At 36.7% G+C, this 72,089-nt stretch overlaps 1 protein-coding gene and 2 long non-coding RNA genes across 3 annotated transcripts; all 3 read right to left on the bottom strand.

The window, feature by feature from the left end:
• Positions 1 to 30,511: 30,511 nt before the first annotated feature.
• Positions 30,512 to 35,825, bottom strand: LOC123865060 (protein lifeguard 3-like). Its single transcript, XM_045905881.1, has 7 exons — positions 35,367 to 35,825; positions 34,606 to 34,825; positions 33,902 to 33,958; positions 32,927 to 33,017; positions 32,353 to 32,475; positions 31,544 to 31,699; positions 30,512 to 31,043 (listed from the first exon to the last, which is right to left on the bottom strand). The coding sequence occupies exons 1-7, from the start codon at positions 35,671 to 35,673 to the stop codon at positions 30,891 to 30,893; spliced, it is 1,107 nt and encodes a 368-aa protein (XP_045761837.1). The 5' UTR covers positions 35,674 to 35,825; the 3' UTR covers positions 30,512 to 30,890.
• A 374-nt stretch (positions 35,826 to 36,199) lies between these two features.
• LOC123865120 lies at positions 36,200 to 53,058 on the bottom strand. Its single transcript, XR_006795910.1, has 3 exons — positions 52,968 to 53,058; positions 52,736 to 52,741; positions 36,200 to 36,211 (listed from the first exon to the last, which is right to left on the bottom strand). It is a non-coding gene; the product is annotated as an uncharacterized LOC123865120 (long non-coding RNA).
• Positions 53,059 to 53,927: 869 nt separating this feature from the next.
• On the bottom strand, positions 53,928 to 70,941 carry LOC123865122. The gene is made up of 3 exons (XR_006795911.1): positions 70,758 to 70,941; positions 56,946 to 56,951; positions 53,928 to 53,940 (listed from the first exon to the last, which is right to left on the bottom strand). It is a non-coding gene; the product is annotated as an uncharacterized LOC123865122 (long non-coding RNA).
• Positions 70,942 to 72,089: the final 1,148 nt, after the last annotated feature.

Here is a 72,089-nt window from a genome sequence, read left to right as displayed (position 1 = left end):
TTCATTTATAATATTACATAGTTTATAATATTATTAAGTCAGGAAAATACACTGAATAAGAAACGAAACAATCTCATGATTATTTCTTCTCTTATTCAATGTATGAAATATTAAAAAGCAGAAGAAATCAAAACAACTTAAGTATCTACTCAGCATTTTAAAATAACCAATCAGCATTCTTTGACTGTGATTTTACCTTTTAGTAAGTTTGTAATGATGCAGTTAAGTATAATTAATACCCAATTCTAACACGTTCTAGTCTAGTCCGTCCAAAGACAATGTTCTTCGCAACTTCACAAGCCATTACCGACGAGTTCCAAAACTAACACGACAAGATTGCTTCGTCAGTTCGCTCGTGTTCCCGAACATTCGATTTGTCGAAAACGATTACGGGGCGATATTCTCTAGGATATACCTAACCTTGTTGCAACTTTCTTGTGACTTGATCTTAGTTCTCATTTATTTTTATGACGAACTTGAAAGTGTAGAGATAAAACTCAGTAAATTAAAATTGGGTACCTACCTCACTCCCTTGTTTCTAAATTCAAACAACGTACAACAATTTCAGAATTTTGTACTATATACCTACGTGAATAGATGCTATCGTCGAAGTTTACAACTTCACATAACAGTAAAATCTTTCACTTACTTTATTCTGTATATGATTGTGTTATTCGGATTTGTTTCAAATTGGTAATTTGTTTAAAAATTTTAGACTTTAGTTGATTTCAATGCGGTTTTCTCCATCATAATTTAGAAAATTTTACTTTGATTTTTATGTACTTATAACATTTATTTATAATTAGTCTATATTCTAGTTCCTAGTTCACCCTACCTGTACAATAGCTGACATAAGTACTGAGCACGGGTATTTTCAATCTGGATTAATTTAGAAGATTTTTAACTGGTAATCGATTTGTTGGCTCGCAAAGGACTTGGTCGCCAGAAAGATCAGAATCCGACTTAACTTACATAACATAAAATTCGTTCCTAACGTGACATTAAATCCGAAATTTATCACCGAATTTTGGCTTACTCCGACTTAAAAATGAACTTTGGCGGACATTGCGACCGCGCTCGATGTCTGGATTTCAAATAGAAAACCTTTGATATCCTCCATTGGAAAATTGTTCTGGTTGTTTACTTTGTTCTGAACCTTTCTCGAAGAGTTATAAAGTTTTTGTTTTATTAGTATTGATGACAACTTTAAATTGGTTCCGCGTATGAATTTAAAATATTGAAAAAGGATTGTGAGATCACAGACCAATCATTTACAGTAGCAGGTATATCTTACCTACTTATAATTATAATACGGGTATTGCGAGTATGTATGTAGAACATCTTTAACTTTTGATTTTTGACTTTGCATATCAAGATAAAAGCTTTGTATAGTTACTTATTTTGCGAGCGTCCTGGTATTCTCAGTGTGGGATGACCTGTAGCCTGCTGAACCTTAAGAAGGTGGCAAAAAGAGGGTGTATGAGGAAGACAGATGACAGTGTATGGTGTTGCGTTCTCGGCAAGGCCTATGCCTAGCTGTGGACGCAAACATGTTGATGGTTAGTAATTTTCTTTGGTTTAACTACATATCTATGGGTTTAACATATTCCTTGTAAATATTTATTCAGTGTTTAATTAATAATTTTAAATCCTTATTTATCAACCTACTACTTTTTAGTCTAATAAACGTATGTTGGACTGTGAACCGCCTTTAGCTTTCAGTATCTGTTGATAATATTTATTTTCTAAAATTTTACAAAAAATTCGGTCGCTCGGAACGTTTCCAATTTTTACAATAGCACGTAAAATAACGTTGACGGATTTGTTTACTTAAATTCGAAATAAATCATCGACTTTAACCGCACGGTTGTGGATTTATGGTTAGAAATATTTTGTATTTTTCCTAAACACTGTGACGTTGCGCCCGGGACCATGGAACGCGAGTGTGAAGAGGACAGTTTTTGGCTATTTTTTAAAACCAACACTGACTGACGACTTGGTAACTCTAGTTTTTGTTGACGCATTCAACCTTTGCAATGCGTACGTCTAAAACCATATCTAATATCTATACTGATATAAGTACTAATATTATAGATTCTTAGAATTTTATAGAATTTACTAAGTCTCAGATCTTTGCTTGAGAAAGCAGTTGAGCCTGAACTAGAAACATGTGCATTGTGCATAGCTTAAAATATTAACTGGTCTGCCTGGGTACTAAACAGAAATCAGAGAGATAAACAGGGTTACTGATATATTAACCATGATGGATCAGCTAAAGTAAAGATGGACGGGTTATATGCTCCAAATACATAAGGCATGGCTCCAAAACTAAAAGAAAGTGGATTAACCTAGTGACACAGACGGAAAATCAAAAAGTTTTCACGGGATCATATTTTTGTTTTCAATATTAAGTATTAAAACATACTGCAAAGTGAATTTCCCAAGGTTTTATGTCGTTTACGCGAATATACCATCGTGGTAGCTGTCTGATTGCAGTTTACGCTTTACGGAATAGAAAAATTTCCTTTCAAATCGTAACGAGGGCTCGGGTAGAACGATACAATAGTACTATTGTTTCTCGAATAAGAATTGTCACGATAATGTTTATATGGATCACTTATTTAAAAAAATGTCACTTCATGAAAATATTTTACATTTTTATATTTTACTTTTTATATTTTTTGTAGTAAAAAGTCACATTTTTTTAGTTTGCTGTTTTTGGGCGAAATACTGTTCCATTATTTTTACTTAGAATCCAAAAATAAATTCTGAGTAAAATTAAATGTGACACAATAATATATTCTAACGTTCCTACCATAGGGAATAATGAATTGCAATTCAAGAATCACATCATTTTAAGTACCTAAGCAGGTAGTTATTATGATAAAAATATGCAATTAATGGCATTATCTTAAACAATTCAAGAAGATCTTGATTTTCTTGATAACGCTAACTACGCGCTTCTACGAGTAGCCTAGGGTATCCTATTCGGGAGATCTAGGATTTGATTCCAGAAACGCATTTCTAGTTTTCGGGAGTTATGTGCGTTTTAAAAATTAAATATCACTAGCTTTAAAAGTGAAGGACAACATCTTGAGAAAAACTGCAAGCCTGAGAATTTTTTATAATGCTCTCAAAAAGGTGTGTGAAGTCTGTCAATCTACACTTAGCCAGCGTGGTAGACTGTGGCCTTTCCTCTTCTTATTCTGAGGAGAGACCTGTTCTCTACAATAGGCTAGTGATTGGTTCATCAAGATGATAAAAACTACAAATACTTTTCTGCTTACTAATTTATTATCATGGTTGCTAGAATCTAAATTCCCTTTGCGAGCCTCTGCTTAAATCAATTTACTTAAAATCATAGTAAGCAAATGGTAGTGGTGATAAAAGTGTCACAACTTTACCACTGACCGTCACTGGCAAAACCGTGAACGCTGGGTGAAATACGAAGCAAGGGAAAATTTCTAAATCAATTTTTAGTGATATCAGGTGGCAATAGCCAAAAACAACGATTGACGTCCCTGAATCGGAAAACAGTTTCCAATATTTTTAAAAGAGCTATCCAACGACACCACACACCATGAGATAGACTCGACGTTTTTGGTTGACTCAAAAACCCTAACAAAGGCTTTTATCAAGCTTGGCTACAAAATGAATATTCTGAGACGCACTTGACCAGTTTTCAGATTTTCAAAATCGGTTACAAAAACATTTAAACCTTGAAAACTGTCATAACCGGCGCAAAATATAAAACCCTTACAAAACCCCACCTCGTTTTGAGCCGTAGCATAAAAAAAAGTTTAAAAACGCTCGTACACAAAAGTGGGTATAAAAGGAAGTAGCTGTATCTATTACGAGTCCTGTTAAGTTTCCCGCTTCGCTGGACCGAGGAATTACTGGCGACGGGGCTCGGATGACCATGTGACAGTTTGTGATGGACAGATATACAGGGTTTTAATCAAAAGTGCCCGATTTGTAAGTGCTTTTTACTTGTAAAATTGGATAAATCTGACGAAACGAAAAAATTAAAAACCGGCCAAGTGCGAGTCGGACTCGCGCACCGAGGGTTCCGTACTCGGGTATTGTTTTCGACATTTTGCACGATAACTCAAAAACTATTATGCATAAAAATAAATAAAAATCTGTTTTAGAATGTACAAATAAAAGCAAGATATATTTAATTATTCATATTATTTTAACACCGCTAGAACTATAAAAAATATTTCCTTTAGCCAATAGGGGTAGGTACCTAATATGGACGAAAAGTGTAACCCATCATCACATTGAAGCTGTCAAATTTTATTTTTCCATTCAATCATTATCTTGGTTGCATCCATTGTTAACGTACACCTTTTCAAGAATGCGCTACCAAATATGGTCCTCCGCCTTCCCCATCGAGTGGATGCCACTGCCAAATATTTTCTACCATTGAGATCATCAGGCCAGCGTTCAGAGAGCCCGAGGTCTCCATCACTGTGCTTACTCTACCACTCAATTATACTCCATGTTTCTCACGTCAGCCGTTCAACATAGCTAAAATAATAACTACTGCCACATAATCTTGCAATTCTTTAAAGTCACTTTAATTCTCGTACAAATTTCTTCGTTTCGGATCTTATTCTTGAGACCTACATAGAAATATAACTCGCTCTATACCACGCTTAATAAATTGTAATTTGTGCACAAGGCCAGCCATTCCATATTTTTTTAGATCTTCTAAACCCATGGTGCACCTACAGGCTACACCGGGTTGTCATTTTGCGTTTTATTTATTCGTCCGCATTACGGACAGTCGGACACTTTGCGATCGGTTCAATTATTATTACTTGTGGCCTGTCACCTGCATGCTTGCCACGACGTTTATCGCATTTTTTAATGTTCAAAATAGGTAGAATTTATAGCTAACCTAACTTACTGTATACTAAGGCATACTTGGGTAATGTGCGAAATCATGCCCGCTATGGAACCGTGTCCATGATAAATCTATCTTCCATCTGCCAGTGCATCTTTCCAGCCAAGCTAGTTGTTTCATCAAATAGTTACCTAAATAAAGTCGGGGGTGTTATAAATTTTTAATTTACACTTGTTTTAAAAAAAGACAATATATTTGAAACTTTTAAACGATCTATCAGTATAAATACTTTGTAATTCTATTCAGTTTGTATTTATCTAATAAATAATTGATGATGTTCAGGGCCATAGATAAAATACTCAGTGTTCAAGACTTACACAAGCGGTGATAACCTAGTGGTTAAAACGTCGGCCTTCAAGTCGGGAGATCGGAGGTTTGATCACCTTTTACTTTTCAGAGTTATGTGCTTTTCAAGCAATTAAAGTATCACTTGCATTTAGGGTGAAAGAAAACATCGTGAGGAAACCTGCATGTTTGAGAGTTCTCCATAAAATGAATCTCAGAATGAGACCGAACCTGAGAGGAGACCCATGCTCAGTAGTGAGCCGGCGATAGGTCGATGATGATAATGAAGGCTTTGCAAGATAATTTCTGAAATCTTGTTTCAGAATGTTACAATACCTACCACCAAACACACCAAACCAAACACCAAACCAAACCACGGCCACAACCAACAACCAAACCAAACCACGGCTACATTCCATACAGACCAAATCACGGCTAAATTCGTAGCATAAGTAGGTAGGTACTGAAAGATACCTAAGAAAGTAAAGGGCATTCTAAGTAAGTGCCAACCGCGACCTAATAAGTACTAAGTTTCATTTATGCCCCTACTGAATAACAAAATAGAGTCTCTTTTATTACAACAAAAAAGAATAAAACTTGTATCAAAGTTCCATTAAGGTTGTCCGCAATGGTCTTTGCAATGAGAAATCATTTCGGCACTCATAAAAAACCTTTTAGGAGTGTTATAAATTATTTAGGTCTGTCATTTCAATAGCTACTTTCAAGTTACGATTTTATTTTCTCATAAAACCTTTTCGTTATCTCTGGTCTCGGTCGTATGGTTCATAACTGAAGGTCGTGTCCGCAATCAAATGCATTCGCTTTTCTCATTTCAACTGTAAATTACCTAAGTGGAAGGCCAGTGAGTGATTTGCCAAGGGGGTGTTTTGCTAACTCAGTGTTTAACAATGAGTGATAGTCACCGTGGTTGGTTTGTTCTACATTGCTGCTTCACTACGTGATATTAAAATATTTTTTCGCACAGAACCTTCAATGTTAGATGTTCCATTATTCAGTGTTAGACACTAAGTTAGCGTACCATCCCGCTGGTCAGACAATGCAGCGCGGTGGCCGCGTGGTCTTTTGCCTTACACCTTGCCTACGAATATAAGTTTATCCAAGTTACTAGATAGGTGATGGGCAATGTGATCAAAATAACTTGGACTGGATACTTGGACAAAATATACAAAAAATGCAACACCAAATTATTATCTGTGTATCTGCCGGACATATTCTGGAGTGTGTGCTCAGGACAATATTGTTAATCTTTCACTTTTCAAGGAAAATACTTACGGTTTCCTGTTCATTCATTGAAAATGTGACTGGTGAACAAAAAAACAGCACCTTCAGTCAATATTCCTTGCCTTCAGTCGATTTTCCTTGCTTAAAGCCGAAATGTTGTCCTGAGATGACTTTAATTTATTCAAGTATTGAATCAAGCGATTATTCAAAAGTTGTTAATTACATTTTTTCAACCAATTCTGTTTAAACCGGAATATTTAACTCTAAATATTCTATGAAGAAATTATTGTAAGAAGGGAAGTTGAAGAGAAGTAGTGATAACAAAGATATCTATATCTCGATGCGGTCTTAGAAAATTTCAATCATAACAGCCATTGTAATAAAATGAAAGGTGCGTAATAAACATTAACGAATCTATTCAGATTTCAAAGCGAAAGGAAAACGGATTTATTTTTACTGAGTTTTTCAGCAAAATTAGTTCCGAAGTAGGACGAATCCATTTTGGAAATTTCCACGTAGGCATTCCAAGCGGAAACGATGATTTGGCTTAATGTGCTCTCGAGGAAGAACCTCACAAAAGGTTTACCTTTTTATTCTATTTAATTTGAAACGGTGTATTTTTAGTGAAGAGAATATCTTTATATAATATTATTTTATTAAAAGTTGATAAGAAGTTGTTCAAAGCAAATTCTATTAATAATATCACATTTTGATTTACCGGAGGTTTTTCCATCCATCTCGAAGACTAATATTTACCCCGGAAATCAATGAAATATCATCTCTGAGACAGTAGATGAAATTCAAAAAAAAAAAAAACTAAATTCAAATGTTTTATTCAAAGTAGGTACAAATGTACACTTTTTGAACGTCATAAATGAAATAAAATAATTCAATCAGAAAACATAAAATAAAAATTAATTGTACAATTTGATGATTGATATAATCGCTAAAAAGTGCCTATCGACTTGTTAACCATTATTGAATCTTACAGTTTTGTAAAGACGTGTATCTACAATCAAACAGCTAAAATAATAAATAGCAAGCTAGAGTTAATAAACTCCAAAATATTGTTTTTATAATTTATTCCAATATACCTACTTAACCGTACGTTTTCATAAGGGAAGATATTTATTTAGACGTAAAATAACAGGAGATAATGATTGTTTTTACTGAAAATTACCATATTGGCTCGGAACTTAAACCGTGTTAGCAAGTCTAATTAAAGCAATCCTTATAACGCACGAGTGCTAGTTCCCATTGTAAAACAGAATAAAGACACAAGTTGAATTTTGTTTATATTCTACTTAAGGCACTGAGGTTACCAAGGTTTCTTCTCTCACGAGCATTCTAACATTTTCAGTGTTTGTGAAAGACTCAGTAGGTATACAGTACCCGGTAGAAAATATTGTACATCGACTTTTGGAAAGAGATAGTGGTTTTGTAGAGCGTTGTCTCTGTCGTTGAGACTAACAAAACGTCACATAGGTATGAGTGACAGAGACAACGCTCAGCGAAGCTGAAATCCCTTTCTAAAGGTCGATGTACATTATTTTCTGCCATCTACAGCTGTACATCTACACTTTTAACAAAATTGCAAGAGAGAAAGAAACTAAAGTGGCATTACATTTTTTTGTAATGCACTACGAATAAACTGCTCGTATAATCGTAACACGCTCCAAACAATTATAATCCAAAAAACTTAAATCCACGCGAACAAAGGTCCTGTATTTATTTGTTGATTTGTCCTTCAATCACGCAGCTACGGAGCAACAGTTTGACATGATTTTTTCATGGATATAATCTGGTCTTTGACAACTAGTCAAATCAATAACTTTTTATCAAACGTCACGCGTTAGTATGCGAGCTTCTATGAAATACTGGCATGTGACGTCACAATAACTTGCACGCTTTTTAGTTTAATTGATAATTTAAAATGGTTATTCTTATTACCCAGGACGTGGATTTTACGTATTTTGAAAGACCCCCCTATTTAATAAGCATTAAGAAATACCGTATTAAATAGGTACCTATATAAAGTGTGAAATATCCAACTTTTTATCCCAGAAATAAAACAGTTCCCACGTAGTGATTTTTAAACCCCTAACTTCACGTGGACGAAGTCGTGGGCATCAGCTAGTTTCCGGTGAAAAAATCCGATGGACAATGAAAACGTGCATCTAGATGTAGAGCTGCTAACGACTTTAGCCTGCATAGCTTCATTATAATGTTGCCTGGTAATTACACACCTATTCAGCGCAAAATTATATGTAGTGTCTTAGGGAGGAGTGCAAGCTAATAACAATATTGTTCTGTGTATTAAACTGACGGGTAAATAATATTGTTATGGAATACTTAGATGAGGGATGATTTCACCCGTATGGATTTAAAAAGCCCGCGAAGACTTGTCTATTCTTAGGATTCCGTACGTCAAAAGAAAAAAGGAAAGTCTTTGAAAAGAGCAACCACCGAGATTCTTCCTGGTTATTCTCGGTAAGAAAGCCATTCCGGACCAGTGGTAGATGCATTTGACGCTTCGAAAGTAGGCACTTGTAAAAGTTTAATTGAATAAAAGTATTTTGAATTTTGAAATTTTACCCTTTTAATAACACGCGATGAACGTGAACATGACACTTTTACAAAGTGATCCACTTTGTTGTCTGTCTGTGAGTCTGTCGTGTCAGTTAAATTCGGAGGAATTAAAACCTATAGGGGACTTCCATTGACATAGAATCATGAAATTTGGCAGTTAGCAATGTTTTATAGATAAAGGTTATCCGGGTATCTTTAAAACAAGAGTGAATAGGCACCTTCTAGGTAAACGCGTCCCATCTTAGACCACATCATCACTTTCCATCAGGTGTGATTGTGGTCAAGCGCTTACCTATAGTGAATAAAAAAAAAAAAAAAGGTTACTACATTATGTTACACGGGAAGGAAAAACCCCATCGTTGCGCCTGTACACTCTCTACTAAGCATGGATCTTCTCTTAGAATGAGTAGGGTTTAGATTATAATCTACCACGCTGGCTATTGGTATACTTCACACACCTTCAAGAGGGCTCTCTTTGTCACTCGCTCCATACAAACGTAGTTCGTCTCTCATTGGAATATTAACCAATCATACTCAATGGAATTTTGTAGAAACGTCCCGGGAACTAATATCTATGCCTGTGGTTTTCCAGATTTCCGTTAAAATATTCGGTTTCAAAGTTACGCGGTCTTGAAAATTCACGTACAAATAAATCTTTGAGCCTCTTTAATTTTAAAACTACATACTTTTAGAAAAATCTAAAACACCACAGGTACAGATATTAGCTTCTAAAATATGTCTGCAAAATTTCATGGACTTTGGTTGCTTAATATTCAAATGAAATTGGGACTACGATTGTATGGAGTAAGTGATGGAGAGAGTCCTGTTAAGACATTATGGAGAACTCTCAGGCATGCAGGTTTCCTCGCGATATTTTCCTTCGCCTTTCAAGCAAGTGATATTTAATTGCTACAAAAGTAAAACGCACTTAACTCCGAAATATTAGAGGTGCGTGCCCGGAATCAAACCTCCGACTAGAAGGCCAACATCTTAACTAGATTATCACCGTGTCGTCTCGTTTTGTTTGTATACCTATATTGAAATAAAAACATAAGCTTGAAGTCATATAAATGTTTATCTGAAATGAAATCCAAGCAGGATAATCGGTACAAATCCACAGTGAACAATTTATTTTGTACGACTTCTGTTTATGTATTTAATTTTTCTATTTATTCGATTCGATACAATGTATGTATGTAAGTATGTATGTACCTACCTACAAGAAAAAAATATGTGATGTTAACGTAATCACACACGAAGATACCAATCCTTACCCAATAAGTCGGTACGTGCCAGGGAACGAACTTTCAACCTGCTGAATTAGAGGCGGACTCTTAACCACAAAACTTTATACAAAGATGCATTTGGGCAAAAATTCTTTTAAAAATTCGTCAGTTTGACCCTACTATTCCCCTTTCTCGTCCAATTAAGCGTAAAACTTGTAATAGGAACAGATAAATATGACAATGACAACAGTGCAGCAGGTGGAATTTGAACCGCCGACCTTTCTGATTTCAAACCGCTCCTTTAACCGTTGAGCTATTAACAGGGCTCTCTCCGTCACTCGCTTCATACAATCGTAGTTCCAGTTTCATTTGAATATTAAGCAACCAAAGTCCATGAAATTTTGCAGACATATTCTGGAAACTAATATCTGTGTCTGTGGTGTTTTAGATTTTTCTCAAAATATATAGTTTTAAAATTACAGGGGCTCAAAGATTTGTATGTAAATTTTTAAGATCGCGTAACTTTGAAACCGACTATTTTAACAGAAATCTGGAAAACCACAAACATAGATATTAGTTTCTAGAATATGTCTGCAAAATTTCATGGACTTTGGTTGCTTAATATTCAAATGAAATTGGAACTACGATTGTATGAAACGAGTGACGGAGAGAGCCCTCTTAAGGCTTTTTTTTTACACGTGAGGTCTCGTTTTAGAAACAAGTCAAAGTGCATTCTAAATTGGAACTCCACACTCAATAACTAGGAGCAATCGATTCAATAGACAAGCATCGTACCGAGTCTCGACTGGTCTAGACTCTAGACAGTCACTTAATCAATGCACGTCGAGAGAAACGTGTTAGCCATCTCGTGCGGGCAATTCCGAACGTCACGCCGATAGACGTCCTAACCTTACCTTATGGACTAAGAGCTAGTGCGTGCCAGACCTTCGTTATTTTATAAACGCTGAAAGTTCCTTTGCGTATTGTCCCCAGCACAGGGTGAAACGATCAGCGTCTACAAAGTTTGGATCATGGTGAATTTGGGAGATAGCCGATATAAAAAGGTGTAAACAATCTTACGTCCAAGTATAAAGTCAGAAGTTTTCTAAGTGTGTGGCAATGCATGACGTGATTCCTAATACTATTCCGAAGAAAATGTAAAAAAAATAGACTACACTTTGACGTAGATTTTTTGCACCTTTATTATTGCTATCTCCCAAAGCCACCATGATCCAAACAAGGATCCAAACTTCATAGTAGTTGATTGTACTTCCCTGTTGTTTAGAACTATACGCAGATAAACTTTCAGCTTCTAAAAAATAACGAAGGTATGGCACGCGCTGGCTCTCCCTCTATTAGCCAATGCACTGGGATACATTCTATTTCAATTTGACTCCAACGCTCTGAATAATTTATAGTACCTTGTTGAACAAGAGCGCATTGCTTGTTTGAGACAAGTATTTCAGTTGTATCAAAATCATATTATATGTAAGTATAGTTCACGACAGGTCGACATGGCAACCGGGACGGGGACGCCCCGTGCATCCGCACAGCCCCCGCGCTAACCCGGTGTGGGAAAATAGTAATTAGTTGATCATGAACACTTTTTTTTGTAATGTTACCACAAATTCACAGTTTCTGGATTTTTTCCTGCCTGCCAAATTTCATGATTCTAGGTCAACGGAGAGTACCCTAAAGGATTTCTTGACGGACATGACAGACTACGAAGTCTCTAAATAAAGTCGTATTCCTCATTACTGACGATCGTGACCATTTCCATTAATCCTATAAAGCTATAGTGAATGAGACGCCACGCCACCAAACAGTTACCATTACCTTTTTATTGGTAAGCTTTGCTTTAGGACACTGTTGCGGCGTTTGACCTGGGGTCAGCCATTGCATTTTTCGCTTACAATTATCATAAATAATCCATTTTTCATCACATGTCACAATTCGATCCAATATTCCTTGGAGTTCTCTTGGGATAATAATGCGGTGGGCTCCCAGATCCTTCCGCATACAACTCGACTAAGAGAACAAGATTTCAACTCTTTTTTTTTTCAACTCTTAGGTTAATTTACAGTTAAGTATTATCATCACTGATGTAAGCGATAATAACCGGGACCGTCGGCTTAACGTGCTCTCCAAGGCACCGAGGAAACGAAAAGGCCAAATTAAGTGAAAGGACCTCTGAAGTCGGTTACCCATCTAGTTACCGACTTGGGTCAACGTTGCTTAACAATCAAAATCAATTCATATGCCACACGTCTCTCATTACATTCTGAAAATGCTAAATCCACCGATTTAGAGAGATAGGAGATGCGTTGAACTTCAAATCTAATCCGAGAGATACATAGTAGGTAATAAATAGAATCAATAGATCACAAATCGGATGAACTTGTATAACTAGTACCACTCAATCAATGCACGGACACTGTCCACTGATACGTGTTATCTAGTGCTAGCTATTGCAATTGTCCAAGTGATACACGTTGTTGGATAGTAGGTACCTAGTCTATCTAGTACCTAGTAGTAGTAGTAGTAGTAGTAACTTTTTTTTTTATTCAAGTACAAGTTAGCCCTTGACTGCAATCTCACCTGGTGGTAAGTGATGGTGCAGTCTAAGATGGGAGCGGGCTAACCTGTAAGGGGTATGGCAGTTTTCATTAAACCCATACTCCTTTGGTTACTACATGGCATCATACTGGAACGCTAAATCGCTTGGCGGCACAGCTTTGCCAATAGGGTGCTAACTAGCCACGGCCGAAGCCTCCACCAGACCAGACCAGGATATTTAGAAATTATAAAATTCCACATCCCTGCCGGGAATTGAACCCAGGAGCTCCCACTAATAAGACTACAGCGCTTACCACTGCGCCAGAGAGACCGTCAAAACTAGGTACTAGATAGACCTAGTACCTACCTAGTATAAGTGTATATTTATACAGCCACTTGTGATTCAATAATATTGGTGTAATGTATTGTACTAATACTCTATCCTATGTTTTCCGAACCAGTAGTAAATTATTTTGACGATTCAAAAAAGTTTAAAGTTCAAAGATTGTAAAAGTTTACTTCAATAAAAATATATGCTATTCTTTTCTATTAATAGTAATATCTACCTGCCACAGAATTCGAAATTGGTATAGAAATGATAAAGGAGTCTGAGCTTATTGGTCCATCACGCAGATCCCTAAGTATCTACCCGGAACTTTACAAGTTGTGAGGAGAGGAGTTATGATTCGGTATATATTTGAGTTTGAATGCTCATACTTTGAAAAGAAACTAGTCGGGCTTACATCGACTCAATACGTAAGTATAGCCTTAACTACATATTATGTACTCATACTAAGTCGACGACCTTTATCTCGAACCCCGGACCCTTCGAATTGGAGGCCGCCATCTTAACCACTAAGCCATCGCTGCTCATCAAACTCATTATCAACAAAATATAATATAATACTCTGTCTATATTTTAGTTTGTAAAACTCATTACAGTACACAGGCATGCAAAATAGAGCTTCGATTAAAATAAATGGAATTCGCTTTCGATTTTACACGTTCATCCGAAACTGGCTAATACACGGTAATTTATAAATTAGCTACAATCGAGTGGTAAATGAGATTGGTATAAATTGTAAAACTAGCATAGTTGATTGATGAATATTTAAGCAATCACAAAATCCATCGGTAATGTAGCTAATTTTATTGTAGAATAGAATAGAAATAAAACTTTTAAAAGTACTTTTCAATCGTCAAATGCATCTTGTTCTGGTTCGGAATGGATTTCCTACGGAGAAGAATCAGGAAGAAACTCGGCGGGTGATGTATGCAGACTCGATTTACAGTATCACACTTCACACTAATATTATAAAGGCGAAAGTTTGTGTGTATGTATGTGTGTGTATGTGTGTGTGTATGTTTGTTACTATTTCACGCAAAAGCTACTGGACCGATTTGGCTGAAATTCAGAATGGAAGTAGATTATACCCTGGATTAACACATAGGCTACTTTTTATCCCGGAAAATCAAAGAGTTCCCACGAGATTTCGAAAAACCTAAATCCACGCAGACGAAGTCGCGGGCATCAGCTAATTATACCATAAATACAACTTACAACTAATGCAACCTTGGGCGTTGCTGGAGCGAATTGCAACAGAGATGATAGGATATTGTAAGTAAATGAACACACCTGAATACTTGAACAGTTACGTGAAATTAATAATTATGGTAGTTAGAAAAAGCACATTTTTATCCTAATTATATTATTATAACATCCATTGACGGAATTTCAAACTCTCCATTCAAGATTTTATTGAAAATACTTGAATGATATTATCGCAAGAATCTCGGCATATAGAGTGAAATTAAAGACGTTCTTTTATTCAAAGAAAGTAGCTATTTCTTTTGAATTTATGAATTATTTGATTTTCTTTTGATTAATGCTTGGAGAATTTTATTTTCCACAAACCTAATAAATATTTATAAATAGAAATGATATACGAATATTTTACAAACGAGTAAATAAACTCAAATTAAACCCAAATAATTGAGAATATTTTAGAAAAGTAACCAGATCACAGACTCTATTAAATATAATAGATTCCAAAATCTCATTCATTGGCCTCGACAAATCTCAGTAAGACCTTATAAGCTTCAGTGTTAATGAATAATTAATAATATAATTTACTCACTAGTATTGCATGCTTTGCAATACTAGTGAGTAAATTATATACCTCGTGTACACCTAGTTATATTTATGAAACGTACTTCAATAATAAACGGATTGTCCTAGCTAACGGTTGTTTCATGGTCTCATACTTATCATATAGCGAGGAGGATGGGATAATGAAACAAGCGCTAGCTTGGACGAATGTGTTGTATGGTACGAAAATTGAAAAATCACTCTCCGTGAAAAATCGCCGGTGAAAACACTGTGAAGTTAAATTAAAGTTAAATTAAATTATTTATAAGTGGCAATAATGTCCACTCTTTCCTACATTTAAGAGGGCTCTCTCCGTCACTCGTTTCCACTCGTTTCATACAATCGTAGTTCCAATTTCATTTGAATATTAAGCAACCTAAGTCCATGAAATTTTGCAGACATATTCTAGAAACTAATATCTATGTCTGTGGTTTTCCAGATTTCTGTTAAAATATTCGGTTTCAAAGTTACGCGGTCTTAAAATTTTCATACAAATCTTGGAGCCCCTGTAATTTTTTAAACTACATATTTTTAGAAAAATCTAAAACACCACAGACACAGATATTAGTTTCTAGAATATGTCTGCAAAATGTCATGGACTTTGCTTGCTTAATATTCAAATGAAATTGGAACTACGATTGTATGAAACAAGTGGAAACGAGTGACGGAGAGAGCCCTGTTAATAAGAACGGGAATTATTTAAAAATAAAATAAACAAATATTATGTTCTCGCATACAAATTAGAAAGGTAAAGTAAACCTATGCGATACAGTTTCAATCAGCTTTAATAAAATATACATGGGACCGCAAGGTTACGGGGCAAGGGCGCAGTTGTAAAGGCGATCCCTTTACAATTTGCTGTACAATCCGATCTGCGGTTACACCCCCGGAGGCGTTCATTACGAGTACAATCAATATAAAGCGGCCATTTAATTCATTATTTATTTTATTCTAAACTGCGAAGGTTAATTTTATAGCTTACCAGCGACTTACCATTCATCCATACATATTTTGGGTTTTCGAAATCTCGTGGGAACCTTTTTTTCCGGGATAAAGTCCAAGTCTTTCCTACAGATTCAAAATATCTGGTGGACCCGTTGATAAGTTGATGAGTGATTGAGTTATAAAAGCGTGAAAAATGGCATGCCATGCCGAAGGGAATGTTTGTTTTCTTGGGATAAAAGAGGTAGCCTCTTACTCTCTTGTATCTGTGAGATAACCATGTAGACCCATTCTCTGTGATTGGTGGAAAAAAATAGCATGACGTCCCACAGGAACCGTTTTTTCTTTAGGATAAAAAGTAGTCTATATTACTTTCGATCTTTAGGTAAGTTAGGTATATCCATGCGAAAAATCACGTGTTGATGGACGAAAGCTTGAAAAATGGCATGTCATCCTACAGGAACAATTCGTTTCCCCGGGATAGAAAGTATCCTATCAGTCTCCAAGTCCTAGGTATGTCTACTCAAAAAGTTACCTCCGTCGCGTCGCGGCGTAGTTAAAAGACAAACTAACACACTTTTTTATTTATAATATAAGTAAGGATAAATCTAATTATACCATTTATTATAATATATTCTTTTGAACGCAGAAATAAATGAAATTTACTCCGTCAAAACCGTTATTTATGTAGGTATCACAAATTACAATGATCAACGTAAACAAGGATTTATAAACCGGTGCTTACACGATTTATTTATACCTCGAAAATCTCGGGAAAATAAATCTTTGGGATTTCTTCGCCTCGAAATGCAATTTTATGAGAATTGATAGGTATTTATAATTTTTTTACGTCTAAACTATCGTGAGTGATTTCCAGTATAAGTTTAGAATTTTATGGCTATACTCACGTTAGTCGACGTAAGCCCGACTAGGTAACTTAACTAGTCGGGCTTACGTCGACTAAATACGTGCGTATAGTCGTAACAATCTATAGTTAGACATATTAAGTAGTTTTTCATCATTTTTAGGGTTCCGTACCTTAAAGGGCAAAACGGATTTTTTATTACTTGTTGTACTTTTGTTTTGTTAAGCGGTGATAACGACATCGGCCTCCTACTCGAAGGGTCAATGTTTCGATCCCGGGCACGCACCACTAACCACTTGCTTTATCGGTGACGGAATACATCGTTAGAAAACCTGCATGCCTTAGTTTTCCATCTTCTCAAATGTCTGCCAATCCATACTTGGCCTGCGTGGTACGTAGACAATGGCTAATACCTTCTCATTCTGAGAAAAAAAAATTCAACGATATGGTTAATACAAAGTTGTGGAACCTCATGTTTTGCAGCTCAGCGGCATGTGTGGATCCACCATTTTACCGTGTCCACGTTCGGCAATTTCTGGCAAGGTCAGTTACTGCAATGTCAAAACACTCACAAAAAACTTGCAGTTACAACAACATGAAAATGACAGCCGACTTCTGAACTGCAAGTTTTACTAGTGGATACATCTTAAGTATGCACTTGCAAAAACTTGCAAAAGTTGACTTGCACACAGTCAATGTTTACACTGTGCAAGTGCAAGTAATTTGCCAGAGCTAACCACTGCAAGTTCTTAGTGGAAACTTAGCTTTAACTATATCTTCACATATTTTACGTCCAAAAATCCGAATTTAAAACACCTGATTCTTTAAATTAATTAAGGAGATCGTTAATATAGCAGTGCCGCTGACACCAGCGGACGTTTAGCTAAAAGGCTGAAAACATAAGTAGAGGGTTTTCTCAAAAGACCGCTTTGTTAACGCTAAAAGCAAATTTTAATAACACGAAGTAGAACTGCGAAAGCTTTTGCGAATTATTTTTAATGTCATGCATAGTTTAAGTCATTTAGTTTTTTAGTTAAAATTGTATAGTACAGAGACATGGTCACTTGCTATGTCCCAAAGTCACTTATCTCATTAGGTAAGTGTTGTAAGAGTCGTGAGAACCCCCTGCCAGACGACTATAAAGTTTAAAAGTAAGGGTGTCTGGCAGGGGGTTGTCACAATACTAAGTGTCTGGCATTGCACGACGTGATTTCTAATACTATTCCGAAGAAAAACATTTAAAAAAAAACGGCCAAGTGCGAGTCGGACTCGTGCACCGAGGGTTCCGTACTCGTGTATTTTTTTCGGCATTTTGCACGATAAATCAAAAAGTATTATGCATGAAAATTAATAAAAATCTGTTATAGAATTTACAGATAAAGCCCTTTCATATTATGATACCCCACTTGGTACTGTTATTTTACTTTGAAAATTTAAACACAATTTATTCCTTTACTTGTGCTGTAAGATCTACCTACCTGCCAAATTTCATGATTCTAGGTTAACGGGAAGTACCCTATAGGTATTCTTGACAGACACGACGGACGGACGGACAGACAGATAGACAGACAACAAAGTGATCCTATAAGGGTTCCGTTTTTCCTTTTGAGGTACGGAACCCTAAAAATTACACTTTATGCTTTGACGTAAGATTTTTTACACCTTTATTACTGCTATCTCCCAAAGCCAACATGAGCCTTCATAGTCGGTGATCGTTCCTCCCTGTGGTGGGGACTATACGCAGAGAAACTATCAGCTTTTATAAAATAACGAAGGTGTAGCCCTTGCGGGCTGTTAGTCCACTACATATTTTACAATGGTTTCGGGAGATAATAGGTAAAAAATAACTGTTATCTCCCAAAGTCATTATGATCGCTGATCGTTCTTCCTTGTGTTGGGAATAATACGCAGAGAGATTTTCAGCTTTTATAAAATAACGAAGATCTAGCCCTTGCGGGCTCTTAGTCCATTACATTAGGATATTGGTGACGCGACTTTGAAGTTTTTCCTATCCCGAAATCAGCCAACGCGCCTAGCGAAGTTTCACTTCAAAAGGTCAAAGTGGAACGGTCCGCAATATCTTCCCGTACATTTCGCAACTAATGCATTTTTAATTAATACAATCGCGATTGGATTCTTTCACGTCTCATTTATTATCCGTGACGTCACAAAACCGTTTTTAAGATAATGAATATGAAAATTTCGCCACTAGACTGGGTCTTACTGAGCCTATAATCTCACTAATATTATAAAGGCGAAAGTATATGTATGTGTGTGTGTGTATGTTTGTTACTTCTTCACACAAAAACTACTGGACGGATTTGGCTGAAATTTGGAATGGAGGTAGATATTATCCTGGATTAGCACATAGGCTACTTTTTATCCCGGAAAATCAAAGATTTCCTACGGGATTTTGGAAAACTTAAATCCACGCGGACGAAATCGCGGGCATCAGCTAGTTTTCTATAATATTCAATCCTATACCCCTGCCTTTAACTAGTTTCTTGCCTTTCGTTTAACTTACGGTGCGAATATACGTGGAGCGTGGAAGTTATGCTACACAACCCATATTATAAATACGAAAATGTGTTTGTTTAGTGGTTTGTTGGTTTGTCTATCAATCAGGTCGCAATAGAGCAACGGATCGATGTGATTTCTTGCATGGACACCCATCTATACAGATACCTGGGCAGTGACATCTAGGGTACTTTATAACCCGGAAGATCAAAGAGTTCCCACGGAATTTTTAGGAATAGCAAAAAAGGAACCTTTGTGCAAAATTTCAGCTGTCTAAGCCCAATAGTGGAGCCCAAGTGAATCCTCACACGCCGCACGCATGGCTAAGGTTTGGAATACCTTGGACTGGACTTCCGCGATCTATGTTTCCTACCAATTACAAGAATCTTTAAAACAAGAGTGAATAGGTGTCTTCTAAGTAAACGCGTCCCATCTTAGGCCACATTATCACTTTCCATCAGGTGTTATAGTAGTCAAGCGCTTGCCTATGATGAATGAAAAAAAAGGTTTGGGCTGGGCGTTGTTGATGAGCCAACCATTGAGTTTTTTATATAAATAAGTATAAGTAGATAGATAGATAGTTAGACTATTAAAAATGTTCACTACCTCTCAGACTAACACAGATAAACCAATAGGCTCGTAGCACTCTCAGCGTGAACTCAAATATTGGGAATTTTCCTTCCCCTTTCCCCTTGTTTGATAACATGATATTGTGTGGAATTTCGAGCTTTTATACCTACCTCTTCTTGTACAAATATTTTGACTGACGAGGGTGAATTTTTATTCCCTAAAATGATTATTCGGGATTTTATTATTAAAAAGGTTTCCACATAGGTACTCGAAACTCCATTCCGTTTTTGGGTACATCGGTTGGATGATTTCAAAGTCTATAATGGACATTTTTTGTGTTTCATATTATTAGGATTATTACAAAAGATAGCAAAACTATTTTTAAACTGTGTGAATAATTAGCACATAATAACATTTAATTTATATGCCATAAAATGAAATAACTTCATACAATTCACTACAATAACATTAATTAACACTAAAATGTTTATTTACAGACTCATAATTAAAATTAATTGAACAACTTCCGGTTTCATAATATTATTTCTAGTTGATTTTCATTTAACACGCAATCCTGTTTTATGGGATGTGATATTAATGTCTTAATTTATAGCAATAAAATAATTATATGACAAACATGACAAAATATAAAATAAAAGAATTATACGTATACTAAATGAGGATTAAAGATTTTAAAAAACGCTTGGTAAATTTAATTTTTCGAGATATAAGCCTATATCCGTTTTCGGGATGCAAGCTATCTTTGACAAAATAGACGGCCCCCTTTACCTCGCTTATGTGGGAACTATTTGATTTTCCAGCTATTTCTATCGTATACATGCAATCCTGAATAGACACATATACAACACCCGGAATGCAGGCAATCTTTGTAATTTTCTTCAAAATCGATTAAACACAATATGGGCTTTTAAAATTCTTTGATTCAGCTATTAGAGTTAAAGAAGATTTTTTTTTTTTTTTTTAGATTTCAAAGGAGGTTGGCGAATTTGGTCCCAGCATTAATTTTAATAATATTTTTCAGAGTATTTTTCTGTGTAAGCCTACTTTTAGAAGATGGGGATCAAAAACATAATTATTCACAAGTACACATTAAAATAACCGTTACATGGCAATACAAGTGAATATCTTTTTTCTCCCAATTTTATTTGATAGACTTTGATGAATTTTTTGTAAGACTGGTATACTAGAACAAGCATGACAAGTTTGATTCGTGAAAGTGGGCTTGAGGCCCACGGTTCTGTTAGTTTGGGTCTGAAACTCTATGGAATTCGCCAATCTCCTTTTCGTTCTGTATTTTTATATTTACCTGGCTCCGATTTTTCAGCAAAGCCGTCATAAGTTGGAACAAATAAATTCAAGTCAGTTCCGCTTTACGTCCGGGACAGTACCCATGGAGTCACGTACCAGCGTTTTCCTTTCCGGATGCCTCGCCTCGCTCGCTTGTCAAATTTATATTTGTGGAAACGAGCTTCGTACTAATTTTGAAATCCTTTATACTGGCATCCCACGGTGCGTGATTTTGCGGGTTGCGCTTATATTTCTAGTTCTGATCAGCTGTAAGAGAAACCATATTTTGCACACTATCTCAAATTAAGACAAGAAGTCTAAATTTATTGCTATCCCTTTCATATGCTCATTGTGGAAAAGAGCAGTATTGTGCTTCTCCACTGGGAACATTATGATTTAGAAGTACTAGCCCTAATTCGCACGAGCGTTAAAAAAGCTTGTGTTAAAACCCGGCGTTGCGCTGAACATACAAAGTGCACGTTAAAAAAGCTCTCGTGCGAATGAGGCCTTAATTTAGTTTAGCTTTAAGATTATAATGTACGTTACAACAACGGCGCTTGCTCCTCCTGCGAGTCTTGCAATCTTGTGTTACTCAAGTATATCAATTTTGAAGCACACTAGAAGTTTTATGTTCCCCTATTAGTTACAATAGGTCCCTATTACAATCCGGGTATCTTTAAAACATGAGTGAATACGCACCTTCTAAGTAAACGCGTCCCATCTTAGACCACATCATTACTTTCCATCAGGTGTGATTGTGGTCAAGCGCTTACCTATAGTGAATAAATAAAAAAAATTACTTAGTTGGTCCTTTTCGATATTACTACAGTATTTATTATACCTAACCTGCAAATAATCTGGCTTACTCTTTTTAAACAATAACATAGAACTTAAAAACAACACTGGAAAACATAAGCCCAGCCATTTTCTTGTTATAAAACTTTGTTTTCAATCTGGATCCAAATTAGATAAGGCTAGATAGAATTCGCCGTGAATTAATCCGCCGTTCCGCGTGAATTATCGTAAGTGACTGATGATGCAGTCTAAGATGGAAGCGGGCTAACTTGGAAAGGGTATGGCAGTTTCATTGAACCTAACCTAAACCCCTACTCCGTTTCTACGATAGGTACCTATCCACGACCCGAGCCTCCCACCATACAAAAAGATCAGGTTTCTATGAAAGATTTTTTTTGGAAAATCCATTGGAAAAGTCAGAAATTTGGGTGGATTGTTATGTATGAAAATATCAATAGACTCCTCATTTTCTTATTAGTAATTGCACTTGTGTGAAGCCAGGGTGGGTCCCTAGTTTTCAATACACAAATATAATATTCAACATGTCTTTAGCATAGCATATCTGATACCAAAAAATATAGGTACATAAATGTTTCTATTTTCAGTGCACAGTCCTTGTTACACAATCTGGTCAACTTGGCCCAACAGCGAAAAACGTGTTGGAAAACAATACATATAGATTTTGTGCAGTTTTACTGACTCATGGAATTGTGTTTGGGTCAGCAGTTTGAATGGAGCTCCCCGGTCGATTAACTGTTTCATCCAGGTGCGGATTTGGCCATGCGAGAATAAATCACGGGAAATTTAACTGTTTGGAAATTTTTGAATGTATATATTGCGCGGCGGGCGACAGATAAATTGGTGGTGTGGCACTTTTAAACAATTTTGTGGAGTTCGCCAGAAAAAGTTCTAAATTGAAAATGTAGGGACGAACCTATATTTATCTTTAACAGGGCTCTCTCCGTCACTCGTTTCCACTCGTTTCATACAATCGTAGTTCCAATTTCATTTCAATATTAAGCAACCAAAGTCCATGAAATTTTGCAGACATATTCTAGAAACTAATATCTGTGTCTGTGGTGTTTTAGATTTTTCTAAAAATATGTAGTTTTAAAATTACAGGGGGTCCAAGATTTGTATGAAAAGTTTTAAGACCGCGTAACTTTGAAACCGAATATTTTAACAGAAATCTGGAAAACCACAGACATAGATATTAAATCCTAGAATGTCTGCAAAATTTCATAGACTTAGGTTGCTTAATATTCAAATGAAATTGGAACTACGATTGTATGAAACGAGTGGAAACGAGTGATGGAGAGAGCCCTCTTAAAAATATTTTGGCGATGTTCTTGTAATGAAAACAATATGTAAAGTGACATTACGATATTCTTAAGTGTACACCTTAACATAAATATATAACAAAATAGATATTTGTACAGTAAGCAAGGTGTGACTTTTATTTTCCAAAAACCGGTCTCTGGTCGTGTCTTCATTCTGAAGATCGTAGCGAAATTCCAGCCACAAAAGGACCAATTGTGTCTATGGGTCCGATTATGTAAAAGTACGAACCAATGGTCTGACCATCAAGTTTGTGAGCATCCTCTCCCTCTTGTCCTAAGTACTTCCTAAGTGAAAAAAATGGTCATCGTCGAAAATAGGAAAACATATGAAAACTTCTCCAATAGAATAATCTCAAAGTCCGAAAAACATCTTGTGAAATTTTAAAATCGATGATAAATTGCTCGGACCGGCTAATATACGAGTAGAAAATGATCGATGCGAGACCGTAAAACGCAAGCTTTGAAATGGGACTGATCCATCTTTTCGGAACTATCTTTTGAAAAGTAGAACTTGAACATTTTCTCGAGTTTTTGGTGCGACTAGATTTTGCTCTTGGCTTTACTTATGTTATATTTAACCCCCGACCCAAAAAGAGGGCTGTTATAAGTTTGACGTGTGTATCTGTGTATCTTTGTATCTGTCTGTGGTATTGCAGCTCCTAAACCAATGAACCGATTTTAATTTAGTTTTTTTTTTGTTTGAAATGTGGCTTGATCGAGAGTGTTCTTAGCTATAATCCAAGAAAATCGATTCAGCCATTTGAAAGTTATCAGCTTTTTTCTAGTTACTGTAACCTTCATTTGTCGGGGGTGTTATAAATTTTTAATTTACACTTGTTAAATTTTTTCTTGGGATTTCTACCAATACAGTACCTACTAGTAAGTTCGGTCAACCTAGTATTATTTTAAACCGAAAACCAGTGGATCTCTGCGATTTGTTTGATGTCGTCAGTCCACGTAGAAGGATTGTTCATGCTGCGCTTTCCGGTGCATGGCCACCATTTGAGCACCTTAGGGGTCCTACGCCTATCGTTCGAACTAAGTGTGTGTGCTAGGAATATTGCCACTTCAACTTGGAACCCGTTCAAATATAATCAGAAAAAAAACCTGCAAAAGAACCTTAAAGGTATTCATACCTTAAGAGTACCTAAATCTTTTTATGATAACAATACCAAAACAACCTTAACCTAATAAACCGGCGGGAGAGCAAATGAAAAATTCTACGAAATCAAGAGCCCCATATGAAATATGTAGGGGTAATTGAATCTCGGCTTTGCAGCCACTTTGTCAAACCACCCTTTGCGACATGATCACGTTTTTGTACGGGTTTTCGAAATGATTAGCTGTCTTTTGACATCCGACCGCTTTCATTACGAGTCTGACGAGTGTCTGACGAGTAGGTCGCTTGTCAGAACCTACTTTGAAATTGAAATGCTTTTTAGAGATCCATACCTCCAAAAAAAGGAACCGTTATGGGATCACTTAGTTGTCTGTCTGTCAACACTCAAGACCCTTGTCACGAACGTGTGGTAGGTATCAAGTTGAAATTAATATAAAATACTCAGATCTATAATTCGTTGGAGCTGTGAAATCAGGGGAATCAATACCTATTAGTGTAATTCCCGTTGACGTAGAATAATAAAATTTGGCAAGAACTCAAGAAGCAAAAGGTTTGCCTTATATTTAGCACAAGTGAAGGGAAAAATCCGAAAGCCATAAAAAAATTTGCGATTACAAATTTATATTTGCAGTTGGAGATAATTTAAGAAAAAAAATAACTACACGTCGTATTCTTCTAAAGTATGGAACCCTCGCTGCGTAAGTCCAACTCGCACTTGGCCGGTTTTTTAAAAGTAAGTACCGCTTTTACCAAGGTTATGCTTATGAACTCTACCGTATAAGTTTTGCGTTGAGCTTTGTACTTACTGCTTATTTTTAACTAGCTGTGCCCGCGACTTCGTTCGCGTGGAATAGTGACCGCGCTTTATATAGCCACGGACGCTCAGGCGCGAGGCGTGTAGTACGTACTCTGCACGTTAAAAATGTTCGCCGTGATTCTTTAAATTGACATAACTTTTTTATTTATGAACCGATTGACATGAAATAAACACTAAATGTTAAGTGAAGCTTACTACAATATATTAGTGAAAACCGTATCTAAATCGAATAAGCCGTTTCTGATATTAGCGTGCACAAACACACAGACAAACAGACAAACAGATAAACAGACAAAAAAAAATTAAATACAATTTCGGATTCGGCATCGATATAATAACAACCCCTGCTACTTTTTTTTTATATATATCTATTGTACAGACACCACTTTTCTACAATTTTATTATATGTATAGACTAGCTGTGCCCGCGACGTCGTTCGCGTGGAATAGTGACTTTTCGCGCTTTATATAGCCACGGACGCTCAGGCACGAGGCGCCGTGATTCTTTAAATTGACATAACTTTTTTATTTATGAACCGATTGACATGAAATAAACACTAAATCCTAAGTGAAGCTTATTACAATATATTAGTGAAAACCGTATCTAAATCGAATAAGCCGTTTCTGAGATTAGCGTGCACAAACACACAGACAAACAGACAAACAGACAAACAGACAAAAAAAAAATTAATTACAATTTCGGGTTCGGCATCGATATAATAACAACCCCTGCTACTTTTTTTTTATATATTTCCATTGTACAGACACCACTTTTCTACAATTTTATTATATGTATAGATGTGAGACGTGAGAAGAGAACTAGCTTTTATATTGCTTTCATAGTTTTTCTAGTGGTTTCCTTAGTCACTAGTTTTAGGAAGGCTACATTATGAGCTTTTGAGCTCATTTTGGCATCGAGATTTTTTCCAATTTTTTTTAAGTTAAAATATTTGCCGTTTCCCACTTCTTTAAAATAATTAATAAATCTAGCATTCTACTCACGAGTACACGGTACAGCTAGGGTCTCCTCTCAGTATAAAAACAGCATAGGCTACAGTCTACCACGCTGGCCCTGTGTGGATTGGCTGACTTCACACACCTTCGACTACATTATGAGAACTCTCAGGCATACAGATTTCCTCACGATGTTTTTCTCACCGTTGAAACAAGTGATATTTAACTGCTTAAAACGCACATATTATTATCCCCTAAAGTTACAGGTGCATGCCCGGGATCGAATCCCCGACCTCCCGAACGAAGTAATAATAATATAGTTAACAAGTAATACTCTATTAAGTAATTAAATATCATGTAGTTAGGTAATAATGTAGTAGTAAGTAATAAAATTATGAGTCATAAGATGTGAAAATGCAACGATAGAGGATGAACAGCTGGGGACCTTTAAAAAAACTAGGTTTAAGCTTAGATTACATTAGAATATTAATATAAGTGCAATTTAAATAGCAACAGGTAAAAAAAGTTGAAACTAAAAAAAAGACCTCCCGAACGGAATGCCGATATCTTAACCACTAGTCTATCACCGCTAGTAGACCTAATGAAAATTATAGGTATCATGAGAATTAGTATCACGGAGCTACAGGCACTTTGTCAAATGAGATCTTTTGCGGGAAGGTTAGGTTTTTTTTTTTTTGAAATAATTAGCAGTCTTTTGATATGCCGCAATTTTCGTCGCAGGCCTGATGAGTTTTTTCGCTACGTCGAAGCCGAAAGGGCCTCTTTGCGTGCTGCAAGCAAAGCACCGCTGCCTCTGCGTGCTTGTGCAACGGCGTGTATTAAAAACCCGCCAAGTGCGTGTCGGACTGGTGCAACTAGGGTTCGTATCTTGAAATAATTAGCAGTCTTTTGATATGCAGCAATTTTCATCACAGACCTGATGAGTTTTTTCGCTACGTCGCAGCCGAAAGGGCCTCTTTGCGTGCTGCAAGCAAAGCACCGCTGCCTCTGCGTGCTTGTGCAACGGCGTGTATTAAAAAACCCGCCAAGTGCGTGTCGGACTCGTGCAACTAGGGTTCCGTACCTTGAAATAATTAGCAGTCTTGATATGCAGCAATTTTCATCACAGACCTGATGAGTTTTTTCGCTACGTCGCAGCCGAAAGGGCCTCTTTGCGTGCTGCAAGCAAAGCACCGCTGCCTCTGCGTGCTTGTGCAACGGCGTGTATTAAAAAACCCGCCAAGTGCGTGTCGGACTCGTGCAATTAGGGTTCCATACCTTAAAATAATACGTGCAATTATTTTGGTGCTTAAATTATCTCCAACTTTAAATATATTTGTGATTGAAAATTTTCAGGTAATTTTAAATATAAAATGGAACTTAGATATATTTACAGATTTTTTCCTTTACTTGTGCTTTAAGACATTGCTTCTAGCCAAACTTGATTTTAGTTCAACGGGAAGTACCTACCATAAAGGTTTTGATCTCATGCAAGTTTCCAAACATTGACAGAGATAGACAGACCATTAACAGACAGACAGACATCGAAGTGATCTTAAAAGGGTTTCTTTTTCGGTACGGAACCCTAAAAATGCACCATTTATTTCGCTTTTAGAAATTCTTGTTACTACTAGCTTTTGCCTGGAACTTCGTCTGAGTTGATTTCAAGAGCGCGTAGCGTTGCACCTTTTAAAAAGAAGTTGTTTGCTTGTTTTTATTATTGTTTCTTTTACAGTTTTATGCAAAAGTCGCTGGTCTTTCAAAACTTCTTTGGAGGTAATTACATTTTTAATCATAATATGCTTAATACACATACACACACACAGACACACACACACACACACACACACTAAGTAGATTTCACACATTATTTTGGAATGACTAAACACAAGTTGTTAGGAATGGTATTAACCACATTATTATTTTTATACCATAGCCTGAATTTATTTTATTTGTCAAAAGATGTACCTACCTATGATTTCTAGATTTAGGGTCTGTATTCACAATCTCCAGATAAACACTATCCATTGGAAAATTTGCCATTTTGACAGATTCCCAATACAAAAACTGTCATAACATCAAATATTTTAGGTATTTTAATTTTAATTTTAATTACGTAATTTATTTTAAACGTTTATCTGGAGATTGTAAAACAGGCCCTTGGTATCAGCTCTTTTCTAGTTATTACTGTAACCTTCACTTGTCGGGAGTGTTATAAATTTTTAATTTACATCTCAAATTTTACGGAAAATTAAATTTCGTTACAACCCCAAATAAATAAATTCCAATCGGAAACAATCCCTCTTTTTATCCAGAGCAGTATCCGGGAGTCACGTCCCGGCATTATCCCGGTGCCGGTGTTCGGACGCGTCGCCAGCGCTGCTGTAAAATTGATATTTGTTGAAATGAACTTCATAAGTGTGAAAAATTTAAGAATGCGCTAACACGCTAAAGCTCCATCATTAGTAAAGTAGCGACACTGAAATTTGTTCTTTTTCAAGTTTTTCAATATTCAAAACCCTATCTAGATACCTACCTATTTTATCTTTTACAAAATTCATAGCCAAAATACCAAGAAACTATTGTTTTGACGAATTTCATAAGTGTGAAATATTTAAGAATGTGCTAACACGCTAAAACTTCATCTTTAGTAAAGTGGCAACACTGAAATTTATTCGTTTTCAAGATAATATTCAAAACCCTACCTAGATACCTATCTATTTAAAGTATTTTATTCTTTACAAAATTCATGGCCAAAATACCTAGAAACTATTGCTTTGGCTTTAAGCTATCATATGAGTATCTACTTGTACCGCATACAACTTAATTTAAGATAACAAAGTACGATAGAAGTTATTGAAAATAACCAGGAAAGGCCAAATTCGAACCTACAAAGTTAATTAAAAGTAGTAGCCTCAATAGCTCAACGGTTATAGGAGCGGACTGAAATCCGAAAGGTCGGCGGTTCAAATCCCACCCGTTGCACTATTATCGTACCCACTCCTAGCACAAGCTGGCGAGGGGAAATGGGATGTTAGTCATGATAAAAAAAAAACTTTTAGCCGAAATCAAATCAATTTATCTATACGTAGTCTGTCGATAGGTAACTTAGTGACTCTGATAATTTGTTAGAAAGATAACAATTTTTGACAATAATTATTTATTGTAAACTTACTAAGTTATTAACGGATAGAATAATTATGAATTTCGACCTAGGTCAACATTAAGTATATTCAATAAAGACAACTTACACAACCCTCAATATTGACTTAGGCTACTTTTATTAGTGTAAGCGTGAAATGTAGTATATTATCTTTAAAAATATCTTGAGAATTTCTTCCGCAGTTTATTAAATTCCGGGTGCTCATGGAATAAAAGTATTTTAAGTACTAAAATTTCAAAGCTAGTTTTAGCGTAATAAGCCAGAGAAGAAGTATATTATAGAGTATAATAAACTACTTTAATCTACTGGTTTGCGAGGTCTTCCATTAACATTTTGTTACTTTAAGCTAGCAGCAAGCTATCACCTCCTTTTTAAATTGATTAGGTATGTATTCAAACATGTCCTATTTGATTTATTATTATATACTTACTAAATTGGAGTAGAATAAAAAATCGCCTGAAAAATTCGAAAAATCCATAAACTGCTTTACGCACTAAGCTATATAAGCTTGAATTAACGGGCCTTTCGTTTCGAAAGTCGATAGGGTTTCAGCATTTATACCTATGTCTAGACCTGAGTCAAAGCTGAGACGTATACACCTGAGTCAAAGCTTTACAAAAGCTGTCTCAAATCGTCAAGAGGCAAAACAAACTATTATTTGACGACGTCTGAGAGCGTCTACAAAAAACGTGAAGGACTCTCTTACGCTTTGATATAAGACACTTTCATTTACCATTTTCAGAGAAACTATTTTGTCACAAAAATAAAGCACGTTATGGACAGGCTACCGTACAATGGTCACTAGAGCCGAGCCGAAGCGTCCAACAGTGGATAATCCAAAATAATAATGATAGACATTGGACTTATAAAAGAAAATCAAAAAGTTTATAAAAAAATATATAATAAACACTATAACATAAAGTTGAACATGTCAATCAAGTGCAGACTTAAGTTACAAAAGTTCATAATATTTCAGACTCCTAAAATAGTACCTACTGCAATAAATCGGCGAGCAATAATGTGGCCTTAAATCTACGGCCATACCTGCGCGTCAAGAGCGTGAGGAACATCAGTTGACCCAGCGTGCAGGTTTGCTCGTTATTTTTAATTTAAAAAAAATGGGACATGAGGCGGGAGCGACAAGATGACGTGAACGTCACGTAGGTTGCATGGATTCATCGATCAATTTATACATATTAAAACAGTACTGACTCACTTAATGATCCATCAACGCTCAGCCCAAACCATTGGACTAAAAAAGCTGAAACCTTGCACAGCGGTTCCCTTTACAATGAAGACAAGGAATAAAGCCGAATATTTTGAAATTCCTACGGGATAGGGAATAAAGAGGATATAAATTTTGGCCGAATAAGGCCGTAGGTCGCAAATATTTATAGGTTCTTCGTAATTTTTTTAATTCTTGCGATTAGGCTTTGATTAAAAAAAAATACAAAATGTTATTGTAATTTTTTTTATCGATATTTGTTTCCCATCTTTCATGGTCTTCCAAATTATTGCTCTCCAGTTTATTGCACCTATTTTTAATCGCTGTCCAAATTGGCTAAAATCTGCAAAATCTGCAGGAACAAATTGACAATAGATGTGTACAGCATGTACGCCGCCAGAGCATAGTCTTCTTCGCTGATCTCTATCGATTTGCCACCTAGTATCATCTGGAGTTCCATGACTAATACCTGTAAAAATAAAACAATTTTTTTTTCAATCAATTATTGACCTTTTTAGGGTTCCGTACCTCAAAAGGAAAAACGGAACCCTTATAGGATCACTTTGTTATCTGTCTACCTGTCTGCCTGTCTGCCTGTCCGTCTGTCCGTCTGTCTTGTCCGTCAAGAAAACCTATAGGGTACTTCCCGTTGACCTAAAATCATGAAATTTGGCAGGTAGGTAAGGAGGTCTTATAGCACAAATAAGTGCGGATTAGCAGATTTCACATATCTTTGGAAACATGGTGCACTGAATCGGCGTTAGGACATCGGGTACCTCACATGTTAGCCATAGAGGTTTGTGTGAGGGGCCTTACGTCTCATCACAAGCTGAGTGGCTTAGCTATTTGAGGTGTTCCACTACTGAGTACTGTACAAGACGATTATGTATTGTCAACTGATTCTTTTAGTACATAGGTACTACTAACATAATACCCCGAATAATTATTTTTTTTGCGAGAAGAACTTACGATTATTTGGAATATAGTCGAGATGTAGAGAATAGCCAAGACCAGTGGTTTAAAGTAGATGCCGAAACCAATAGATGCGATACTGACACCCAGCGACAGAACCATCAACACAACACCAATCACTAATATGTACAAGTACCACGCTGTGAAGTCAAACTGAAAACATAATAACACAAGTTAATTATTGAAAAAATCGGCCAAGTGCTAGTCTGTCTCACACACGAAGGGTTCTGTGCCACCATCATACAAGATAAACACATATCTATCTTGTACGGTGCATAAATGCATGATATAGGGCACTGCAAGTTAATGACGGTCAGTGCCACCTATAGGTATGTGATTTAGTAATCTTTTAATTTTTTCGAATACCTACTTACATTCAATTTTTTTTTGCGATGTCACTAATACTTACAGTTTTCGGATTTTTTCCTTTATGCTACGAGAACCTGCCTAATTTCACGACTACCTGTCTGATTCTTAGTCTAAGTTAACAGGAAGTAGGCCTACCCATATACGTTTTCTCGACAGATATAACTACAGACAGAAGACAACAAAGTGATCCTACAAAGGCTCCTTTTTTTCTCTTGAACCCTAAAACTGAAAAATTTGTAACTACAATGGCGCGCTCCCAGTGTCATTTAATTATAAAAAGAATTTCGACAATTTATAGAATTTTTCACTTTGCCAGCTAGCATGCCGCTCGCGCCGTGATATTGGAAAAAACCGGCCAAGGGCGAGTGAGACTCGCACACGAGGGTTCCGTACCATCGAACAATTATTAATCTAAAACAATGTAAATAATTACTCACTTTAGACATAGCAAGTAACAGGCAAATCGCCACAGTAACACTCGTAGCAAGAAGCGCAAACATTATTATATGAGTTTGGACAATAGCCGTCCCTACAGCTGCGAGGTTACTCATCGCTGCAACCTGAAACAAAGTTTTTTTAAACATCGGCCTGGTACCCTGGAAGAGGGCCTGGTGGTTAAGGAAATTGGCTTCCTATTTAGGAGGTCACTTGCTTGATCCCGGGTATGCACCTCTTGACTTTTCGGAGTTGTGTACACTTTAAACAATGAAATACCACTACAATTAAGTAGATATTATTAGCTTTAACATACATTAAAGCCTTTATCTACGACATTACGAAACATTATGGAGAAATGTCAGGAGAGCTGTTCTTCATAATGTTTTCAAAAAGATGTATGAAGTCTACCAATCCGCACTTGGCTAGCGTGGCTAAGCTCTTCTTATTCGGAGGATACCCGCGCTCAGTAATGGGATTGTGATGGGTATATGATGATATGATGATGATGACCCTAAAAGAATGATAGCATATACGTATAATATGACAGCATATATAAATTAAAATAAAACTCACCGCTATAAAGAGCACGATGTAATTACAGGGTGCTACTCTCATACACGGCAAGCAGCATACCATAGCGTAGGACAAGGTAATCATGACCCCACTGGAAAAAACCAAAAACTGTAAGGCACGCCGGTCAAGTCAAGAAACGGTGTCTTTCTTGATTTTGTCTAGTGGCAGCAAATATCCCGTCAACCCTGAAATGGATCATCACTGCCTCGCCTTGTCGTGTCGCCGTCACAGGTGTCAACCGAGGCACCGAAAGGAGGCACAACACGCACTGCCTTGCAGTTCGCAAGCTTGTCTTGAGGCGAGACGACGCCGTTACGACGCTCTAGTAGGTAGGTAAGTGTGCGTTGTAATACACAGTTTCGTACAAAGAATACTAGGTTTTCGAGTTATGGAATAGAATTAATTTTATACAAGTGTAAATTAAAAATTTATAACACCCCCGACAAGTGAAGGTTACAGTAAGAACTGGAAAAGAGCTCATAACTTTCAAACGGCTGAGCCCATTTTCTTGGATTATAGCTAAGAACACTCTCGATCAAGCCACCTTTCAAACAAAAAAAAAACTAAATTAAAATCGGTTCATTAGTTTAAGTGCTGCGATGCCACAGACAGATACACAGATACACAGATGCACACGTCAAACTTATAACACCCCTCTTTTTGGGTCGGGGGTTAACAAATAAACTTTTACAAGTGCTTTTGAATCGTTCAAAATAATTTACCACTGGTTCGGAATGTGTACTCGAACAATACTCGAGTTATGGCCGTTCCGTTCTCGAGTTGATATGTGTGTGATATTCCTTAAAATGTAAGAATAAAGTCTGGATGGTAGGTTCTAAGTATGGTCTAAGCCTGTAGCGTGCAGTCAGACTAGCAAGAGAGACCAGGAATATCATTGCAAGAACAGATGTATTTATTTGTATAGATTTAAAGTTTGACTTTCGTTCCTTTGAATTTTGGATAAGATGTACTCACGCAGAAAGAAATGCCAATGGTCGACGATGAATTTGATAGAACTCCAAAACACTAGGCCTGCAATACAAAATACATATGTTTATTATAAACTTATGTGCTTACTGTATTATTTGATGAAGGCTTTTTCTCTTTATATTTTTCGTTTAGCTAGAAAATTAATGTCGGTAGCTCACTTATCGTCCTCGATCTCACAGGCTCGCGAGCTTCTGGTTTCAGGCTTTATATAAGCCTCTAAAGGGTAGGATGGACAAGAATGCGTAGTCATAGTGACAAATTACGTTCTGGGGCACATTTCATCTTAGCTTGAAACTTAATTATAATTTATTCCAGCGAAGAACCAATTTTCTTCGTTCTAACGAATGCTTCACCATTAGACTGCAGATTACTTAAAAATACTTTATATATACTTACAAAACTAAACTTCGTTTATCTATTACCACCAGGTGAGGTCGCAGGACATCTTCTAACAGAATAAAAAAATCTTCTTGAGTACTCGTAAAGGATGACAAGTCAACATCGCACCGGAAAGATGAGCGTTGAAAGACCTCTACCAAGTGAATAGACGACATCAAACGTGTCGTAGGGAGTCGCTGCATTCAGACCGCAACAGAAGCAGCTATGAAGCAGCAATGGGCCTCTGTCGGTGATGATGATGACAATAATGATGATGATGGTGATGACTTGTAAAAGAAAGATGTACTTACGTGTTCAAAACGAAGACAACGTACAAAAACGTTAAAGCTAGCATCACCAATACGATGGTAAAGACAAGCATCACAAAGCCATTCCTCGTCTCTGGGTTATAATCTAAGGGGACTCCAACACCGCCTTGGTCGTGATAATATTGAGAATATTGATAATTTCTCCCGCCTGGCCCATTTTGTCTACCAACGTCAATTTGTTTGCCTGGGCCATCTTTGACCTCTAAACGTAAAACAAAAATATCACACTAATATTATAAAGGCGAAAGTTTGTATGTGTGTGTGTGTGTGTGTGTGTGTGTGTGTGTGTGTGTGTGTGTGTGTGTGTGTGTGTGTGTGTGTGTGTGTGTGTGTGTGTGTGTGTGTGTGTGTGTGTGTGTGTGTGTGTGTGTGTGTGTGTATGTTTGTTACTCTTTCACGCAAAAACTACTGGACGGATTTGCCTGAAATTCAGAATGGAGATAGATAATATCCTGGATTAGCACATAGGCTACTTATTATCCCGGAAAATCAAACAGTTCCCACGGGATTTCAAAAACCTAAATCCACGCGGACGAAGTCGCGGGCGTCAGCTAGTATTATATAAATTGTATAAAAAACCGCGTCCACAACAATAAAAAGGTGTGATGTGCTTTGGAGTTTATTGTGTCGAAATCCAGAAATTATCGACGAATAGATACATAAAACCAAACTAAATTATCCTATGGCTATAATAAAAAAAACTTATTATAGCCATAGGATAATCATTATAAGACACATCTTACCTTGTTGAAATTGTACCCAAACATTGGGAGTTTTTCGTTGCTTATCTACCAATTCAATTACTGTGCTCTGTTGATCAATATTATCTTGCTTTTCAGTTTCTATGGCGTAAGTTAATTCTTTAGAATTCTTCTTAGTATTTTCTTTGGAGTTCTGTTCTGTGATATTTGTAAATTTAACAAACTGCTTAGCAACTTTATTAACAATTGGAATTTCACCAATGTTAATGATGATTTCCGCTTCTTCATTCTTATTTAGTTTATCTTCCAACTCAATAAGTTCTACTGACCTTTCAGTATTACCTATCATTTGTCTTAAATAATATAATTTATAATTACATTGGGAAATACTCTATTAATGAGTTCATAGAAAATAAATAATTAAACAAAGTGTATAGACCAAATAAAGTGAATAATATGAAAATGCTATTATTTTATTGATTGCATGGACCATTGGCATGGACCTTGATTGTCAAAAATTCCTTTCGTCAAATGTCATCCATCAAAAATATTCTTCTTTGAAACGTCTTTGATCTTATTTCAAATCTTCTTCAAGCATTTAATAACCATTTTTAAGAGGTTTTATGAATCTTCTTTCATACGTTATTAAATACATCCATACTAATATTCACACGGGATCTATAAAAATCTAAATCCACGCGGATGAAGTCGCTGACATCCTCTAGTAGATTATGAAATGAATATAATATCTAAAATAGATATGTGCAAGAAGGTGGCTAAGTAATAATCGTCAATACCAATTCGGATAGCCTTATTCTTCTCTAAAACCATTTGAAGCTGAATTGTAAACATCTGAAATATAAAAGAGTTTTGATAAAAATGAGTTTCTTCAGAACACTAATGTGGTTAAAACATTAAAATCCATTCAACGTTTTTTTTTTAAATTTTTGACTTTTATTACACAGATCACCAGGCCCATGAAGCATCGACTTCAAAATGGCAGCAAGAAGTGGACGGATTAGGAAGTTAGAGGACTTTATATGGTGGCGCGCTCCCTTCAAGACTTATGTTCAGCAATGGACACATCCAGACAGATAGATGATAAACGGTAGACACGAGAAGACTAAATATAAAGTGATTACGTACGATACTTTCAGGCTTATGAAAAGGATTTAGGAAAACATTGGAGGATGTAATAATTTTAAAGCATTAGAGAATGAACTAGTATCAAAGATAGTCGGCACACTATCACACTAATATTATAAAGTTTGTATGTGTGTGTGTGTGTGTGTGTGTGTGTGTGTGTGTATGTTTGTTACTCCTTCACGCAAAAACTACTGGACGGATTGGACTGAAATTTAGAATGGAGATAGATTATACTCTGGATTAGCACATAGGCTACTTTTTATCCCGGAAAAAAACTACATCCACGCGAACGAAGTCGCGGGCATCAGCTAGTTACTTATAGTTATCAAAGAAAACTATACTATAATTCAGGAACGATAAGTGTATAAAGATTTTTATGATCAATTTGTTTATGATTCAGTGAACCGCAAAATTAAATATTATGATAAATCCAACGGAACAACCCACAGTGTGGTTCATATCTCTTGCTGAAAATAAAAATTCACAAAGTTACATTCGCAGTATCTGAGAAAATTGTAATTCATTTAAATGAGCAATTCATTCATTTAAATGCTCGCATTTGCCGAGTTGTGGCAGGGACTTTTATAATATGCGTATGCACTTAACCATTATTTATATAAAATACGAGATATTTTTAGTGTTCCGTACTGCATTTTTCTCAACCCGCACATCAAAGTGCTTAAAAACCTTCAAAGCGCATAACATCCGTCCTGAACAAGGCCTTATGGGTTCACCTCGGTGTCTGTCTGTCAGTTACAGTTATAACCATTATTATATATTAGTTACAATTTATTAAGAAACAGCTAAGTTCAAAGTAAGGCTAAGTAGGTTCTATAAAGGACGTCGTGTCCTTCACTTATAAAAGTTGTTATGAAGCTGCAATATTCTAAAAGTTACATAGGCTAGTTACTAAGTACCTCCCAAACATGAAATATTTCAGTGAAATGGATCGACCAGGCAAAAGCTGAAGAACCCCCACGCATAGCGTACGCAGCAGTGGAATGGCACCTTAATACTGCTCACAGTATAATAGCGAATGTTTCCCTCAATATTACTCGCAGCAAACACGTCCTGCGTGTTTTAATACTAAAGTTCCCCTTTATGTCGAGTGCACTTTAAAAATTCAAACCCGCTATATAAATTTATTCCGCTGTATTTTTTCCCGGTGTCGCGGAAAAATTACTTCATGAATTTTAAACTTCTCCGCAAACTTTAACAGTTAAATAGGGAATATTTCAATGTTTCTTGCGAATTTCGAGATAAGTAATGTAATAAACTTAATTATAATGTCTCGCTACACACAAAACTTAACTAACTGCACCTACTTTTACGTATATGACCTCAATTTCACGATTAACTATGTACTGTTTGTTCTTGAATCTGTAAACTTAGTTTTAATTTGACATACCTATTACTCACTACATGACATACCTACAAATAGAAACTATTTATTTAATTTATTTAGCATTACTAATTTAATAATTTAATAATAATGTAAGATTAAAATTAATCTTAATTTATAATGATTGTAATTGTCGTAGATAATAGTTTAATGATTGTGTATGATAAATGTAATTAATATATTGTAAATTGCGATGCCCTGACAGGGCGTCATGTAACTATACTTCTTTAGCTTTAAGTTATATAGTTGTTAGTACATGACAGCAATGAAATAAATAAATAAATAAATAAAAATTTTGATTTCTTTTCCGTTTTATGGAACACGAGATTTTACGCGACATCGCTCGCATAGAAATACTGAATTGATGAGGGATAGTTTCCTGGTGTTTTGGCGTTTGATCAAGATATCCAAATGCAAGCGTCAAAAGTACTCGGAATTAATTCGCATGATACCATAATATTATTGTAACTGTTATATGGGGTATGGGAAAAAAATAACAGAATAATATTATGCTGTACCTACTACCATATTGTAATTATTATACTGGGGTTTGACACATGAGTGGTTGACTTCGGCCTCCTATTCGGGGCGTTTGGGGTTCGATTCCGCGCATGCACCTCTAACGTTTTGTAGTTTTAAGCAATTATACATATTATATCACTTGCTTTAACTGTGAAGGAAAACATCGTAAGGAAGCCTGAGAATGCCTGAGAATTCTCCATACTGTTCTCAATTATTGTGTGCGAAGTCTATCAATCCGCACCTATACATCGATGTCCGCACCTAACTAGCATAGTAGTCTATGGCCTAAGCACTTCTCATTCTGAGAGTAGACCTCGCAAGTGAGCCTGCGATGGGTTGGATGGTTAAAGATTTCCAAACATCAACATACTTACTTGTTAAATTAATATTTTTATTAGAATATACTTGTAAAACCAAACACAGGTAGGTACATTTAGTGTTAGCAAGTGCATTCCAGCGATAAGATGCGGAAATACGGCGTCCCGGAATGGAATCCGAATATTAAAGTAAGCCTGCTTCCTGCTCTGAATTTGCCGATTAAATTGCAAATATTTTAAATATTCAGTACCCTCTCCAGTACTGAATACTGGTATGGCTTTTATGACAATATTGATGAGTACATAATAATAATATATTGTTAATCACTATTATTGAAAACTTAACCATTGAGTATATTATATTGTCATAATATTTAATCGACGACATAGCTCAATGAGTTACCTTGTTTAAGAGGGCTCTCTCCGTCACTCGTTTCATACAATCATAGTTCCAATTTCATTTGAATATTAAGCAACCAAAGTCCATGTTTTGCAGACATATTCTAGAAACTAATATCTATGTCTGTGGTTTTCCAGATTTCTGTTAAAATATTCGGTTTCAAAGTTACGCGGTCTTAAAAAATTTCATACAAATCTTTGAGCCCCTGTAATTTTAAAACTACATATTTTTAGAAAAATCTAAAACACCACAGGCACAGATATTAGTTTCTAGAATATGTTTGCAAAATTTCATGGACTTTGGTTGCTTAATATTCAAATGAAATTGGAACTACGATTGTATGAAACGACTGACGGAGAGAGCCCTGTTAACTGAAGTGGCAAAAGGCATGGTACATAGTTCGAAAACCTGATAGATGTTGGGCTCCTACAGCACTGGAATGGGAACCTCACATCGGAAAGAAGAAGACCCTCCACTAGGTGGACAAACGAGCGAGTCACAGCGAGCCGCTGGATTCAGGCGGCGCAAGACTGTGGTATATGGAAGTCCCTACAAGAGACCTGGTATATCCAGCAGACGTCTATCGGTGAAGATGATATCACCAGCAGTTATCCTTTGTGGTACTTCTAAACTTTGACCGTCAGTATAACAGCAAAATTGTTTGAACGATTAAGGATTTGCTTTTGTACCAATACCAAAGAATTTATACCATGCACTACGTACCAATATATTGTGCTTTTACAATATAGCATGTGCCAATACCTTGAATCTTAATAATGTTTATGGGGTTATGAATACTTATGCTACCCACTTTGCTTTTAATTAGGGGGCAAAACTTAACGGTAACCATAACGTAACTTTAGATTTTAAACCTTACTCAGTAAAATGTTACTTATAGTCATCGCTGAGAAGATAAAATTCCAAGGCGTTAGATTTGCGGTTCCTTGAATAACAAAAACATTTATCCTAGTCTATTGTACCGTTTGTCCTAGTCTATTGTACCGTTTGTCCTAGTCTATTGTACCGTTTGTCCTAGTCTATTGTAACAAATGGTCGCAAAAAATTATCTCCACGTTCGGGAGCACAACACAAATACGTGTGTGTAAACAGTAAGCATTAAATCTATGTCCTAATCTTCTGCGACACTATCGGTGGAACTAAGTCGCTTCGAGTTTCTTACGCTAGAGTGGGTAGCTTTATATTGGGAAACGTTTAAACAAGAATATTTGAAATTGGATATTTTTGAGTTTCGTACCGTTTACGTACGAATTCGGGACGCTTATAGGGTATAATAAAGAAGTCCACATAAGAGATAGGAGTTAAAGTTTGAACAATATATTAGAACACAACTAGCTCTTTCTGATACGATCTGCTTAGGTGTGGAACGCCCTTCCGGCGCCCGGTCTCCTGCCACGTCCGTAACGCTGTGCATGTAACTTAAGTTCCTTCAAGGCAAGGGTGAATACAAATAGGCACATTCTAGGCAAGCTCACTCCGACCTAGACATTAACATTGTTTTTCTATGAGTCTCGTGAAGTGCAAGACTATTTTCTATCTATCTATTCATAAAACAGAATAATAAACTAAGTGAGAATAGAAAAAGACTAATTTAAGGCAAGCTCGTACCAACCTAGACTTCACCATTGTTATTCTACGATTCTCGTGAAGCGAAAGACTATTTTTCTATCTTTCTAAAACTAACAGCTGAGAATACATATAGGCAAATTTAAGGCTAGCACGCTTCAACCTGGACCTTACCACTGCTTTTTTTATGAATCTATATTCTATTTATACATTTGACAGGATGAACTAACTGAAAATTCATATAGGCAAATTCAAGACAAGTGCGTTCCAAGATTCTCGTAAAGCGCAAATCTTCTATCTATCGGTGCATCTAAGCTGATTGACTGGCATATCAAAGTTTTACTTAAGCCGTTGTATCTAGAAAATTGAAATTCTGCATGTTTGTGGTCACTATAATGTAAACTTTCGTAATCTGGCAAAAATAATACAAAATTATGAACTAATTATAGGCCAAAACTATTGGATAACTATGAAAAGTTAACATTCCATCTTCTTTATCTTTAAAAATTACGTAAACTTTTAATAAAGCTCCTCATCGTCCACTATAAATTACATCTCGGTGTTCATTTTAGAATTCATGAAATCTCTTTTTTAACATCCAGACACTGCTTGAAACTTACACTGACGCTGCAAAGCATCACTTTTAATGTAAAAGTTTACACAAAAAAGCCCATTAAAAGACAAAAAAACTTCGGACAATAAAAAGCTACTATATTTATGAGTCTAGACTTAAAATTGGCTACACAATTTATAAGACAGAACTTGCAAATTCTTGTCACGACAGAAGTATATTGTGGCATGCTAATTTGAAAATCAAATTAATGTGCTAATTCTAAGTTAATTTACCTTCAAATTTCGGTTCATTTTCTTTAATGTGCGACCTCGCTTGCAAACGAAAATCTAGGGTATGTAAATCAAGTTTTCCTTTTTACCTTACTTGACAGTGAAATCCTTTATTAGATTTATTTGGGTAACAACGACCTTAGTCATTGGTGGGTAATGATTATTAGAAGTTCTAAATTTATTTGTCCAGTCACCTATAGAAAAATCCCTCCGGACTGTCCTAAGCAATGTACTAAAAATTTTGAATTCCTCAGACTGCATATTTCATCAATTTAGGTAGTAGGCAGGTACTCGTACCTCTTTTTTCGCAGTCTAGATAATAACAATCAAAAGATTTAGTAGAGGCACTTACTAAAATTGTAGCATTTTGGAAACAAACCAAAAGTTGAGTCTGGGGAGGCATTTGAATGAATAATTATATATTTTACATTTCCCTTTTAGAACATAAATTAACAGTAAAGGACGAACATAATAATTGTTGTAAAATTAGTCATATAAAGTTTGCTTTTGTTTGGACACTGCAGAAGTCTGCGTTAGAATAATTTGTTTGATGGGAAGAAAATATATTATATTTAAATTGTATTTTTTCAGAATAAATATGCCTGCGGTTAATATGTATGCGGGTATGTTTCTACATACACACAGAAACTCACAACAAACACACACCCACACACTGTGCACCCTACTTTTTTATTTCCCTATTTATTTTTAGATAACTGAGGGAGAGGGCTGGCTATCCTTAACACAGATATAAAAATCTAGCTAGGATAGCCAGTCCTTGATCTTGCAACACTCAAAATTGTCTTAATAACTAAGTTATCTTACTAATTGTATATGCTTACAGTTCACTTTGTTGTAGGTACTTAGGATTGTAGGTATTTAATAAGATGTAAATTTAATTGTACTTAGTTATTAATCTTTTGTGGAAATAAATTATTTGTTATCTTGTTATTTGTTTCTATCATCATCATGATCATCCTATCGTCGACTGTTCTTTTTTAAGCATATTTCAACCATACAGCTCTTAAATTATTTTTAGGGTTCCGTATACCCGAAGAGTGCTATCGGGACCCTATTACTAAACCTTCGTTCCCCGTCTGTCTGTCTGTCAGGGGCTGTACTTATCTCGTGAACTGTAATAGGTTGAGACTTGAAATCCCAGAATGTGTATTTCTATTGCCGCTATAACAGCAAATAATAAAATATTCAAAATGCCCGCCATGAAAATAAAAAAAAATATATAAAAAGTGGTATTTCTTTTATGCGATGGTACGGAGCCCTTCGTGTGCGAGTCCGACTCACAATTGACCGATTTTTAAAATGGATGTGACGCACAGACAGACGGGGATGGAAACCTAAAAAATGTACATAAGTGAAACCTTTTACGTAATACATTAATTTATTCTTGAAATATTGTTTCCGATCAAAACATAGCTTTTTGTATGAAAATTTACAGCTAGACCATCTTCCTAAATATGCCAAACACATAAATATACCGTATCCATCACGTTGTGGATAAAAAGTAAGCAAGCACGTTTTACTCCCCCGTACTACACCTAAAGCTATTTTAGTCCTCTAATAGCATCACTTAAAACGAGGACGACTTAATGTAAATGTGGACATAAAAGACTTGAAAAATGAGACTTAATTGTGTCACAATGCGACGAAATAACTTCGTTAGTGAAATAAGTTAGAAGGAATGGACTCCCGCCCTGATGTCTCGACTTAATAGGGGGATAAAATCAATTTATGGTACGAACTAGCTTTTCCCAGCGTTTTCTGCGGGGGTGTAAGTGTTTTTGAAGATTCCGTTGGAATTTCTTAATATCCTTTTATGTGGGTATGTTTTCTATATATTTAACCAAAGAAATCAGAATACCTACTCCCTAAGGGCTAGCGCACATATGGCGGAGCGCAGCGCAGAGCATGCCCGCGAAGTTTTCTAATCGCATGACACATTACGCGAATTTCTGCCAGAGAATGCGCAAGCACGCGCGGGACTGCGCGCGGATGCGCGAGTATCCGCACGGATGCACAATTGATTTTAGATATTATTTCAATGAGGACAATTTCCATAATATTTTGACTGTGAAAAATGCTCTGCGCTGCGCTCCGCCATATTATGTGCGCCGGCCCTAAGTAGGCATACTACATAAAGAAGCGACACTCTCCGCCAATTTAGCGTCACCCACAACGTAACAGACGGAAAAATATAATAACGGGATACATCGACGCCTGCAAGTAAAAACGTCGTAACTCATTTTTTAGTGATTTTGAGTTACAATCATTTTCATAATGAACGAAAAATGCTCCTTTTTTGCGCTCACCCCTGTATCTAAATTCAGTCCCGTTGCGATTTTAGCCAGCGGAAAAGGATCGTAAGTCAGCATCCAGTAAAGATGATAAAATGGTATATTTAGTTACACATACAAGCCAAGTACATAGGCAAGTGCCTAAGGCGGCCTTCAATAACATTACTTACAACAAGAGTACAAAGAGAGTACAAGGCACACGCTGGGTATGCGCTAGTATCTATCATAATTACTGAACTATTACTAACTGAATAGTATCCATCAAACCGTTTATAGCAACAGTTGTTTCCCGCTATACAAACTAACGCCCGCCCTCATTACCATTTTCAGTGGGAGAAAACAAGAATTTCTTTAAAGGAGAACGTTCACGCCGTGTTTATATTTCTTTTTGAAATGAATAGAACTAGGCTAGCTTAAGTGCTCCAAGGCAGACGGTTTGTACTTTTAATTTAGATAAAAATACCACTATTAAGATCTTAATCTTTTAATTTCTCGTTTCATTCACGTTATTATTTTTCTTTTCAGCTCAAGTTTAATAATTTTAATTCTCCATTTACGGGATTTCTATGAAACTCAAATTAATTTGATTTGAATTCTTATAGGCTTGCTGTTTTATTCTTATAACGACTTAAATTCTTTTTTTTCATAGTGTAAGACGTGATTCTTCACGAAATCGCGGGCAAAAAAGCTTAGTAAGCAAAATTACTAGGCATTTTTTTTTACTGTGTCATGATGATTGATTAATAATATTATTTAATTGTATTTATGGACACTAGTTGGACAAAGTGTAAGTGGTTATATTATATAGACGACAACAGATAAGTCGCTGAATTAAATCAGGCTGCGTAACACCATAACAGACCATAGCGTGTGGAAGTCCCTTCAAAAATTTCCAGCTGTCGTCTATTGGTCGACTGTGAAGCTGATTATATTTATGTAATTATAGTTTTCGAGATTTATCATAAGTTTAAGAGGGGTCTCTCCGACACTCGCTTCATACAAACGTAGTTCCAATTTCATTTGAATATTAAGCAACCAAAGTCCATGAAATTTTGCAGACATATTCTAGAAACTAATATCTATGTTTGTGGTTTTCCAGATTTCTGTTAAAATATTCGGTTTCAAAGTTACGCGGTCTTTAAAATTTACATACAAATCTTTGAGCCCCTGTAATTTTAAAACTACATATTTTTAGAAAAATCTAAAACACCACAGACACAGATATTAGTTCCTAGAATATGTCTGCATTTCATGGACTTTGGTTGCTTAATGTTCAAATGAAATTAGAACTACGATTGTATGAAGCGAGTGATGGAGAGAGCCCTGTTAATTATAACTTCGTATACAAGTTGACGTAAATATGCTAAACATCAATGAACGCTAAATCTGTGAGTACTATCAGGGAGGATAAATTGTGATAGCCTAAAACCTCATAACTTACGGGGTATAGCCGAAAGTATCCGTTTAAAGGTCGGTAGGCACTGTAGGAACAATTGCGTTTCCGACATTACTGCCTCATTACCATTTCAATGGCAGAAAACACCTATTTCTTTTAAGGAGAATATTCGCGCCACAGTTTTCTATTTTATAAAGCAGTAGACTGAAGCTGACGTAAGTGCATTACCAGAGTGAACTGTGTATTAGTGTCAACAGTATATAATGTAATGTTAGGACACTTTCTTTTATTAAAAAGAATATTAGCCATGTTAACAGGGCTCTCTCCGTCACTCGTTTCCACTCGTTTCATACAATCGTAGTTCCAATTTCATTTGAATACTAAGCAACCAAAGTCCATGAAATTTTGCAGACATATTCTAGAAACTAATATCTGTGTCTGTGGTCTTTTAAATTTTTCTAAAAATATGTAGTTTTAAAATTACAAGGGCTCAAAGATTTGTATGTAAATTTTAAAGACCGCGTAACTTTGAAACCGAATATTTTAACAGAAATCTGGAAAACCACAGACTTAGATATTAGTTTCTAGAATATGTCTGCAAAATTTCATGGACTTTGGTTGCTTAGTATTCAAATGAAATTAGAACTACGATTGTATGAAACGAGTGACGGAGAGAGCCCTCTATTTTCCCCTTTCTTCTCCAACTAAGCGTAAGCTTGTGCTAGGAGTAGATGTGACAATAGTGCAACGCTGGGGTTTGAACTGACGACGTTTTGGATTTCAGTCGGCACTTTTAATCTTTGACCTATTGAGGCTTTAGTTTCATTCTAGTCCATACTTTTCTGGCCTCATCAGAATGTCCTGTATGAACTTACTTTAACGGTAAAGAAAAATATCGTGAAAAACCTGCATGCCTGAGAGTTCTCCATAACATTCTCATACGTATATGAAATCTGCGTATCCTCACTTAGACAAAGATGTGGACTATGGACAAACCCCTACTCATTCTGAGAGGTCCTGTGCCCAGTAGTGTGCCAGCGATGGGTTGGTGATGATGAGGCCCCTTAACTCGACAGGAGGTAAGTACTCCACCCACAAATCCCAAACTTTTTCCAAGCACTGCACAAGGCAATAAACAAAATTCGCAAGATAATAAGAACAATAAAAGCTTCGAGATTGTTCCCGCTTGTCTAGAGGAGTTTAGCGGCGGAACATTTTATCACTTTCTTTCGGTTATTTTTGTAAAAGGCTCCGTTAACGAAATCTCAATTTACTCTGAACAGAATTAATTGTTTGCCATTCATAATGCAGATGGATCATGATTTATTATGTTTACAGAATATTTTCGCTCTTTAATAAATTATTATGAAGCCTGGGGGTAATCTGAAAGAATGTCTAGCATCTTACGTTTAGATTAGATTGTTAATCTATCCAAATACGTCTAGACTTCTCTTTGGCTATAATAATCTTCCTTATCTCTTCTATATGTACCTACCTATTCTAAATTCTGTAACCAATAACCAATTTGAACTTATACTTCAAACAAGAGAGAGTGTTTGTTTGTTGGTTTGTCCTTTAATCTCGTCACAACGGAGCAACGGATCGACGTGATTCTTGGATGGGTATAGTTAAAGACCTGGAGAGTGACATAGGCTACTTTTTTACCGGAAAACGAAAGGGTTCCCACGGGATTTCAAAAACCTAAATCCACGCGGACGAAGTCGCGGGCATCAGCTAGCTTACAATAAATTGAGCCAACTCAGTGACGAATGTAACAACCACAAAAGCAAGTTTTAGTAATAGTTATGCCAGTAGTGGTAGCAGCAAACATTGAAACGGAGACTAAAGACCGGTAGCCACAGTCAAATTTTAGGAAGCTGTTTGTTATGATAAGACCCCACTGTTGGCCCGCTACATTGGTATTCGGAGCACGTACGCCCATTCCATATCTATGTAACGAAGGGACTTATCACACTTATCGGGTATTCTGTTATTAGCCTCCACCCTTATTCCTATGTAATGGTATGAGATGAATCGCGATGGTATCAGTTGGATATTCGACAGTCGTTACTCGTTTTATAAGCAATTTTGTATTTCCAAACGCGTTGGTCCCAATGGGCTTGTCCTAATTCAGCGGAACCCAGAGGCTTGTTACTTGTAAATACATAAATACACAAGCTTGACTGAGCAGCTTTTGTATAATGCGCAGTCATATTGTGTTCAGGTTGGATTTATTGTTTTGCGCACACTATACTTAGCCGAGACCTTTTTTTTTAAAGAATATTAGCCATGCTAATCATGACTAAGACTCCCCTTTCCCTTAAGGCTTAGGCTTAAACCTTGTCTGGATTGTGCTTGTGCCACAAATAAAATTATTCATATTCACATATTATCCGGTGCCTCTATCGCTTTGGACATTTTCGTTTAAAAATGCTAGCGATGTTGGCGCTCGGAAACCTTACCGATAACCTATCAATGTGTGGAACAAGTTTTAATTAAACATTTATCTCATTAGGGTTCCGCACCTCAAAAAGACAAACGTAACCCTTATCACTTCGCTATCTGTCTGTATGTCTGTCTGTCTGTCTGTATGTCTGTCTGTCTGTCGTGTCTGTCAAGAAAAGTGAATCAAACCTACTATTCCTATACTTAGGATACTTCGCGTTGACATAGAATTGGGTAATTTGGTAGGTAGGTCTTTAAGCACAATGTTAATTTGTGGTTACATCACAAAAAAATGGTGTTCATGAACAAATAAATAATTAGTTTACAAACATTCCATAGTGCATGAAGATCGTTGTAATTATTATCGTCCCATATTCACACCATCAAATCTTAGAAAACTTCTTATTTGACTCCCCTACAATTGATATTCTGATCACGATCTCGTATACCCATGTCTATTGTCTATTTAAAGGAGTTACCACACTTATCGCGTATCTATTGGGTATCTTCATTCACATAATAGGTTCAGAGGTCTTTAGAGGTTTGGAAATAACGTCATTTTCAACATAATATGACAAGCGAGTTGATTCAACACACATTATTCGAACTCCTATATCAAAACTCTTCCAACTTAAATATAAACTATTTCAGACACTAACAAAAACAAATTTTTAATATTTTTCAGACACTGTTAAAATTTAAAAAAGGTTTAGAAAAATATTTTTTTTTAAGTTTATTAGGCATTAACTTTTATTGCGATTACGTTCGCGAATATTATAGCAAATTTTCAGAATCTCATCATTTTATTCTGGAGATCCAAATCCCTCTACATCCAAACTTAAGAATGTTACTCTGTATAATAATATTACTGTAGATAATTTCTATGGTTAGTACTTTGACATACGGATGATCGAGCCAGGAAAAAATGAGTTTATCTCAAAAGGCGAGGTTTTTGAGTTGAAACAGTTAATCTAGGGCCAGGGGTGCGAATCTCATTAAAGTTGAGCTTTTACTGTGGCTTTGTTCATATTATACACGCTGCACTTTTTAACTGACCCCTGTTGAGCTTTTGCGGGTAGTAATAAGAGTAAGCGGTTAAGTGTCCGTTTGATCGGTCTAGACTCTAGACTGTGTCGTTAACACGAAGGCTAGATAAATAGTTCCATAAATGTTGGCTAATGGTCTTCTAAATACCTCTAGGTATATCACAGATAAGCTGTACGTTATTGTTTCCTCGACAAAGCTATTTTATCTTACTAATATTCTAGCATATCTTATAGCTACTAAATAGCTGAGTTACCCTTAATATCTTCTTAGGTGTTTTTAGTGAATTTTAAGATTATTGGCACATCAGACCAGATATTCTATAGACGCGTCCAATCGGACTAAGCAATCAAGCGCGCGATCGAATGAATAGTTTTATAAAATACTAGCCGATGCCCGCGACTTCGCCCGCGTGGATTTAGGTTTTTTGAAATCCCGTGGGAACTCTTTGATTTTCCGGGATAAAAAGTAGCCTATGTGCTAATCCAGGATATTATCTATCCCCATTCCAAATTTCAGCCAAATCCGTCCAGTAGTTTTTGCGTGAAGGAGTAACAAACATACACACACACACACACACATACAAACTTTCGCCTTTATAATATTAGTGTGACTACTGCGGCTAAAGTTTAGAAAAATTCAACCAATAAAGTCCATAGAAAATAGTATCTACGAAAAATTCGTGTCCAAAAGATGTATCACCAAGTTTTATTATTTCACATCAAGATGATCGATTGCAATCTGCAAAATATCGCTGTAATGGAAGAGATCGATCGATCTTCGCTCTATGAGGCACTTCTTCAAGTTGTGAAACTATACTTAACTCAACTACACTTAACATACCTACTGTTTAACTTTCTTTGCGCTCTGTTTTGTATGCAGATATGAGGTGATTGACAGTGACCACGACAAGTGATACTAAGATGTCACGTGTCGCAATCAAATGTCGCAGTCACGTGTCGCAGTTGCGTGTTGCAGTCAAGTGTCGCAGTCGCATGTCGCAGCCAAGTGTCGCAGTCGCGCGTCGCAGTCGCGTGTCGCTGTCGCTCACCACGAAGTCCCCCGTGCCTCGCAAAGCATGAAAAACAAAATAATCTAGACTCTATAAATCTGTATGTAGAAAACTGGGGAATTGTAGAAGTTTAAAGTTGCGCAAACAAAAAGTTCCTCGACCGAAGTCAAAGTTAGGTACAAGAAGATGGAAACAATACGGAGATTCAGGTGGGTTATTTCCACGCTACTGATAAAGGATATTATATAATAACATATTTATAAATTAGATAACCTGAGGGAACTCTTTCATTTTCCGAGATAAAAGTAGCTTATGTCAATCCCCAGGATGCAAGCTATCTCTGTACTAAATAGATGATGGCCGCGACATCCACATTTTTGAGATTTAGATTTTTTGATAAACCCGTGGAAACTCTTTAATTTTCTGGAATAAAAAATCTAAGTCTGTCCTAGGGGTGCAAGCATAGATTAATTTATTATTGGTCTTCACTAGCTTAGCAATCATAATAATAATTAATTAATAGAAGGGTGTAGGCTATCTTTGTGTCAAACGTCAAAATCGGTGAAAAGGATGGGCCGTGAAAAGGTAGCAGACAGACAAACTTCTGCATTTATAATATTAGTATGGATGCATTAACTTTATAAAAGAAGGTCGGCTGGCTTATTAAAAGTTTCAAAGTATATCTTATCAGTTAACAACATTCAAATAGCTAGCGGGATGTTGTAAAGGCTGATTGAATTTCAGTATGAATCCCAACTCAAATTGTTTTTATTTGAGTTTCGAAAAGTTTTCCCGGTTGAGTATAAAAGTCTGTGGAGAGTCGAGCAACTTTAATTCGATTGTCAGTTTATTTTCTATCGGATGAGAAAATAAGCTGATTATTTATTAGAAAAAAGATGGGTGTTATAAGTTTGACTTCTTTTTATGACAGCGTAATGCTTGAAAGGATTGGCCTGCTTGAATGCGTTTTTAGGGTTCCGTACTTCCGATTGAAAACACGGAACCCTTTTAGGATCCCCTGTGTGTCTGTCTGCCACAGCCAATTTGCTTATCAATATCACTGCCAACCGATAGACGGCCACAACTCCTCCTTACTTTTCCTTAGTTGATATAGGTCTCTTGTAAGGACTTCCACACGCCGCAATCTTGCCGTTGTTACAGAACATAATATTATAAATAAACCATAATATAAATGCTCTTTAGATAACCAAGCCTTTTTGTTACAGCAGGCGATAAGTGATTTCATTAGACTATAATATGCCGCTTTGTATAGCAAAATTATTCTAGGAAACGGTAGCGTTCTAACCCAGTTATAGACTGTCTATCGATGGTAAATTCTCACGTTAATTTAGCAAATTTTCGAAACTGAGATAAAAGCAAATTTTCATAGTCCCCCGAAAAACAACCCCACCAACCCGAGCAACTTCAATTAAAATTACAAAGACCGGAAAATGTGACCGGAAACAGATAAAAGACTCCAAAAATGAGACCAAATTGTTAAAACTACCGCAAACGACCGATAAGTCTTTTACATTTTTAAGCAGGCTTGCATATCAAAAACAAATAAAGTGGGTTGCGCATTGTCAATCTGTACTTTTCTGGTAAGGATTAAGGGGTTATATTTTAGGCAGATTAATAATAATAATTAATAAGGTTAAAAATTGTTAACACAACCCCTAACTTTTACAACCCAATAATGGATTTCTTATTTGGTGCTCTTTTACTATAACATTACTTTAATGGCCTGATGTAAAACGAGCTCTAATTCGATTAAGTACTTACTTTAGCGCAATAACCCTTTATCGGTCTTGGTCGTCTCTACGATTTAGTTCTACTTACATGATGTTAACTTGTCAATTTTTAGTAGCTACCTTTTTCCACGTAATTAATCAATCTTTTTGGTCTTTCAATAAACTTCTATTATTTTAATATTTAATATTTGGGTTACAAACATTAACAAAACAAATATGACACATCTAAACATACTTTGATTGTAACTAGTTCCTAAAAATGAGTCCTGAGACTTGACTTCTTGCGCGCGAACCAGGTAGGTATCATATCTACCTACTTTGCTTCCATAAAAATTACCAAGAAGTGCCAGATGGAGTGCATTATTCGGCATCCTATCTAAAATTTTCCTTAGTTGATAAGGTAAACAATCGTGATTTCCGGAGAATAACTGCTCTAGACCAAAAGCAGCCGTCTGCGTTACCTCTAAAAGAATGACAAAAGACGCTTCGTTAATCAAACGGGCAAGGATAAATGGACCTTCTAACCAGAATATATCTAATGACTTCGTATAATAGGGGAACAAATTCAATTAAGAGAGAAGTAAGGTAAGAACTACTTAACTTGTTGAAGTGATTATATTATCGTAAAACTTGATCAGACTTTCAACACGTTAAGGGAATTAAATGCTTTGTTAAGTACTTCCTTCATTATTTAATTTTAATACTACTAAAAGATTTATTCAAAAGAAATCCTTTAGAATACAAAATTAAAAATAAGTATTTTAAAAAGTTAAAAAACCGCGGTTTGCACTGCACCTTTTCAGCAAGCAAATTAAAGCGCATTAAATCGTTATTTTGATTTTTTAAAGAATTTTATGTACACAGTGACACTCGCGCCATCAAAATGAATCTAATAATAACGCAACGTCATCAAAATTCGTTGAGCCGTTAAGTAGTTACGAGTGGGCATAGGAACGGACATAAGACATTTGACACAGGTCAAACACAACCCTCCTTATTGCGTCACCGCAGTCGGTTTAATATAAAACAACACAGCACGTAGTCTGCTTCCCCTTTAATGCCGTGAAAAAAGGAAACCGACAATCGGATTAAAGTTAGCAACTCTCTTCAAACTTTTACACTCAAACTGTGAAACTTTTACCCAACTCAAATGAAAAACATTTGATTGAAACTAAAATTCAATTACTTTTTGCAGCATTTTGCAAGCTCACTAAGTTTTATTAGACAATAGTCGTACTCGTTTCTACTAACAAAGTCGTACAATACCTAAGCGGCTTAGTTTTTTTTTTTTTTTTCAAAACTATCTTACCAGTCGAATTTTTGAAAATAGTAGTTTGTTTGTTTGTTTGAAAAATGTCTTTATTATCAAATATATACACAGTTTATGTCCCGGTAACACACACAGGATAAACACAAAATAATAAATCTAACACAGTTTGACAGGCTATACACGCCCCTTTCAAACTTACCAATATCATAGTTAACACTCCATTCACATCATAAATACATCACAATAGGTTAAAATACTAAATATGCAAACCTTAGTACACGGTTAACACTTCTACACGTATTTTATTACATTTAAAGCTCTAAATTCTAAATTATCATAAATACAAAACATAGTTAACTTTACTAATCACTATTTTTATTTTTATTCATCGCTAGATGAGGGTAAGGCGCGGGACTAGTGATTCACCGCCGTGAAAATAGTAGTAGAAACCACTGTCGGATGCTCTAGGTGTTGCTAGATGGACGCGATGCGCATAAAGACCCGGGATACCTAAACAAGACTGGTTTTTAGGGTTCTGTACCTCAAAAGTAAAACGGAACCCTTATAGGATAGTTAGTTGTCTGTCTGTCTATCTCTCTGTCTGTCGTGTCTGTCAAGAAAACCTATAGGGTACTTCTTGTTTACCTAGAACCATGAAAGGCAGATAGCTAGGTCTTATAGCACGAGTAAAGGAAAAAATCCAAAAACCGGGAATTTGTGGTTATATATCACAAAAATAATTAAAATGCGTTCATGAACGAATAGTTAGTATTTTCAAGGAAAGATAACTATACCAAGTGGGGTAGGTATGGGGCGCCAGCCAGGTAACCTCCCAGTGTGCCTGGATGCTGCTGGTCCCTTTTGGATGCGTCCGAGGGGAAGAGCAGTGTTCGGGCCGGTGCGCCCCGGTAACATGGCTAATAATTTCTCTTCGGAGATATTGTTGGCTATAGCTAATGACCTGGCAGGGGGGGAGGTTTCTCCGCGTGTCCCTCTGACTAGCAGAGGGCACAGTGGATGAAGTGGAGGATGGGACGCGGGCGACGTGCGCGTCCCAAGGTCGGGGGACGCACTTCGTTGGTGCGTCCCGGAGGTGCGGTGGTGGGGACCGAGCTGGTCCCCGGTGGATGGTCTGCCTCGGCAGACGTCGCTGGCTGGGTCGCGGTTGTTTGCTTCGGCCGTTCCCGTGACCCAGTCGCCAGGCGACGCGCAGTAGCGCCGCTGGGGTTTAGTGGGTATTCCGGTCGTCTCTCGGCCGGCGAGTCCCACATACCCTCCCTCAGCTGGTTGGCTGCCTCACGACTGGCTGGCTAGCTTCCGGGGGGGATGCGTAAATGCATTCCCCAGCGTCAACAAAAAAAAAAGTGGGGTAGGTATTATAAATGAAAGGGGATGATTCACCTGTACATTCTAAAACAAATTTTTATTTATTTTTACGCGTAATAGTCTATGTTTTCTCGTGCAAAATATGGGCTTAATACCCGAGTACAGAACCTTTGGTGCACGAGTCTGACTCGCACTTGGCCGATTTTTCTATTTAACTCTTGGGGCTCTAGTGGGCTTATTTATGAATACAAACTTGTAATAATCGATATTTAAAAACCGTTATATATGTAACGTGCCATCTACAGAATTTCCTATCAGCACAAAGAGATAGCGGGAACAAAATATCGTTCTTTGTCTCAAATGAATTTCTATTTACGCTTCGCAAATACCAGACTGCATAGTGCATGCCTTTGCAGAGCGTTCTATCTTTGTGTCACTAGAACTTATTTGTGCCCCTTTAGATAGTTACGAGACCTATTATATAAGAATTTAATTATGGACTAAGAGCCTATGAGGACCTGGCCTTCGTTATTTTATAAAAGCTGAAAGTTTTGTCCCCAATACAATGAGGAACGATCAGCGACTATGAAGTTTGGATTATGATGGTTTTGGCAGATAGCAGGTGACAAAGACGTATAAATCTATTCGTCAAAGTATAAAGTCTAATTTTTTTTCTTCAAAATAGTATAAGAAATCACGTGATGTATTGCCAGACACTTAGTATCGTGGCAACCCACTGTCAGACACCCAAGACATATTAAAGTTTAAGGGCAAACGAACGAACTTCGAATATTCGAAAATACGTTCACTATTATGAGACATCACCGCAATCTACCCCTTGCAATATTATTGAAACGGAATTCGTTTACATATCCTTTAAACAATATGCTATATGTCTGAGAGTTCTCCGTAATGTTCTCAAAAAGGTGCGTGAAGTCTGTTAACCGCACTTAACCAGAGTGGTAGATAGACGCAATTACTTGAGTACTTTTAAATCGTCAAATGCATCTACCACTGGTTCGGAAAGCCTATCCTACCGAGAAGAACCAGCAAGAAACTCGGCGGTTGATCTTTTGAAAGATATGATACACAATATTATGCCATGTATAAGTAATTGAAGTCTCGCGCATTGCTGGAGCGAGCTGCAGGTCAAATCCGCGCTCTTTTATCATTTACATAATCTTCAATTGTACTTATACTTCTTTCAGGAGCATATTTTTATTTAATAGATTTTTTGATGAACTTGTGCTATAGGGTCAAAATTGACAATGGCCTGCACCCTTCTCATTCTGAGGACAGACCCATGCACAACTGTAGAGGGCCAGTGTTGGGTTGATTGTATTGATATGTCTTGGATGTCTGGCAGAAGGTTGCCACGATACTAAGTGTCTGGCAATGCATCACATGATTTCTAATACTCAGGTTGATGACGATGACGATAACCTATTTTCTAAACGCCGATTTATAAATCGGTATTTCAAGTCCGCTATGTTTTGCAAAATAAATTCCGACGTATCACGTAAACCTAATCAATTCTTTGACCATTCGACCGCCAAATGCCAAGTCTTGTGACCTTTAGTGCACAGTATTTAAAGACTATTTTGCAATTAAACTAGACTCGTCTGATGGTGCCTATCGTGACTCCAGTAACACAATAGCTTCCATTAGCCTGAATCTAGGCAAAAAGATAGGAACAATTGTTCTACCGGACAGTATGCAGGTAGGTAATTCGATACCTCTGTTCCATTTTAATTAATTATTATTGCCGACCAGCTTTGTATTGTACTCGTAATTTGTAATTTTGTTTCATTTTAGAGAATACGAATCAATGGAGAGACATGGCTTTTGTATCTGCTGACTGAAATACAAACAAAAATGTTTATATTAGGTCAAAAGTTAAAGTCATATTGATTCAAGTTTCGTACACTTTCTGATTGTCAAACAATGATATAGTGGTGATAATCATAAATTACGTAAACTTAAAACTAAAGCTACGAGAGTTCCAAACGCGCCCAGGTCTGAGAAGAGCCCAAAACAAACTCAGCCGGGTATTCTTTTTACATTACAAAATCACTTATATTTATTAGAAATAGTAACTCATTCTCAAGCTTTCTTATCATTTAAATAACCCTTTACATTCTAATAGGATTTATCAATCAGTTTACGTTTTTATGAAAACTTTGAACTTCTCCAATAGGTCTAGGAAACTTATCCTACTAATATTATATACGCGAAAGTTTGTAAGTATGTATGGATGGATGTTTGTTAATCTTTCACGCAAAAACTACTGGATGGATTTGGCTGAAATTTGGAATGGATGAAATGATGAATGAACACATAGGCTACTTTTTATCCCGGAAAATCAATGAGTTTCCACGGGATTTTTAAAACCTATATCCACAGGAATGAAGTCGCGGGCATCAGCTTACACTTACACTTAGTTTAAACCGCACTTAACTCCAATTAGTTAGAGATGCGTGCTTGAAATCGAAGCCCTGACCTCCCGAATAGAAGGCTAACCTCTTAACCACAAGGCTATCACATCAACCGGAAATGTAGAAGGTCAATCAGGACAGAAGGTTACTGAGGCATATAATTTCAGGTCGGATTAACATTGTTACAACGTCACCTCATCTACAGCGAGGTGCCGACAAAATAAGGTTAATCTTGACATTCACGTTGTTATACCCACGTCAAACCTACAGTAGGTAAAGTAAGCGACAGATCGAAATGGCAATCGGTGTACGGGTGAACACCCCGTACACCCGCACGTCACCCGCGCTTTCCCGTACCGAGTAAGCGCGGGGGCTGTGCAGGTGCGGGGCATCTCTGCGCCGATTGCCATCTCTACATGTCGCTACTATGTGCTATGGGTGGGTAAGTAATATCCCTGAGGGAGTCCGCCTTTATATCCCGCCCAAAGATAAGATCTTTAATATCTTTTGTCCTTTATTTGCCCGCGTATTCGAATGATAACAGAATAAATTAAGTCAGTAATCCGAAATCCGTATACCGTGGAAATCTCGCAACAAATTTTACAAAAAAATACTTAAAGCTTGAATAGACTCTTATTTTTATGTTTCTAACTGGATGCTGCCCGCGACTTCATCCGCGTTTATTTAGGTTTTTAAAAATTTTAATCTTCCGGATAAAAAGTTGCCTATGTCAGTTTTAAAGACGCAAGCTACCTCTGTACCAATTTCATACAAGTCGGTTAAACTGTTGGGCCATAAAAAGCTAGCAGACAGACAGACAGATAGACACACACACTTTCGCATTTATAATGTTAATAAAATAAAATGATAATAGTAAAATAGTCTGTATCTAGAATCTAGATAAATTGATAGACGGATTGTTCGTACATATTCGCACGAGTCAAATTCAAACAAAAACGCATCTAAAGTGCGGTCGGACCTTACTGTAGATGTCAAACTACGGAGGTATTATTAATTTCGACCCTATTTGTGCTACCGCGTGTACGATACGAAATAGGGGTCTACCGTCTATGTCTCTATTGAGAGATTTGGCGGCTCTTATTCGCTATATACGGAACTAATATTGTGGCTTAGTGGAGTAGAAATGTCGTTCCGGACTAGCGTTTGCAGCTAAGCTTCTATATTAGGCCCATTGTTGGGACGACATTTTCTTTGAATATGGTACAGCTACAGACAATATAATATAAGTTAGTTGTGATAAAAAAGTACTAGAAAATTATTGTAATCCCCCTAATGGTTTGGTTTAAAAGTTGTAGTAGCCTACGCGGGCCTAAATCCTTTGAGCTATGCTGGTCGATTTTGTTCTTCTGCGAATTTTCTAAGTACCTATTAAATACATAAGCTTGGCTGAGATCACTGTACAGGGTACAGTCATATTATGCTTCGTGTTCAGATTGGAGTACTTGTTTTGCGCGCACTATCATCACCATCAACAACGCCGGCTCACGATGGACACGGGTCTCCTCTCAGAATGAGAAGGGGTTTGGTAATAGTCCGCCCCACTCATCGAGTGTGGATTGGCAGACTTCACACATCTTTGAGAACATTATGGGGAATTCTAAGGCGTGCAGGTTTCATTACGATGTTTTCCTTCACCATTAAAGCGAGTGATATTTAATTTTTAAAACGCACTCCGAAAAGTTAGAGTTACGTGTCCGGGATCGAACCCCCGGTCGTCTGAATAGGAGGCGGACGTCTTAACCACTAAGCTACAATCGTTTAGGCATACCACATTATAAAGCTATATATATATAGTTATTGAACCGTGTTAAGATAATCTAAAGCCAAATCATATTTTAACGTGATTACTTTCAAGTGTTACCAAGTTAGTCCAACCCTCCAAGGTTACGTAACTAAGTAAGCGATACGGGTGTATTACATTAACGCAATTATTATACAAGTTTTGATTACGCAAGTATAACAAAATTATACTGTAATCTAACACGGTGTAATAGTTTAATTATACCTACATCGTTACATAAAGTTGATTTAGTTGGCACATGATAATAATATACCATCGAGCATGGCTCTCTCTATCGCCCTGTTTCTGAGCGAGACAAAAATCCAAATAAAATAAAAATAAAATATAAAAGAAAAGCTGACTGACTGACTGACTCACTGACTGATCTATCAACACACAGCTCAAACTAACGGACGGATCGGGCTGAAATTTGGCATGCAGATAGCTATTATGACGTAAACATCCACCAAGGAAGTTATTTTTTGAAAATCCAACCCCTAAGGGGGTAAATAGGGGTTCATTTGTGTAGTCCACGCGGACGAAGTCACAGGGCATAAAATAGTTAATACGAAAAACCATATCTAACCATATCTATTTTCAACCAATACTCAATCAAAACGACTAAGGAACTATAAAACCCAGTAGAAGTTAGAACGGTTGGAACTTTCTTGAAATCACAAGCGCATGTAACCCCCTGAGAACCGACTACAGATCGGACAAACCGCATCAATAAAAGCGAACTCCCTAATGACAAGTCACACATACTAACTTTTGCTGTTTCACAACTTGCACTGCCCAGCTAGTTTGGTGAGACGGAAATGAACCTTATTTCATACTGGCAAGATTTGAAGTAGTGTTTTAGCTTAGTGTCTAAACATTTATGTAGTTGTATTATTATAGATCGAAGAAATGTTTTCTGAAAAAAAGATTCCGACGAATTGAGAACCTCCTTCTTTTTTGAAGTCGGTTAAAAAAGACAAGACGAAGCGTCACGACGCGACGGTGCGATGAAAATTATTTTATCTAACTATACCTATTATAGTACGCGACAGGTTGAGATGGCAATCGAGGTGTGGTCTCCCCGCACACCCGCACAGCGTCCGCGCTATACCGGCGGTCACAGATGATCTGTGCCACTCATCCAGTTAGGTACTTTAGGCCGACAACGCATTGGCGGTTCCTCTGGTGCTGCATATGCTCATGGGTAGCGGTAATCACTTAACATCACCCGCTGCTCCAGGGCATGCTATGATCCCAGATCCGTCCATATAGGTGGGTACATAAGCGTACGAGTACACAAATCAATAGCTCCAATTCGCACAACCGTATTTTACCAGTCTAAATCGAATAATTCGATCAGTTGGGAACATGTACCTAATCCTTAAAGACAAGACACACAGCTAAATTTTAGGAATCTATTTGTTTCCGTAAGGCCCCTCTGCATTGTTATTCGGATCACGTCCCGAATTCCAGATCTATCTAAATAAAGTACTGGTCACACTTATCGGGTGTTCTATTTTATTTATTTCAATAATTTATTCCGTATGGGTGACGACATTAATTCATCTAATATAATTAGTAAGTTAATTAGTAAGTTAACTTAGTTTTTAATACAATTTTGAGTGTTTCAAGATCAAGGACTGGCTATCCTAGCTAGATTTTTTATATCTGTGTTAAGGATAGCCAGCCCTCTCCCTCAGTTATCTAAACTACTAGGTAAAAGTCGCCGGGAGCCGCTGAATTTGGGAAGCGCAAGACCGTGGCGTGTGGTTGATAATATGATGATGATGATGATGATCAGTCAAAATAATGATTAATTATTACTCATCCTGATAGTTTATGTAGACACTATCCACAGGGATAAAGAAAATCCTGGGGGCCTGGTGTCCTGGAACCCAGGTTTTTAGCTAGTTCAAGCACCACTGCCCACTTTACCTGCTTTAGTAAAATGACCAGTAAGTAATACCATCAAATAACATAATATTGTAAATAGCGTATGCAATAATGTGGATACAATAAATAGTTAAATCTGTCTAAATTTCTGGGCATCAGGATTAGGAAATTAGACCATGAGGTCACATTTTTATATGACCGGGATCGAACCATCTGAATAGGAGGCCGACGTTTTGACCACTAGGCTATGACCACTTTCAAGAACCAGTTCAGTAGAAGTAATTGGAAAAACCCTCTCGAATCAAACATCCCGAACCAAACCGGTGGTAGGTAGAGTTAATGCAGCATAGGAAGTAGTCCTATGTGAAATAAAGTTGGTCCTACGTGAAACTGAGTTTTAGTAGGTATGAATTTAACTCAGCTCACGCTTAATCGAGTTAGTGGTTAGAACATTACCCATAATATATATTTTATACAGTAAATTGCGAGCGACGCAAAACTAGGTAAAGCTCACGTATTAGCTTTTAGGACTTCATTCTGGAAGCTCTATCCGACGAAGGAGGGAAAATTGTCAAACAATGCTTTCAACGTTTGATCGTCGGAACGTGTGCGGTGAAACGCTCAGGGGAATTCAACTGTTCAAAGTACTAGAATACTTTCATACGTAACTTTTTCATTTTATTTGAGTAACTTTAGAAAATTTGAAATAAGTAAGTTTTATTCGGTTGAAAGTTCTACTCTGAATCTCTTGAAATTTAAAACAGGGGTTCAATGATGCACTTTGGGACCAAGGTGCTGGTTTGGCGACCTCGTATTGAAAAGCGCACTTCCCACCGCTCTAGTTAGACAGATGACATCAAACCAGTCGCAGAGAGCCGCTGGATTCAGGCGGCGCAAGTCCTTACATGAGACCTATATCCAGCCATGGGTGTCTATTGATTAATGACGACGTTTATCGATGCTACGAATGCATGGTATACACTTAAAGAACAAAACAGAAGTCGAAACCTATTGAAATATAGTATGCCACATTGTTTGAAAGATACAAACGCGCTATGTAATGCAATACTAACTAAAGCATTGTAGTGTTCATTCGAATTCGAAAACCTACCTTGATAGACAAATTCCTCATACTCAAACGTGTTAAGGTACTTGTAAGATACACTCTACAACTATTTATGTTGGAAGGTTTTGGTTTTTATTCTATGTCTATCACATGACTTTTTGCGTGGTATTACTTTTATGCCCGTGGAATTTTTAAAAACGTAAATCCATGCGGACAAAGAAGACATTTGCTAGTACACGACAAAAAATTATTATCAATACTCCAACCTTTTTTAATGAAAATGAAAAACGTTATTTTTCGTTAGCATTTTGTATAAAGACCTAAATGTGCGTCTGTTTTATGTAAAGCTCTTGAAACTCGTTATCCCGGGATTTGTCGTGACAATGGATTATAAATTTATAAAAAGGCAGCGCCCACGTGAGCGGGGGAACAAATTGTATGAAAAGAAAACGACGTGATGAGAAATATTAAGCGGTCCGATGGAACTGAATTACAAGGGCCTTTAGTGAGGGATTTAGGACGCCCAAATCAAAGCTATTTTGAAACTAAATCGTTCGACAAGAATTATTATTTTTAGGGTTCCGTATCTCCAGAGAAAAAGGAACTCTTACAGTATCCCTACGTCGTCTGTCTGTCTGTCAATCAAGACCCGTCAAGGGAATCAATTCCCATCATGAAAGGCAGACTGAGCAATGTCTTATAGCACAAATAAGTGGAACATTCTGACAACCGTGAATTTGTGGTTCAATCATAAAAAAATTTGATTGTGTTATTTTATGTAAGACGGTACGGAACTCTTTATGCGTGAGCCTGACTAGCACATACACACAAGCTTTCGCTTTGTGATTTGTCTTAAAAAATATGTTTAGGTAAGCAAAAGAGTATGTTTATTTCATAAAACTTTTGTCGTAATGTATCGCAAATCTAAATGGAATCTCGCAACGAGGTCAGGCTCGCAGGCCGCGGCCCTGAATGGAACTTAAGAACTACATATTTTATTTTCCTCATAATATTATTTTTTAATACACGCTCTAGTTTCTTCGTTATAACATATTTTTTCCAAGATTTTTATTATACGCATTTCATTCAATATGGTCAGGTCATGCTACTGAATGTACGGAAAACCCGGCGCCACCCGTTCATTTTCAATTTTTCAATCCTTCGAACCCAGGACTTTGAGTGCCTGTGAACCGTGTGTGTGTGTATGTGTGTGTGTTGTGTGATCAGTGAAGTATATATTTTAAGAACCAGGATATTTTAAGAAGTAAATATTTATCTACATAGGAGAGGAACTTGTTTGAACAAAAAATTCATGCAGTTCAATATATGAACAGAAAACCGAGTTTTCAATATTTATTTTTAACTAGAGGTTGCCCGCGACTTCGTCTGCGTGGATTTAAGTTTTTAAAGATCCCGTGGGAACTGTTTGATTTTCCGGGATAAAAAGCCTATGTCAATTACAGGGACTCAAGCTATTGCGTCCTCGGTACCAAATTTCATACAAATCGGTTCAGCGGATGGGTTTTTAGGAATCCCGTGGGAACTCTTTGATTTTCCGGAATAAAAAGTAGCCTGTGTCAGTCCCCGGCATATAAGCTAACCCTGTACCAAATTTCGACAGAATCGGTTAAACTATTGGGCCGTAAAAAGGTAGCAGACAGACAGACAGACAGACACACTTTCGCATTTATAATATTAGTATGGATGTAAATTCATCAGGTGGAAACTCTCGGTATGAAGTAGGTACTTAGTTTTTAACTAATTTCAAAGCAAATTCTATATTTTGTTAGAAATCAGAACTAAAACATCATGTTCCATTATTCCAATAGTTTCAACAACAAATTCGCGTGCCACGCTGCTGCTAACAAATAACTAAAGTAGCAAAGAAACTGCTTTAGTGTTTATTTCGCGAAAACTTAGCAAAATGTACCGTGAACTAACAAATCGTGTCATTAGGCTAAGTAAAGACTTGCGGCGGAACGCCTCTTAACTTGAAATCAAAGTGAAATAGAATGGAACTCTCGCAGGCACGGATCTAGGGGTTTAAGTTTTACACGCTAATTTATAGCTAAGTGAATTAACTGTATTAGCCATGTCACAGTTAATTTTTTGTTGTTCCGATATACTGATCTTCGCGAATACGAGTAGGTACGCTGGACTTGCGATTGCCGACCTGTTTTTGAAGCAAACTTGATGTTCACCATTTGGGGGTTGATGGCAGTTGCAAACGTCATATACGGAGCTAAATGTTGATGACAGTCAAACATCTGTCAAAACACGCGCACAAACACACGCATACAAATGTGTGGCGTTCGTCACAGTTGCAAATAGAGGGCGCTTCTCACTCATACCAAGACATCGATCAACTGACCTCAATACAAACCTAAGCCAGTCGCCACTCATGACGCTTTCACTATATGGCAGCACCTTACCTTATACCTTACAGTTGAAGCTCAAGAATCAACGCAGAACACGCAAATCTGAATCGCACTAACGGAGCGTTTAAGAATCTTCACTATATAATAGGTATAATAGAAGTTTCAAGATACAACCGTCGGCCAGTGGGCGCCACCGAGCAAGACGACCGCTCGGTGGGAGATCTCCCCTTTGGTACGGTCGAACCTACACACTATGTAGGCTACACACTACTCCCATACAAACGCACACACAACTTTGAACGGCCTTTTTGGGCCTGCCTTGACCATTACAAATGCGTATTCTTCGCTTGAGGTACGGCAATAGGTACCTATATCCACACTGATCTCTTTTCCCACCAGTATGGACTCAGCCATAAGAAATCTTCCTATTTTATCACGTTTTTTAGTTTATCCTAAATTCGTCTCTGTGCCCTGAAACCGCTGAATTCAGATAAGAGAGTGTTCAAGTTAAACGTACTACGACTGAGCCGCAAACCGCTGATTTTACTTGGTCGCCGTACGCGTACTACACATCCATATATATATGATATACAATCAATCTGATTTACTTCCAAAATCGGTAATTATTGATTTCAGCCGTAGATCAGTATCTTATCGCCAGCTTACAGATAGGATCAATTATAATCAATCGCAGTAGTTGGATGCAAGCCGCTCAGGTTTTTATGGGTTGTGTTTTGGTTAATATAAGAAAGCTCTCGTATTACCAAATCTAAAATGTAAAAGTCATTCGGAAAAAATGAGGAAAAGACGAAATTGTTCTTATTCGAGCACATTTTCGTGGATGCATGTAGTATGAAATATGTAGCATATAATATTCAAATATGTAGTACAAAAAAGTCAAAAGCAGATAACTCTAAAGATAAAACAACTTTTTAAAAGTAAAACCAAACCAAAACAAGCAATTCCAAGCATCGCGTACTTAATAACGTTTTGGATGAAGACTCCATTATAGCATTGTTTTCTAGGGCAGTGTTACAATCACATATGACGGCCCCGCTAGATGTAATGTTGCAGTATCTTACACACGAAACCATGAATTCTTGTGTCATATTCTGCGATGCTAACGATCGCGAAATCAATATAATCAATCTATCGTTAGATAGCGACGTCTGGATAGCGACGTGGTTAACACTAACCACACAATTTTTGACAAATAACAACGTTGCTAAGTAACTTATCGACGGATTACAGATACGATTGATTTTATTAATATTATATTGTCAAGTAGGTACACTTGAGTTGCGTTTAATTTTAATTCAATATACTAAATATTGGTTTTCTCGAGACATTTTCCTCAGCTAAAAATAGGATGCTGAGTAAAAAACATAGATACATCCTCCTTCACAACATTTCTAAATAGGTTCTCAACACCTAAGATACTTAAATAAAATCTGCTTCGCAACATGACGACGCCGCCACTAAGGCGGCGAGTTTGCACAACCTTAATTTTTCTTGGGGTAATAATGCGGAAGATTCCCAGATCCTGCTGCATTTAAATAACTCAAGGTGTGTCCAAGTCACGCGTGCCAATGACTTCAGCTGCAACCCACGGAAGACTACCTTAAACATAAATCAAAGTTAAAAAAATCCCCGACACAAAATCCTCTATAAGAAAACTAGAAAAAAGCTGATAACTAAAAACGGCTGAACTGATTTTCTTGGATTATAACTAAACAAAAAAAAACTAAATTAAAATCGGTTCATTAGTTTAGGAGCTACGATGCCACATACAGATACACAGATACACAGATACACACGTCAAACTTATAACACCCCTCTTTTTTGGTCGGGGGTTAAAAATCAAGTGTAAAGTCACTTTTTCTGTCACAAACATGGCATACATCTTTTAAGTTCAAGTTTTACCTGTTTTATCTGTCCAGGCGTATCCCTATGTGCATGCCTCATATTCACTGGTAATTGCGCATGCATGGAATCCTATGGTGCACGCAATATCGCACGCACTCTCTTGCATTCTCTTACTCGTTTGAGACGCTCAAGCAACACGCTTAGCTTTAATAAACTTGTGCGCGCAACTTTAATATAAATGCATGGACACATGCGGTTGGTGCCTCAAAATGGTTAGCGCCAACTGAGATTTTGCCTCTATAATTTGTATGTTATGACGTAAGAGAGACAGCGGCCAGCGCTATATTAAGAGAGGTCTCTCCGTCACTCGCTCCATACAAATGTACTTCCAATTTCATTTGAATATTAAGCAACCAAAGTCCATGAAATTTTGCAGACTATTCTAGAAACTAATATATATGTCTGTGGTTTTCCAGATTTCTGTTAAAATATTCGGTTTCAAAGTTACGCGGTCTTAAAAATTCACATACAAATCTTTGAGCCCCTGTAATTTTAAAACTACATATTTTTAGAAAAATCTAAAACACTACAGGCACAGATAATTAGTGTCTGCAAAACTTCATGGACTTTAGTTGCTTACTATTCAAATGAAATTGGAACTACGATTGTATGGAGTAAGTGACAGAGAGAGCCATGTTAACTTCTTTTCGCGAATATAGTCAGACCACTTGAGCTGTATTCCTCGCGTATTTCATGGCCCAACAAGAGCACGTAAACTCGGTAGACGTGTGAATGACGTTATCTAAAATGAGTGTCGGCCGAGAAGTAAATAAAATGCACTCTTCTCAATTGAATAAACGATACAGAAATAAGTTGAACTCTTTCCCAGACCGTTTATTTAATTTTCCTTATTTCTATTCCTTGCATCTGTGACCTCTATATATCTGTTTTGTTAATATTAAGTCGGAAACTGGATGGGTGACTTAGAAGTCCGAATTAGGCCAATTCGGTAGTCGATCCCAAGTTAGTAGCATTTGATAAAATTAGTCTAAAGGTCAATTAATACCAGAGCGCTTTAAATTATTATTTAAAGCGCTCTGGTATTAATTTTTATTAATATTAATTTAAATTATTATTGCTATTTTTAGGTATATTTTAAAACCCTTGATTATAATTTTTAAACTGCATAATGTAAAGAGTAATAGAAATGGGACCCAACCAACCACATACATTTTGTATTTTTAACCCCCAACCCAAAAAAGAGGGATGTTGTAAGATTGACGTGTGTATCTGTGTGTCTGTCTGTGGCATCGTGGCTCCTAAACTAATGAACCGATTTTAATTTATTTATTTTTGTTTGAAAAGTGGCTTGATCGAGAGTGTTCTTAGCTATAATCCAAGAAAACTGGTCCAGCCGTTTGACAGTTATCAGCTCTTTTCTAGTTACTGTAACCTTCACTTGTCGGGGGTGTTATAATTTTTAATTTAAACTTGTGTATAGTTTATATCATTGTAGGGAGTGAGCTATATCCTAGGTCGTGTTATTAGTCATTACCGACGGCCCTAAGTGACTCATCTAACGTGTTAAGGCACAGTTTACACGCCAGCGAGGCGACGTAGGCCTTCCGATTCAATTCCGCCAAGACGCTGGCACAAATTACTGCGGGATTAAGTTTGCCACTCCGATTGCCAGAGGACGCGTGCTTGGATAACGTACTAAACTATAAATTAACAGCTACAAGTCATAAGAGATAGCGTTTTATTTTAAAACTATCTGATAACCGCGACTTCATCCGCTGGATTTAGATTCTTGAAATCCCGTGAGATTTCGTGGATCTTCGGGTATAAAATGTAGACTGTGTCACTCTGCAGGTTTTTAACTATATCCATGCAAATAACGCCGATCCATTGCTCCGTTGCGGCGTCATTGAAGGACAAACAAACAGACAAAAATACTTTCGCATTATATAATATGATAGTGATAGCCAACAAGGGATAACCATCGATTCAAAACGCTGACGCAAATCACTGCGGGTTTTATTTGCCAGAGGACGTATGTTTGGAAAATATACAGTAGGATTGAAACTTATTGACGACTGAAAAGTTAGAACCAACTCACAAATCGTCATATTTTACACCATTAATATATTATTATTTTCTATGGTTTACACCGCTAACGCTTATGGTTTATTCCAAAATGCAAATAAATAATTACACAGTCTGCAACATTAATAACTACAGACAGAAGTAAGATCATGATGAGACGTCATTAACTTGTAATTGCAAAGTGCACAAAGTCAACAACAAATACTTTCCTACTTCCATGGCCTACACTAAGTTCAAATCACTCTTTCTACCTATGAAAGCCGCGTCAATATTTGAAGCCGTTTCATTGCCCCGGATATACAAACAAACAAATCGTTTGAAAATGCTTTCATGAATAGGTAAAATATAACCATATAGGTGCGTAATAAACAGGTATTTCATAAGTATTTAAAAATTCATACTCAAATGATTAAAATAGAGATAAAGGAATATATACTTTATAAACATACATTTTGTATGATAACATTAGATGGAAGGCTTGATAAACCGATTACAAGGCGCGGCGTAGAGCGCCTACGGCTCAGCCTACGCCGTAGCTTAGCTACGCGATTAATGAGCTCGGGGAAATATGGCCTGCGCTATATTATGTTTCTTTATAATAGTACTATGTTAGATGTAAGGAAAGTATACTGTTGTGTTTTAAATATTTTATTCATTCTCTGACGCAGTGATGACGCAAGCGATGTCTTGTAATTGGAAGGTCCCGAATTCAATTCCCTGTAGAGGTAATTTTGGAATTCTTGAATTGTCTACCCTACCGGCAAAGACATGCATGTCATCAAGCGCTTCAGAGTTCTGTTACCATACTACGAAGAAATCAATGAAAGGTATGGGTTTAACTATCATACCTTCGATTTCTTATTAACCTGCATGAACCACAGGTGAGATCTTAGTCAGAGTCTTACGAGTATCTATTTATACTAAACTATGCTTCACCAGTCGTCTTTGCGGCGATAATCTCAGGCTCTTTTGCTTAGTTTTTAATTTTATTTAATGACTAACTTTTACCCGCGACTACACCTGCGTGATATAATAGCCTTGCACTAGGAAATAATCTCTGTAGAAAAATTATTGCCTTGATATGTTATTATGAAAGTATTTTGAGAATTGGATCATTATTTGCCGAAATTACCCTTATATACAATCCCCAAACTAACAAATTTTACATCTATATAATATACAAACGTGTAGAACAGTAGATTCTGCTATTTCTGCGTTAACTACGGATAGCCCCACAGGTCCTCAGACACAATAAACAGTTTTGCATCGTCGCGCCGGTTTGTTCTCATAACAAGGGAAATTAGCATAGAATTTACTTTGAACGTTGCTATAAATTTTAATTTCTTAGATAGTCCGCTAAGAGACAAGTATTAAAACAAACAAACTTGTATAGTTCATGCGAAGTTATTCTCTGCAAATGTTTCGATGTTATAAATGCCTCGGTTATATCACGCGAGCTGCTAAACCTATCTATACCCTATCCACGGAATGAAGTTAGAATATCGCTCTCTCTGTTTGGCTCTAACATTTGAATGCGATTACGTAAGAGAGAGGGCTATGCTAAATTTTTGCTCTCTCTGGTTTAGTATGGGATTATGTAACAGAGCTATAATAGCTCTACTACTAAGTAAGTAGTATAATATACCTACTACTCGTAACTTCTTTACGTGGATAAGGCATAGAAAGCTACTGCCACTGTTCTTGTCTTGTACGTCAGTTGATTTTCCTTGGCCTTCCATGATAATTTAACAATTGAAATTCAGAAAGTGTACAGTGTTAACCAATTTAAATAAATATTTACTTTGACACTGTAGTAACCTAGCATCAAAGAAATTCTCAATTGTGAAACTTAATTTATATACTTTGTAACTACAATTTTGGTACATGAAAAACAAAAATAAATAATAAATAAATTATTTTTAGGGTTTCGTACAAGAACCCTTGTTAACACGAAATTTTGCGATCGTATAGATGTTTGCAACGTGAAAAAGAAATGAGTAGCTATAAGGAGTTAATTGTAACATGAACATACCTACCACTAAGTCGCATGCGAGTAACTCGACCGACCCGATCCGTTCGCTAGCTTGCAATGTGTAAAGAAGCCTTAATTGCAAATGTTCCGTTGTTCCTAAGCCCCGACAAGAAGGAAACTGTTTCATTTCTTAATGAAAATTTATTCTTTATACTATAAACAATAGGAAGAAGAGCTTTTTGTTAGAATTGCGGTTAATATTTTAATTATAATGCTCATTTCAGTTAAGGTTTGCTTTGTCACTGAGTTACCAGTGTCTAGTAATAAATCTTTATGAATTAGAATCTTGACGTTTGGTAGAGAGATACGAGTAGCTTGCATCTTAGAGACAGACACTGGATATTATATATCCCAAAAAACTAAACAGTCCCCACAGGATTTTTACTCAAAAACTTTTTTCAAAAAAAAAATTCGTAGTTTTGTTATGGTATCTTATCAGAAATCATCAGCATTTTGGCAGAGTAGTCATGGCCATCATGAAGCGACGTTTTTAGCCGACTTCCAAAAAAGGAGGAGGTTCTCAATTCGTCGGGATCTTTTTTTTTATGTATGTTCCCCGATTACTCAAATTGATTTGATTTGATTTGAAAGACCCCTGGACCGATTTGGATTTTTTTTTGTTTGAAAGGGTATACTGTGCAGTTGGTCCCATATAAATTTGGTGAAGATCCGATGAATATCTTCGGAGATGGAGAACAGAACTCCTCAATGGATAGGAGCAAATTGCTCGCGATCAGTGTAATAGCTTAGTAAACAGTAGGATTTTAACTAGGCATAGCATATTATAGTACAGGTGGGCCACTAAAAATTGTGAAATAAAAAAATTTCAAAAGAAAAATAAAACCGACATCAAAAACCAAAAACACTAACTTTGTTTTAATATGCTCGCTCGACTTCATACCTAGGTACATTACACGTGTAGCTAAACAAAAACTGTTTTCTACTTTTTAGTGTTTTTGGTTTCTGAAGTTGGTTTTATTTTTCTTTTTGAGGTCAGATGCTATGCGCCTTACTAGCATCCACCACTTCTCCCTTCTGGCCGATAGTCTGGTACACACGTGCAAGGGACCGCTGGGCACATTATACGGTTGCGGCTTTCTGGTTCCGCATCCGCAATTCTCAGAACGAGATCCTCAGGGTATGCTCTGAGTGTCCTGACAATCGCATACCGAAGTACTGGCTTGCCGTACATCGTGGCAACAACCGTAAATAATTTTTATTTTACTCTTGTATTCTATTCTATTTTATTTTATTTTATATTTAAGAAATGGGTGTAAAAAAATTTGCCTGAAAAAAATAAACTATTATATTATATTATATTATACAGTTGCACACAAATACGCTCCCTCAATCCGCAGATCCGCTGCAAAACAAAGTGATAAATAAGGATAACCCCCACTGATGTACGGCAACGCGACCCGATGCATCTTTTATTGAGATGCATTGCGTGAAACGATCTGTGAACCAATAATGGGCTTCCAGATTTAGCGTTCCTACCATTTGCAGTAGTTAAAACTTAAAAGAGTTAAACAGTATTGCTTTTTAATCCATAAATACAGTTACTTATAAGTAAGTTATAAGTAATTTTTTAATTTTTAATCATGTTTTATTTTAGTTCTATTTTAAATTAACACTTTACAGAATTACAAGAACTTCCAGAACTTCCCTCGTTTGGGCTCGAACAGAATACCAGCGTTGTGGGTACATTGTGTATCCACAACATTAAGCTGAGTTCGGGCCTTTTCGTTGGCACAACATATAGCAGGTACTCAACACCATGTTTAAGTTAAGTTAGTTTTTAAGTTTTATATTTTATATTTTAAGTTTTATTTATTTTTTAAGTTTTATATTTTAAGTGTGTTTTGTATTAGCTGTATGTTGATCCAATGAATAAAGTTAATTCTATTCTTTTCTATTCTATTCTACTTAGCTGCCTCGTTTCTGAATTTCGCCACTGCAGCGAACTGTGCAGAAAATACTTGACTATAGTACACAAGTGTGTGTGCAAAAACAGATGCACTCTCTATTCCGTCACTCTCATAGTCTGATGTGGCGACGTCTGACATGACGGGAGAGAGATCAGGACCAACGACTTTATGATTTTCACCTCCATTTGGAGAAAATGTCGAAATGATATCCTCTTCATCATGAAGCACCCATCGCGGGCCAACACCGAGTATAGGTCTCTTCTCGGAATGAGAAAGGCTAAGGTCACAGTCCACCACGCTGGTTATGTGCGGATTGGCAGACTTACACCCCTTTGAAAAATGAAAACATTATAGGGAACATGCCTCCGGGTGGCAGGTTTCCGCACGATGCTTTCCTTCACCCATAAAGCTAGTCATATTAAATTGTTTAAAACACACATAATTTCGAAAAATTGAAGTGTATACCCAGCACCGAACCCTAGACCTCCCG

Source organism: Maniola jurtina, chromosome 5 (assembly GCF_905333055.1).
Source record: "Maniola jurtina chromosome 5, ilManJurt1.1, whole genome shotgun sequence".
Classification (NCBI taxonomy): domain Eukaryota; kingdom Metazoa; phylum Arthropoda; class Insecta; order Lepidoptera; family Nymphalidae; genus Maniola; species Maniola jurtina.
The sequence above is the reverse complement of the archived record's forward strand: the minus strand, read 5'-3'. Positions and strand labels throughout refer to the sequence as shown.

What these genes read in the sequence shown, in the direction of transcription:
- LOC123865060 (XM_045905881.1), bottom strand. Translation starts at nt 35,673, where the DNA reads ATGATAGGTAATACTGAAAGGTCAGTAGAACTTATTGAGTTGGAAGAT. An exon ending in TTGGGTACAATTTCAACAAG is followed by an intron (nt 34,826 to 35,366) that starts GTAAGATGTGTC and finishes TTTTACGTTTAG; the next exon opens with AGGTCAAAGATGGCCCAGGC. An exon ending in CCATTGGCATTTCTTTCTGC is followed by an intron (nt 33,018 to 33,901) that starts GTGAGTACATCT and finishes GGTTTTTTCCAG; the next exon opens with TGGGGTCATGATTACCTTGT.